Source organism: Rhinichthys klamathensis, unplaced genomic scaffold (genome assembly GCF_029890125.1).
Source record: "Rhinichthys klamathensis goyatoka isolate OS25496 unplaced genomic scaffold, OSU_Roscu_1.1 h1tg000068l_1, whole genome shotgun sequence".
Taxonomy (NCBI): Eukaryota; Metazoa; Chordata; class Actinopteri; order Cypriniformes; family Leuciscidae; genus Rhinichthys; species Rhinichthys klamathensis.
This window is the reverse complement of record NW_026606611.1, coordinates 5,677,742-5,749,830: the sequence shown is the minus strand read 5'-3', so window position 1 is coordinate 5,749,830 and position 72,089 is coordinate 5,677,742. Positions and strand designations below refer to the sequence as shown.

At 43.0% G+C, this 72,089-nt stretch overlaps 1 protein-coding gene across 1 annotated transcript; it reads right to left on the bottom strand.

Annotated features, from left to right (window-relative positions):
- Positions 1 to 14,158: 14,158 nt before the first annotated feature.
- On the bottom strand, positions 14,159 to 51,529 carry LOC130084889 (uncharacterized). The gene is made up of 5 exons (XM_056250420.1): positions 51,394 to 51,529; positions 21,103 to 21,311; positions 18,583 to 18,809; positions 17,818 to 18,485; positions 14,159 to 14,193 (listed from the first exon to the last, which is right to left on the bottom strand). Exons 1-5 carry the CDS (start codon positions 51,527 to 51,529, stop codon positions 14,159 to 14,161), a joined length of 1,275 nt encoding a protein of 424 aa, XP_056106395.1.
- Positions 51,530 to 72,089: the final 20,560 nt, after the last annotated feature.

The following is a 72,089-nucleotide window of genomic DNA, read 5'->3' as shown; positions in this document are numbered from 1 at the left end:
TTTTATATGCTTCTCTCTCTGAGGACAGTTATTTATCATGGGCCCTGCTGAGAGGGAAACGCACAACAAAGCACAAACTCAGAGATGGGGAATGATTTATCGCCTCCAGCATTGCTCCACTTTTCCTCGCCGGAGCCAAACACAGAAAAATTCACCCCTCCTTTGCTGTCGTGTAAGATTCAGGCCCACTGAAGGACCCCAAAACGACCCCATTGGCTGAAAGAACAAATTTTGGGCATTCTAATGGTGCCTGATCAGAAAGCTGCCAAAATCACTTGATGATTAATGTAGTCCTAACCATGAAGATACATCAATTAAGTTGTTATAAATCATAAACAGTATGAGACATGATATTGATATGAAGCAACAAATGGTCAAATATATATATTTTTGCTTATGTTTTCAGTTAGCATGCTATTGCTAACTATACACCAGTTATTCAATCCTTATAAGGTTAGCATGCTAATCATTTAGCCTGCTAAGCTAAAATGCATGTTTCTTCGTTTAATCATATCAAAAGCACTACATTTTGTGCTATGTGGTAAAATTGATATGGTAACACCAAGTATTTTTTTTCTTCAAAATTAAGTTAAATTTAATAATACATATTTACACTTTGACAACTGGACAACATTAGGGTACAACAGGGGCTAAAGGTGAAAGGAGCTAGCATTTGACCATTCTCTTCATTGTACAAAAATTCAGCTCAGCACTTTTCTTAACACCCGCTTTTGATCATGCATGTGGAAATTTGTCTGATACTTGATGCGATCATGGACAGCAACGCAACTCTGAGCTGCACTAATATGATATAATATTTGATGTTTTAAAATGGTAGATTTATATAGCAAATGAGAATCGATAAAACTATTGTTTATATTTTGAGACAAAGGTATTCTTAGGGATTTTCAGTTTTGTTCAAAGAAAATAAAACAACACTATTTCAAAAACTGAAGAATATGTTTAAGTATGGTATTTGGGGTAAAAGGCGCCCCTGCGGTTGGGGCGAAAGGCACAGTAATTAACATTATAATAAACAGCTGCCTGACTTTTCCATTTGTTGACATGACATGCTGAGATTAAGAGGGTAAATATCAAATATCAAGTTGGGTGTCCACCTTAAAGTTAATCACCATATTTATAATGAAACCATCAAATTAATCATGATATAACAAAATATCATTGTTTTCTACTGTAAAGCTATATTAAATGATTATGGGATCTCATTCAATGCTTTCAGAAATTCACTTAAAAAAATTCTGCATTTTTAAATTTAACATATTATTTTAATGACAGTATATTAACAAAAATGAACTTTTTATTTATCAAAATAAAACTTTGCTAAAGATAATTTTTTAACAAGTATAAACTAAATGATAATACTTTGTGCCTTTTGCCCCATGCTGGTGAGCCTTTTACCCATGGAAACAGGAATTATGATAAAAATCCATAGACAAAGACAGAGAACATATGACAATAATATAGTCAATTAAATATCCACACAAATTATGTGACATAAAATAAATATACTAATCCTGCTACAATAAAAACAATAACAACAAGAAAAAGCATAAACTAACCCAGTATGCTGGTCTTATGCTGCTTTCACATGCTATCAGAATTATCAATGCCCTCTCAAGTCGCATTTACCACTGGGAAGCTCTGGTATAATTTTGATACGGTTCCCGAGTTTGGCGGGCCAAACATTAAATATGGTGGAATTGAGAACGATTGCTGTTGTGACTGCTATTATTTAGTAGTGTTTTCCACAACAGCTACATTCCTTGTCTTGTCATTACAGCAGTGCATATTTACATATGAATAATCATTTGAAACATATTATGAAGCGTATGTTATGCACAGAGAAAATAGTCTGTATTTGACCAAAATTCCAAAATAGCCAGGAAGCTGACGGTGTAAATTAGTGCGGTGATTGTTTATATGGTTGCCAATGAATGGGACACTAAATATAATTTTGGAAACCTGGTGTCCTCCATGATTCCTGTTTCCCACAACAACACATTTAAATGCAACAAGCTCGTAATCACGACTTCAGAAGTGGGAAGTAGGAAATTTTAGATTTTGCTTGAAGGCAGCAGTCTCCTATAGGCTGGTCTAGTTTATTGTGTTTAGAGGGGTTTGGGTTTTGTTACAGTAGTTGAGAGACTAGCTGAAGGACCAACTAAACCAACTACACCCTAGTTTGGCCAGTCTGGGAGACCAGCAAATCAAGACATTTAAGCTTTTTTAAAAAATTTTTTTATTACCATTTAATATTGTTCAGCATTTTATTTAATTAGCTGTTTTTACATTTATTATTTCTGATTAGGCATTACAAACAGCTACCCTTTGGGGTTCAAGCAACTTCACATTCTTCAGGAGGACTGAGGCTGCATCCGAAATCCCATACTCTCTACTTATTTTGAATAATTACTTTGCAACTAGTAAAAAAAAAAGTATGTTCTATATAGTATGAACTCGCTCAACATATATGTCTCTGGTTGGCCATTGTGTTGATGCGCTCATGTGTGTCTTCAAAAACATGTTGTCTTCACCAAGCTCTTACACAGATACACACGGGAACGTTCTAAAGCAGGCGTCTATCAGTGTATCCATCTATCAGTGGATATATTAGGGATCCGCTGATAGACACCTGCTTTCAAACGCTCCCGTGTATATCTGTGTAAGTGCTCTGTGTAAGACAACATGTGTTTGAAGCATTGATCATTGTAACCAATCACAGACATATATGATGAGCGCGTCAACACAATGGCCAATCAGAGGTGTTTAAAAATCCGTTTTACAGCGCTCAAAATGCTTGAGGGAAATGCTGGTCACATTTTTTCAATTTTAATACCGACTTGGTACCAAAGTCATACTTTTGACAACACTACTATATAGTAGGGAAGTATGCGATTTCGGATGCCTGAATCGTGGGCCCTGTCTCAAATGGAAACCTAATCCCTCACTATATCTTCCTCAGAAAAAGTGCACATCGAAGGTGCACATCGACCGCAAAGTACCCTTCTGAAACCTAAAATGACAAATGGAACACTCTACTCTACAGTCAACTGAAGGACACACGGACGCGGCGGCCATTGTAAGTCCACACGTGCACATGAAGTGTGCCATTTGGGACAGGGCCTTGCACTACACCGGCATTTGCTCCCTCCCTAGTAGCATTACTTGTCGATTCCAGGATTCATCTAATGATAAACAAATGAGAGTGGAGGGGGGCTGTGCATACAGCTGCTGCTGTGCATGTGCCAGGGTGGAGCCCAGCTAATTACTCCACTAATAAACAGGCCACAGATTGTCTTATATGTCGCCTGCCATGAGAGCAGACTGGGTAATTTGTGCCATCTCTTACAGTAATGCATCTGTCAGTTGGCCACCCATGTGACCTGTTGCAGTCTTGCACAACCAGAACTGCCCCATGGAGAACTAGGACTGTCCTAAGGTAAAAAAGAGTCAATTCAGTGTCATCACGGCAGTGGGAAAGAGGTCTGTATACAGTGGAGATGACTCCAGTAAATTACTAGCTTTGCACCTCATGGCAAAGCAACTGGAAGCCCTCGGCACACTGTACATTCAAAGGATGACATTCTGCATGATTCAGCTGTTTGCACAATGTTGCCTGTAGATATTGCCATTGCCATTGCCATTGCCATTGTGCTCTTTGGATGCTTCAACACCCACAGAGTGTTAGGAGGAATAAGAAAGGGAAATGGATTGGAAGGCTAGAAGGCTAGATGTCGCTTTTTATCATTTTAAATCTGTATTCAGGAATTACAGTATTATTCAATTTCTATTTATTATTAGTGTTTGGGTGCAGCCGACGTGATAACTATGCGAAGCTGAAACCTCTAAATGAATCCTTTTGATTTAAAAAAAAGCAATCCCTTACACATGTCTAAAGTTGGAGTTTAGTGAGTTCTCGCTGTCTACTGCCTACATAGACAGCTGCCTTCTATGGCAGCATCCGGGCTAAAATGGAACCTCATACAGTAAGTGACTGATTTGATGGTCTACAAAGGCAAGACGATGTGTCAAACAAACAGCGCTTAGCACATAAAGCATACATGAGACCTGACTCAGGCTACCAAAGAGGAATAACGCAATTCTTCAAGCATAAATATACATAGAACACACAAATGTGGGTAAAAATGTTTTTAAATAGATTATTAGTATTGAATACTTTCAGTTTTTAATGAAATATTAAATCTAATAATATAGATTAATTTAATATAACTTTTTTTTAAACAGTATGGTACTTTAACACAAATACTAACTTAAACTTTTTGTTTTTTAATGAACACCATGCTTCGCATTCTTAAAATTGCTAGTTTTCTAAACAAACAAAAACAAGCTGGCTCTTTTCAACAGGGTACTGAGACTCAAAACAGCTGTGACCACTGTGAAGTTCCACATTACACCAGTTTGCCACTGTGTACATGTCATGTGTGAAATGCAGAGGGTCTGCTGTTATTTTTAATCTTTGTATACAGCACCATGGGGTGGCTGAACCATGCAGCCGCAGATTCCATTGGCTGGGAAATCCTCCTCTGCTCGCAATGATAAAATATCATGATTGTGAAAAGAACTCGTGCCAAACCTGCTCCCCTGCTATTTTATCTCTCAGATTCCCATTTTTCTCTCTTCCCTTTTCCGTACGAGACCAACTCTCACTTAGCTCTTTCCTACCTGTTATTCTGTATAAAATAATGAATTTAGATAATAACCTTCACAACAGAAAGAGGGCATGATAAATTAATTTCATGCCCTCAAAGTTCCGCCCACAAAGTTACTTGCGCTTTGCGCTTTGACACTTGCGTTTCAGATCGTTAAAATAGGGCCCCCAGTCTTTACTGGTAAATTACCGGTAAATTAGAGATAAAAAAATCATGTGAGGACATTTTCATATATGCCAGTAAATTACCGGTACATGCGCTGTGTGAACGCGGAATGATGATTGCCCGTATTTTGCATGTACGAGTTCAGATCACACTGATGTAAGAAGTGATTTGGGCCAATCAGAAGCTGTTGAAAGAGCAACGGCTCTGAGCCATTCATAAAATGATGACGCAGGTGAAGTGTTTACTCAGCACTGTTTACTAATGTCTTCAAATTGGAGTGATACCAAAACTAAAGTGCTTCTCCTCATCCGGGCGTATGAAGAGATTTGTCAACAACAGTTAGAAATACGAATTAGAAATAGTCACGTATGATAAAATAACTAGCCTTCTTTAGGAACAAGGCATACACTTCCGGTTAATGACATCATCACAGAGTTTACCGGTATTTTGGAACTGATGTGTGAATGGTCTGTTACCGGTAAAACACCAGAACTTTTTCTGGTGTTTTAATTTATCGGAAAAGTCGTTCTGGCAATGTCCCGGGATTGCTGTGTGCTGTCTTTTGTCTCCCAAAACAAAGAACTGATTCTGAACTGCCTAAAATGAGTCGTCAGTAATTCCAGTCTTACTTCCTGCACAAACATACATAGGTTTGTAACAAATTTGCATAATGCAAGCCTATGGTCTTCTTTGGCTGTCCACGAAAAATGTCTACTTTGACCCTCAAACACTGTAGTTGTAGCTGAGGCCTGGAAAAGTTTGGTTCATGTTGTCGACATGTCGAGAAGCCGCTGTTTTCTGCACTGTGAAAGCAAATTCCCTTTGAATGGATGAGGACTCAGGCTCAAAATTGATATGCTTAAACCAACGTCATCGTTACTGTTTATATCAATGCTGAGGAAGCCTCCAGAGCTGAAATTCAGATATGGTAATGGGCATTTAGTTTCCGATGCACTGTAATTGGTAGACCAATCACAACAGACTGGGCCATCTGACCAATCAGGGAAGCATTTCCCAAAAGCAACTATGGTTGCAAGTTCCGTTGTTACCAATAGATTGAACTTGTGACCATAGTTGGCTGACAATGTTTTTGGGAAACGCACCCCAGAGCAGAGTAGGGTCCTTGAAAGGAAAGGTTTAAAGAGACTGAATCCTTTATCGATCCGTTTCAGAGACTGTGAGAAATGAGGTGATGCTGCAATGTACTGTAATAACTGGTAGTTATCAAATAAAACGTGGGTCTAACCGGAGCTAAATTATGCTATTTACACTTTTGCTAAGCTATTTCCTGACAGGAGATAAGAACACTCATGTCCCATACACCACACGATCCAGAGTGTTTCAACAGGTGGAGCATTGGTTAAATAAACCAACAGGATACAGTAACGCTGTCTTTTCCTTCTTTTAATTAAGAACACAGAAAGAACTACTCAGGCAAGGCCCTATTGACTTACACATCTCTCTCCATGACGGTGAGAGACACATTTTTACATTAGGCAGTAAATGAACCAAGAACATCTGATCTAACTTGAACATTAACACACATAACTTTACTATCACAAAATCTTAAAGATCTTACTGTAATAACACATAAATCAACTCCCAATAAACAATTACCAATAATACACCCAGCTGCTAGCGCTGACTGCCAGGTCATTACAGTACATTATAAGAAAAATTTGTTTTTTGACCTTGAGTGCATGTAAACCTATTGTAGGAGACCTCCAAAACAAACTAGGACCTTTTTAAATAGCATAATAGAGGCACTTTAAGATGTAAGGCTTACTGACTTACTACAAGCGTAACACAATAGTTTCAAGTTCAACAACTACAAACACAACAGCTATAGAAAAGACTTCTTGTGAAATGTTTTTATTTTTATTTGCATTAAACAAAGTCTCCACGGCTGCCCAGTCTGTTGTTTCTCAACATTTAATTCCACTTGTAGGCGACTCACATTTTGCCCTTGAAAAAAAGCTCATCATCATTAGTGTAGAGCTGCATTTGCTCAACACACGCTTGCTCATTTGGTTCACTCAGAGCTAATGGTGCCTTTAGTGTCACGCCACTCAATCAAAGTCCTGGTCTCTAGGCCTCTCTTTCAACGTGGCATCACACATTTGTGCGAATGCCACTGAGCTGTAATTCGAATTGATTCTCTGAATGGTCGTTTAGAAACTCAGCTAAGATCATTGTGACTTTAATATTTCTTAGAGCACATCAAAGCACAGTTTTAATAGAGATGAATCGAATGGAGATCTAAAAGAAAAATCTCCAATGCAGACCTCAAATATAAACTCCCATGGGCACAAACATCTACAGAGCCAGTGTTGGCCTACTACTGAGGCAGCTAATAGGAATAAACCCAACTGACATTTAATGGGTGTTTATTTTGGAGGGAATCTCTGTTCTAAAGGCTGCGAAGCCACTTGTGAAGGTGGCTGGTATGCTTTGTGTATGCAAAATGACGTCTAATTCTTATGTGGTTGCAGTTAAATCTGCTAAAGAGTAGTCAGAGATGTTTTGCATTCTGCTTCAGAAGTGAAAAAAAAACCCCCACTGGAACCAAAGCAACTAGCTACCTTAGAGCACTACGCGCTCTTGTGCACAAACAGAAAAAATCTGACCTTCTCTACCACAAATATTCTCAAATGGTGGTCTGTGAGTCAACTGTAATTCAATTAAAAGCTTTTATGTGTTTTAGCAGGCTACTTAGATTCACTTTGGTGGGTGAAAAGATCATGGCTACTATAATTTAGGAGGCAGTGGAATGGGATGAGAATTTCTGTGATTCTCCAAATGAAACAAAACAGAAGTGACCGCAGAATGTCCCTATCTATGTTAAGAGACTACTGAAAACTAATAAACTGCACTTATGTTTTCTACTGTTTATATTTTAGAGCTTCAAGATATTGACTTTCATAGCTTTCAAATTAATATTTTTTTTAAATCAAATTGTGCTTTGACATTTTTAAGAGGGTTTTTTAAATAAAACCATCAAACTCCAGTCCGGTGTATTATTTATAGATTTTAACATCATCTATAACAGACAGTTTCACTGTGCATTGGTGCATTTGTATACTTTGACTTTAAAATGTCCCTTACCAATGTAACAAATTAAACCAATGCCCTTGGGTCAGAGCATGTAAAAACACTTTCTCACCATACTGGACAGGACATGCATTTTCAAACAGTAATGAATAATACAAGGCTGCTAAATCTAATTTTGCAGAAACATTTGTAAAAATTTGGTTAAGAGAATAACAATTAGTTATTTGCTCGGCTATCCAGCAAAGGTCGATTATTTAAGTAATTGTGTTTTTACCAATCAAATATTTGTGGTACATCCAGTCCAGTGCATAATATTCCTGTTTGATCAAAGAGCAATTTCAGCCCTGTGTTCAATTCCCTAACTCAATTCCCCATTCAATCAAGAAAAGAAACAAGTCTTTCAAAGTGTTCTGCACAGAAACTTTTTCTTCTTTCTGGATGTTAAACTTGAATCACAAAAACTTTTATTGGGCAAAGTGAGTCAGTTTTATGAGGAAGTGCAAATACATGTGACCTCGAATCATTTCTTTCCTGAGGAATTCAAATTGCAAGAAGGCAAAATAAAACATTCCCACTAAAGCTGTCTAGATTTATTAGAGAATTTAAACATTTACCCTTTAGCCAACATAGACTTTCATCCATATTTTACATCACATACTTTATATACACAAGCACACTGTCACGCACACAATGTATATTAAGCAGGTCCAGAGTCCAGATCCATCCATCGGAGAATAGGTATTCATTTGGTTACACTTTATTTTAAGGTGACGTAATTAAATTGTTCTTACTCAAACAAGTACTAAGTAATATTAATTAACTACGTACATGTACTTACTATAGAGTTACGGTTAGGATTAGAATTTGGTTTAGGGCTATTTACTTGTAATTATGCATATTATACTGTATGTCTGCACATCATGTAAATTACATGTTTTGATATTCTATGCTCTGCACCATAGAGATTTCATTTGATGCCTCTGAATTATTTATTTATGGATTTATTTGGATAATCTGCAAGCATATTGTAATATACACTCAAATATGTAAACACAGACCCTATTAAGATAATGATTCCCTATCAAGCTACATTTTGTATAAATGGGATTACCATCTTATTTATTTTTTAATACTGCGGAAAAATTAAATAAATTACAATGGCTCTGTAGAAATTAATTTATCTGGGCAAATGCAATACTATACAATCTCATTGAACAATTACTAGCAGTGCTGTTTTGTTGTTTCATTATATTATTATGGATCACACAACAAACAGCAGAGGAAAGCAGTCTCTAAATCAAAATGAACTCAAATGACTCATTATGAAGAACTTGACGACTTTAGTTAATGAACAGTTTTACTTCTTGTCACGGTGTGGGTTTTTTATTTTATTTATTTTTTACGGTGTTTGGGTTTTTCCCTGTTTGTCATGTGATCCTGCCATGTGTCTTGTCATTTGTTAATTGTTTCCTCAGTGTCCACAGGTGTTCCTTGTCTTGGTTATTAGTCTCCCCAGGTGTCTCGGATTTACCACGCCCCCTTGTTATCTTGTTTAGCTTGTTTGTCTGTGTATTTAAACCTCTGTGCTTCAGATGTTGGTTGTTGGTCGTTGTTACTTGTAGCTGTTTTCTTGTCCCGTGTTCCGAGTTCATGTTCTGTTGTTTTGCCCTGGATTACCTGTTTGTTTATTAAATTAGTACTTGCATTTGGATTCTCTCTGCTTCATTCCTGCCTAATCGTTACAGAACGACCGACCAACGATGAATCCAGCAGCACAGATTCTGTGTCTGGCCCATAGAGGAGGACGTGAGAGACTTCATTAAATTGGCAAATTCAATGGATAATCTGCAAGCATATTGTAATATACACTCAAATATGTAAACACAGACCCTATTAAGATAATGATTCCCTATCAAGCTACATTTTGTATAAATGGGATTACCATCTTATTTATTTTTTAATACTGCGGAAAAATTAAATAAATTACAATGGCTCTGTAGAAATTAATTTATCTGGGCAAATGCAATACTATACAATCTCATTGAACAATTACTAGCAGTGCTGTTTTGTTGTTTCATTATATTATTATGGATCACACAACAAACAGCAGAGGAAAGCAGTCTCTAAATCAAAATGAACTCAAATGACTCATTATGAAGAACTTGACGACTTTAGTTAATGAACAGTTTTACTTCTTGTCACGGTGTGGGTTTTTTATTTTATTTTTTTTTTACGGTGTTTGGGTTTTTCCCTGTTTGTCATGTGATCCTGCCATGTGTCTTGTCATTTGTTAATTGTTTCCTCAGTGTCCACAGGTGTTCCTTGTCTTGGTTATTAGTCTCCCCAGGTGTCTCGGATTTACCACGCCCCCTTGTTATCTTGTTTAGCTTGTTTGTCTGTGTATTTAAACCTCTGTGCTTCAGATGTTGGTTGTTGGTCGTTGTTGCTTGTAGCTGTTTTCTTGTCCCGTGTTCCGAGTTCATGTTCTGTTGTTTTGCCCTGGATTACCTGTTTGTTTATTAAATTAGTACTTGCATTTGGATTCTCTCTGCTTCATTCCTGCCTAATCGTTACAGAACGACCGACCAACGATGAATCCAGCAGCACAGATTCTGTGTCTGGCCCATAGAGGAGGACGTGAGAGACTTCATTAAATTGGCAAATTCAATGGATTCTTTGTGCCTCATGATATTGTTTAGAGGGGGACTATCTGAACCGCTCAGTTCATTAATGCCCTTGCATGATCCTCACTAGACTTTAGAGCACTATATTGACTTGGCCTTTTTGTTGAGCGGCTCATCGTTTACTGTGGGTGTGGTAGAGGAGGTGCTCCGTGAACCCACCATATCCCCTCCTGCTGAGCCTGAGCTTCACGTCAGTCCTGCCGAGCCTGAGCTTCACGTCACTTCTGCCGATCCTGAGCTTCACGTCACTTCTGCCGATCCAGAGACTGTTCACATCACGTCTGCCGATCCAGAGACTTTTCACGTCACGTCTGCCGATCCAGAGACATATCAAAATGTCTCGCACTTCCTGCGGCTCGTGCCGAGCCCCGCTCAGTGCCGGAGACCGCCATGTGATCTGTGCTTTCTGCCTGGGCCAGGAACACGCAGCCCTCGCTCTCTCGTTGGGAGGCTGCTTGCACTGTGAGGAATTTCCGATGTCGACCCTGCGGGCTCGACTCAAAGTTTTTAACCCTGAAGCTGTCACTCCGCCCTTTGTTGGACCGCGCAAGAAGAAGCGCCGTTCTCAAAGGCCACCGGAGCCTGTGGTCACCGCGAGATGCTCGCTGGAGTCCCTCCCTCGAGCTTCGCCCTCGCCTTCTCTGCCCCTCCTCACGGACACGCAGCTGCCGGCTTCGGCCCACACTGCCGTCGCTTCAGGTGACGAGGCGGAAGGAAACGCCACAGGAGACTGCTGATCTATTCTGGTGTCGGACAGTGAGGAGTGGTCGGGTTCTCATCAATCCGCATCCTCCTCGATCCAGGAATCCGTCCGGACCCGTGCTGGCATGGACGCTGAGCTTATGCGCCTCCTTTCTCAGGCCGTCGACCGACTCGGCCTTGAGTGGTCACCGCCGAAGGAGCCCGCGCCTAACAGACTCGGCGGCTGCTTTCTTCATCGCCGCAGACAAGCGCCCACATCCAGGTTTGCGTCCTTTCTGCCAGAACTCCACACGGAGCTTGCTAAATCGTGGAATGCACCATTCTTCGCGAGGCTCCACTCTCATGTCTCCGCGTCGCTCTCCAGTAGAACTGGACTCTGTGGCTATGACGGCTCGTTTCGCGCCGTGTTCAACGCCTAGCCGCGTCTTTTCAGAAAGGCAGCATCGCTTCTCTGAAGACATTTCAGAGGATGCTGGGCTGTATGGCCTCAGCTGCTGCAGTGCTCCAGCTGGACTTACTGCGCATGCGCCCGCTACAACGCTGGCTGAACGCTCGAGCGTCACGCCGAGCTTGGGCCTCCGGCTGCAAATGAATCAGAGTGACTCAGAGCTGCATTACAGCTCTGCAGCCCTGGTTAGCGGCCGACTGGTATCAGCGGGGAGTGATGATGGGAGCTGTCTCGTATCGAAAGGTCATCTCGACGGACGCGTCCATCTCAGGTCAGGTTCGAAGGCAGACCAATAGAAGCTCCTTCACATAAACTGTCTGGAAATGATAGCTGTCGAGAATGCGCTGAAGCGCTTCTTCCCGTTCATACGGGACCACCATGTTCTAGTCCGTACGGACAACATGTCTGTGGTGTCCTACGTGAACCGTCAGGGCGGTATCAGATCCAGGAACCTCTGCGATATAACAGAACGCCTCCTTATTTGGTCTCAGCACCATCTGCGCTCGCTGAGAGCTGCGCATGTGCCAGGCCACCTGAACGACGGCCCAGACAAACTGTCCAGGGACAATGTCCCCCCGGGGGCAAACTTGGTTCCCGGAGCTGACGTGGCTGTCACATACAGCCCCTTGGCCGATTACGGTGAGGACAGACCTCCTTTCTCAAGCCCGCGGCTCAATCTGGCATCCCCATCCAGAGCGCTGGTCTCTGCACACATGGTTGATCAACGGATACCCGTTGTCCTGCCAGAAGGAGTGATGAACACGATTACGCAGTCTAGAGCTCCCTCTACAAGAAAGCTTTACGGTCAGACCATTTAGAAAGCTCTAAATGGTCTGTTTTCTCCAAATGGTGCACCGACAAAAATCTGGACCCACGAACGTGTGGGGTCTCGCGGTTGCTTAGCTTCCTTCAAAAGCTGTTGGATAAGGGCAGGACCCCTCCACACTTAAAGTCTTGTGGCGGCTGTTGCAGCATTCGCAGAGTCGACGCGTGCCCGGTCATTAGGAAGGAACGAGCTTGTCATCCGCTTCCTTAGAGGAGGGTCATTTCCATATTGGCTCTGCCAGCATCCGATAGCGAGAGCGATGTTAATCTCCTCTGCCCTGTCAGGGCGCTGAGGGTTTACATTACGCGCTCCGCCCCCTTCAGGTGCTCGGAGCAGCTTTTCGTTTCTTTTGGTGGGCGCATCAAGGGTCTCGCCACCTCGAAACAAAGCTTATCCAGATGGATAGTGGACGCTATCACAGCTGCTTATGCTTCAAAAGGTCTGCAATGCCCTTTGGGCGTCAGGGCTCATTCCACTAGAGGCATCGCCTCGTCGTGGGCATGGTCCAGCGGAATTTCAATTCATGACACATGTGTGGCGGCGGGCTGGGCCTCCCCGTCCACCTTTGTAAGGTTTTATAACCTGGAAGTTCCCGCCCTGCAGGCTAAACTTCTGTCAGTATAAGTTCTACCAGAAAGACTCGGGAGATAATATACTGTACAATAATGCATTTTATTAACAGCCCAGCAAGCCATATATGCAATTAAGTTCTTTGGCGTAGGCCCCGTCCATAACTCGCGATCCGAGGGTACGGATTCTGCATATCCTGCCTGAAGATGAAGGCAGGGGCGCAACCGACCCCCCCTTGGGGTTTTGGAAGGGACCGACCTGGTGGTGGTGGAAAGGATGGAGCGAAGACCGTCTTGGTGGAGGTGGGGAGGATGGTGGAAAGTGAAAGCGTCAGCATCTGCGAACTCAGACAAGTGTAAGTAAGGATCTTTTATACTTCACGTATTAGAACGCGATTGGATAGATGAGAAGGTAATACATGACGTAACAATGGAGTCTTCCTGGCGGAACTTACGCTGCGCTTTCATTGAGATGTATGTTCTGTCCAGATCTGATCGTGCGCAGGCAACTCTCACGTGACTTAGCTCTCCTGGTTGAGCTGCACTATATTGGGTTAATATGCTTATATGCTTTATATGGACCGGCAATGCCGCTCTGTATTCCCTATGAGTGCTTATGTACATGTGCCAGCCCGAGGGGATTCCCGCGTTGCTGGGAATCCCCGGGATTACCTGGGACTCATGAAGTGGATGCTTGGCGCGCACGGCGTTGACAAAGAGTTCCTGTAGCGTAAGCTAACTTACGCAATACAAGATAACCTCTCGTAAGAGAACGTATCGGTTACCTAACGTAACCTCGGTTCTCTCTAGAAGAGGGAACGAATATTGCGTAACCTGCCGTGCTCGCGCCACGAGCTACTTTCGCTTCAGTCGATGAAAACCAGGGAGACAGCCTCCGAGCCCCGCTTATATACGCTAAGCCACGCCCATTCTGGCGGGCTAAGCGCCCTTTATTGGCCGTGACGTCACGCCGGGCTCAGTGGTAGGCTGCTGCAGTTGCCGCAGGGCAGCCAATGAGCACGTTAGACAGCCTGCTCTAGGTCTGCAAGCTGCTTCACTGCGTGGACAATAAATACAAAATTAAGGATCATTTTTTGGCTTCATATCTCGAGAAAAGATTACTTTACCCGTAGCATAAGCTAACTTACGCAATACTCGTTCCCTCTTCTAGAGAGAACCGAGGTTACGTTAGGTAACCGATAAGTTTTGAGTGGACCGCGAGACGCCGAAATGGATGCCAATAAGATTCTGAATGGAAAGTTTACTTTTAAAAAGTTGCCAATTGGTTCCATTGACAAGACCAAGAGTTTTGTCGATGTGAACTGAACTATCATCTTCGGAGCACGTCTAGTCTAAAATATATCTTTATGATGGCCAAGGACACGCACAGACGATGCGAATTCTCCGCCCCCTCGTCAATATTTCTTTCACCCTTTTATTGATGGACAGTGTTACATTGTGTGAGAGATTATTTGCTCCAAGTGAGAATGTTAGTGTGAAATTGAACACAGTATATGCAAATATTGTTTTCAATAAAAAAACATTTGCACAAAGTAAGCCGTTTTCCATGTTGATAAGAGCATTAAAATGTGAAAAAATAATGGGACAAAAATAAATCAAGACATATTTAGAATAGATAAAAATGTGTGATTAATCGCGAGTTAACGATGACATTAATGTGATTAATCGCGGTTAAATATTTTAATCAGTCTATATATATATATATATTTTAATCAGTCTATATATATACACTCACCGGCCACTTTATTAGGTACCCCATGCTAGTAACGGGTTGGACCCCCTTTTGCCTTCAGAACTGCCTCAATTCTTCGTGGCATAGATTCAACAAGGTGCTGGAAGCATTCCTCAGGGAGTTTGGTCCATATTGACATGATGGCATCACACAGTTGCCGCAGATTTGTCGGCTGCACATCCATGATGCGAATCTCCCGTTCCACCACATCCCAAAGATGCTCTATTGGGTTGAGATCTGGTGACTGTGGAGGCCATTTTAGTACAGTGAACTCATTGTCATGTTCAAGAAACCAATTTGAAATGATTAGAGCTTTGTGACATGGTGGAAGTAGCCATCAGAGGATGGGTACATGGTGGCCATAAAGGGATGGACATGGTCAGAAACAATGCTCAGGTAGGCCGTGGCATTTAAACGATGCCCAATTGGCACTAAGGGGCCTAAAGTGTGCCAGGAAAACATCCCCCACACCATTACACCACCACCACCAGCCTGCACAGTGGTAACAAGGCATGATGGTTCCATGTTCTCATTCTGTTTACGCCAAATTCTGACTCTAACATCTGAATGTCTCAACAGAAATCGAGACTCATCAGACCAGGCAACATTTTTCCAGTCTTCAACTGTTCAATTTTGGTGAGCTCTTGCAAATTGTAGCCTCTTTTTCCTATTTGTAGTGGAGATGAGTGGTACCCGGTGGAGTCTTCTGCTGTTGTAGCCCATCCGCCTCAAGGTTGTGCGTGTTGTGGCTTCACAAATGCTTTGCTGCATACCTCGGTTGTAACGAGTGGTTATTTCAGTCACTGTTGCCCTTCTATCAGCTCGAACCAGTCTGGCCATTCTCCTCTGACCTTTGGCATCAACAAGGCATTTCCGCCCACAGAACTGCCGCTCACTGGATGTTTTTTCTTTTTCGGACCATTCTCTGTAAACCCTAGAGATGGTTGTGCGTGAAAATCCCAGTAGATTAGCAGTTTCTGAAATACTCAGACCAGCCCTTCTGGCACCAACAATCATGCCACGTTCAAAGTCACTCAAATCAACTTTCTTCCCCATACTGATGCTTGGTTTGAACTGCAGGAGATTGTCTTGACCATGTCTACATGCCTAAATGCACTGAGTTGCCGCCATGTGATTGGCTGCTTAGAAATTAAGTGTTAACGAGCAGTTGGACAGGTGTACCTAATAAAGTGGCCGGTGAGTGTATATATAGATATGCCTCAGCTCACTTGGCAACAAAACATTGTTTGTTACCCACCCTGCTTTCATTGTAAAATGGTTTCTATATTGCTTTGAGGATATTTGTAGTTTAGAGGCACAAAACTGCTAATGAAGTGGCAGAAGATAAAACCTGCAAACAGCACGGCTCATTGATTATGACACCGTCACGTGATCTCTCCTTCATGAATGAGAGGCACTATTCACTCACCAGGAGCGTGACTGATTAACACATGGACATTTATGCTGGAGGCTGACGTTACATCTTTATTTTCACATATTAGAGAAGATGCTGCAGTGCACATCGACGGCAGTGGAGATCTAAGCGATGCATAAGCACTCGACTGCCTCCTCAGTATTTTCTAATTAAAGGCAGTGCAGGCTTTAGCAGAATGGAGCAATAAATCACCCGTTCTCAGGTGCATTGCCCGTGAGGTGGCATTTTACTGTCAGTTAAAATGACTGTGCCTCCCCTCAATATTTCTGTGCAGAAATACTTCACGAGAGAGAGAGAGAGAGAGAGAGAGAGAGAGAGAGAGAGAGAGAGAGAGAGAGAGAGAGAGAGAGAGAGAGAGAGAGAGAGAGAGAGAGAGAGAGAGAGAGAGAGAGAGAGAGAGAGAGAGAGAGAGAGAGAGAGAGAGAGAGAGAGAGAGAGAGAGAGAGAGAGAGAGAGAGAGAGAGAGAGAGAGAGAGAGAGAGAGAGAGAGAGAGAGAGAGAGAGAGTACTAGTACTATTATTTATTATCAGTACTAGTACTGATAACTAGTACTATTATTTACTAAAAACGGGTGAAGCAGATAACTAGTACTATTATTTACTAGTTATCAGAGGGTTTTTCAATAACAGCATGCTTTTACTTAAACCAATTCGTGGCCTTAATCGAAGGATTAATCGAATAATTGCTTTTTTTGCCCAACCCAGAAAGAAAGAAAAAGAAAACATACTCGGTTACTAACGTAACCTCGGTTCTCTCTAGAGAGGGAACGAGTACTGCGTAATTGTTACGTGGATGCAGATTGACGAACCCAAAAGCAGACTGAATGCTCTTCACACAATTTATTAAAGACAAAAAGGGGAAAACAAAGCCCACGAGGGGGCAAAACAAGACAGGACTTTGGTGACTAACTAGACAACGACACTGACAAAATACTAGAAAACAAACAACACTTCGAGAGATACTAACAATGACTAGACCTTCAATGACAAGACTTTCACAGGATACTCACAAGTAACGTTTGGCAATGAACCGACACAAGACAGCAAACACAAGGGGATAAATAAGGAGACTAATCAAGACATAACAGGTGACACGGGTGAAGCAATCAAGACTGAATCAGGATAACAAGGGGGCGGGGTTAAGAGACGAGACTACACAAGCACATGGCCTTGACAATTGGCCATGCGCTTGTACACAAAACATGAGTCTGTCATGGTCCTGCCACAACACTAGGAAGATACACAGATAAGAAGGCAGAACCATGACAGAATCCCCTCCCTAAGGAGCGGATTCCAGACGCTCCTCAGAGAGACCACAAAACAAGACCGACTAGGACATAGACATGAACCAACAAAGCATGACAAATAACATCAAGCATGAGACAAGACCGACTGAGATAGGGACAAGAACCAGCAAAACATAAAAAACAACATCAAAGGCATACAAGAATAAACAATCATAGGGTCCGGGTGAAACATAAGAAACATCAAACATGGCAGGGGAGGTGGAGGAATAACAGAGTTCATGGGGGGTGGTCCAGGGTGGATGGGAGGACTGGGGGCCTTGGGTCCATGGGATGAGGGCTGAGGACAAGAACTCAGGGTAGGTCTGGAGGAAGACACACGAGGACGAGACTTGGGCGAAACAGTCCGGGGTTTCGTGGTGACAGGGGGAACAGTCCGGGGACTAGTGACGACAGGGACAAACGGGGAAACAGTCCGGGGGCTGGTGGAGGCAGGGACGAACGGGGAAACAGTCGGGGATGCTGCAGCAACAGACTCAGACACAGGGGACACAGAGGACACGGAGGATGAGGTAACAGGACTTCTGACGGGGGACACGGCAGGTGACAGGGCAGGACTGGGTGCGGCGCTCACGGCGACCGGCTCGGGTGCAGCGCTCACAGGGACAGGCTTGGATGCGGAGGACAAGGCAGGACAGACAGGGGGTTCAAGAATCGCGACAAGACGGGACAGGTAATTAGAAAGGGCCTTGGCCGCAATGATGACCGGCATCTCCTGATGAGCAGAAACAGCTTGCAGAACATCTTTAGCGGCTAGATCGGCTGCAACTCTCTCCGCAGATCCTGGAACAGCGCTTGCAGTAGCGGGCTCTGGAAGAGACGGAGGGTAAGAGACTCCCCTCTTCCTCTTCTTCTTCCTAGGTCGCGGAGCAGAGGCCGTAGCCGGGCTTGTGACCAGTTGAGGCTGTACAGCAGGGACTGCAGTCTCAGCGGAAGAGGACTCCGAAGTCCCACGACAGCCGGTGGACCAGCCTCTCCCGTTCAGCCAGAGGAGGCGGAGCGTTGAGACCCGCGATGAGGTAACGGTTGACAAGGATCTCAGGTAAGAAAAACCTCCTTGCTTCCACGGCCTGAGCATATCTCCTCAGAGACCTCTCTCCCTGGGGAGGGAAAGGAAGCTTGCCCAACTTGCTGTCGGTGATAGCTGACTGCCACCATAATTCCTGATCAGCTGACTGTCGCTTAAGCAGGGAGGACATACTGTCTGCTGGGTTCAGTTCTGGTCGGTTCATTCTGTTAAGAAGGTAATGGATGAACCCAAGCGCAGACAGTATATAACACTCAACATTAATTTATTGACAAAAACAGGGAAAACAAAGCCCACGAGGGGGCAAAACAAGACAGGACTTTGGTGACTAACTAGACAACGACACTGACAAAATACTAGAAAACAAACAACACTTCGAGAGATACTAACAATGACTAGACCTTCAATGACAAGACTTTCACAGGATACTCACAAGTAACGTTTGGCAATGAACCGACACAAGACAGCAAACACAAGGGGATAAATAAGGAGACTAATCAAGACATAACAGGGGACACGGGTGAAGCAATCAAGACTGAATCAGGATAACAAGGGGGCGGGGTTAAGAGACGAGACAACGCAAGCACATGGCCTTGACAATTGGCCATGCGCTTGTACACAAAACATGAGTCTGTCATGGTCCTGCCACAACACTAGGAAGATACACAGATAAGAAGGCAGAACCATGACAGTAATATCTTACGCTAGGGGAAAACCTCTTTTCCTCGAGATATTGAAGCCAAAAAATGATCCTTAATTTTGTATTAATGTAAAACGCATTGCAGCAGCAAGCAGACATAGGCAAGGCGGCTTAGCGTGCCTATTGGCTGACCTGCGGCAATTGCAGCAGCCTATCGAGAAGGGCCATTCAGTGACCGTCCAATGAGGGCACTTCGCGCCCATTGCGTCACGCTCCCGCCGAAGCGGGCGTGGCCTAGCCCTATAAATACGGCTCGATGGGCTGATATAATCTGGTTTTCATCGCCGAAGCGAACCAGAGCGTACTGCATGCACGGCAAGATACGCAGTATTCGTTCCCTCTCTAGAGAGAACCGAGGTTACGTTAGTAACCGAGTACGTTCTATTACGAGAGGTTCTCTCGTACTGCGTAATATCTTACGCTAGGGGAACACAATGTAAAACGCCGTGCGTGCTGGGATCTGACACCAAAGTCCCAAGGGCAGGTGCCCGGGGCTCATATAGTGCACAATCACCAGAGACTCACACAGAGTCTGAGAAGAGAGGCTGGAAGCATCATTCTCAATAACATTTAGCATCCTAAGGGAGCTAGTCACTTAAGTGTTCCACACAGTCAGGTTGAAGCATTCGGCCTGAACTGTGCAATAGCACAGGTCTTATTTTGCCCATGTTAGCTTTGGTCGGTCGCGAGCTGTGCTCGAGCGGATGCAGTATTCTGAGCCAAAGTTCGGGGCAGATAATACTTATTTATACCGACAGCAGTTTAGCCTGTAAGGCGGGAACTTCCAGGTTATAAAACCTTATAAATGTAGACAGGGAGGCCCAGCCTGCCGCCATACAGATATCTTGTAGGGTAATCCCGCTAGACCAAGCCCACGACGAGGCCATGCCTCTCGTGGAATGCACTTTAACGCCTATAAGGCACTCGAGGCCCTTTGACGCGTATGCCAGCGCTATGGCATCGACTATCCATCTGGATAGGCTTTGTTTCGATGCGGCCAGTCCCTTAGAACGCCCGCTGAACGAAACGAACAGCTGCTCAGTCTGTCTGAAAACTGACGAGCGAGACACATAAGCTCTTAATGCCCTGACTGGGCAAAGGAAGCTCGGGTCCCTCTCCTCGCTACAAACCGGCAGAGCAGACAGGGAGATAACCTGGGCTCTAAACGGTGTATTGAGGGATTTGGGTACATATCCATGTCTTGGTTTGAGTATTGCTTTTGAGTCATTTGGCCCAAATTCCAGACATGTCGCGCTTACTGAGAGCGCTTGCAGATCCCCTACGCGCTTCACTGAAGCGAGAGCCAAAAGAAACGCTGTCTTGAATGACAGGTGTTTCATATCCGACAAGTGGATTGGCTCGAATGGGGCACCTTTCATGGCCTCCAGAACCGTGGAAAAGGTCCCATACGGGGACTGAGGGGGGGTCTGGGAGGATTCAGCCTCTTAGCTCCTTTAAGGAAGCGGATGACCAGATCATTTTTCCCCAGTGAACGGCCAGTCGCAGGTTCTGTGAACGCAGCTATGGCCGCCACATATACTTTGAGCGTGGATGGGGTTCTGCCCTTATCCATTAGCTCTTGAAGGAAGGAAAGAACTTCCTTGACCCCGCAGTCTGGAGGTGAAAGGTCATGGGCTTTGCACCATCCAGAAAACACCGACCATTTTGAGGCATAGAGTCGCCTAGTAGACGGTGCTCTAGCCTGTGTGATCGTGTTCAGCACTCCGTCGGGGAGGTTTGCGGGTACCCGTTGATGGCCCATGCGTGCAGGGACCAGCGCTCCGGGTAAGGATGCCAGATTGAACCGCTGGCCTGGGAGAGGAGGTCTTTCCTCATCGGTAGAGGCCAAGGGGCAGTGCTCGTCAGCTGCATCAGGACTGGAAACCATGCTTGGTACGTCCAGAGCGGCGCCACAAGGAGCACTGAGCATCTGTTTTCCCTTATTCGTTCCAACACCTGAGGCAGGAGCGAAATGGGGGGAAAAACATAGAGGGGGCAGCATGGCCAGACGTGGGCCAACGCTTCCCTGCTCTTGGAGAAAAACTTCGGGCATTGAGCGTTCTCTTGAGACGCGAACAGGTCTACCTGCGCTCTGCCGAATGTCTCCCATAGCAGAAGGATCGTCTGCGGGTGCAGAGACCATTCCCCTGCTGGAACATTGTTCCTGGACAATCTGTCCGGTCCCAAGTTCAGGTGACCAGGCACATGTGCTGCTCTCAGTAAGCAAAAAATGTGCTGGGCCCATACCAGGAGGCGTTCTGTTAACCTGCAAAGGTTTCGGGATCTGACACCGCCCTGGCGATTTATGTAGGCCACCACTGACATGTTGTCAGAGCGGACTAGGACGTGATGGCCTTTTATTCGGGGACAGAAGCGCCTCAGCGTGAGATCGACTGCCATCATTTCTAGACAGTTTATGTGTAGGAGCTTCCCCCGTTCTGACCACTGGCCGAAGAACGGTCTGCCCTCCAGGCGTCCGTGGACACTACCTGCACACTCGAGGAAGTCCCCAGGTTTACACCTGACTGGTACCAGTCGTTCGTCAGTGGACGTCCATGACATGCGGAGTCCCTCAAGGCTCAATTCTTGCACCACTCCTGTTCAACCTATATATGCTCCCAATGAGCCAAATAATGAGAAAGAACCGAATCTCTTACCACAGCTATGCAGACGACACACAGCTCTACTTAGCCCTATCGCCTAACGATTACAGCCCCATTGACTCCCTGTGCCAATGCATTGATGAAGTAAACAGTTGGATGTGCCAAAACTTTCTTCAGTTAAACAAAGACAAAACTGAAGTCATTGCGTTTGGAAACAAAAATGAAGTTCTCAAGGTGAATGCATACCTTGACGCTAGGGGTCTAACAACTAAAAATCAAGTCAGGAATCTTGGTGTGTCTCTAGAGTCAGACCTTAGTTTCAGTAGTCATGTCAAAGCAATAACTAAATCAGCATACTATCATCTGAAAAATATTGCAAGAATTAGATGCTTTGTTTCCAATCAAGACTTAGAGAAACTTGTGCATGCTTTTATCACCAGCAGGGTGGATTATTGTAATGGACTCCTCACTGGCCTTCCTGAAAAGACCATAAGACAGTTGCAGCTCATACAGAACGCTGCTGCCAGGATCCTGAGCAGAACCAGAAAATATGAACACATCACACCAGTCCTCAGGTCTCTACACTGGCTCCCAGTTACATTTAGGATTGACTTTAAAGTATTATTACTGGTATATAAATCTTTTAATGGGCTAGGACCTCAATATATTGCAGATATGCTCACTGAATATAAACCTAACAGATCACTCAGATCATTAGGATCACATCAGCTAGAAATACCAAGGGTTCACTCTAAAGCCTGGTTCACACGGCAGGATAATTAGGCCGATTTTAGCCCCGATTCACCCCTTCCGACAATCTTAAGGATGCTCCGATTATCGTAAAATAATCTGATCAGATATTCCTGTCGTGTGTGGTGTGTTAAGACTGCTCTCGTCTGCTCGGAAGGACGTCGGGACCGCTCGATCTCAAATCGGGGATATCCAACATGTTGGATTTTTTTGGCCCGATTTCTCCTCGTGTGTGGTCTCCCCAGATGCCAGCAAGGTTTTCCAGCCCAAAACCTCGTCAAAAACCGCGAGAATGCACAAAAAAACGCCCATTGTTTTTGGGCTTGTTTTCTCGTTTAAACACATTGAAATCATGAACAAGCTTTAAAATTACCCATTGGTCCGTGTACTTTTGCGTCCATTCGTTTTTCCTTTTTTAACCCGTAATTGAAAAATGAACGGTTGTTATATTTCTAAAACGTAAAGTTGAACACCAAAATTTTAATTTGAAATGCATAGGCTATACTCCAAATGCTGCGCAAAATAATAAATATTGACGTATTTTCAGATTTTTGTTTATGACTTTTTGTCCCTAAATTAAACATTTAAAATATTCACAAATTAATATGGAAAAAATTTAGATTTTACTGGTTTTCTAAGGCCAAACGCGGAAATTATATTTTTCCCTTAGTGGTGAAGACCCGTGTCTCTGGAACCATACGAGAGCTGATTTAGGCTATAGATGATTTATAGGCTAATAATAATAAATGTGTCTGAAAAAGTAACGAGGCATTTTAATTGTTTATTAATAAACTAGCCTAGTATTTTTTAAATCGGCTGGAAATATCTCCATCTCCGCTGTAAAGCGGATGCGCCTTTAGATGAGAAATTCATATGGATTACATAATCAGACTGCATTTGCTTTCGATTCGAATTTATTCGTTTAAAAATTGACATTTCAAGCTTTAGCCTACATATATAGGTAGGCTATGTTTTGTTTCAGTTCATTTTTGAGACGCAATCCAGTTACGGAGACCACGAAAGCGCGCCTGATTGTTTTCTTTTATTTTACAAAAGCACAACGTTTTCTTGTTATTGTGAGTTTACACAAATAAAAGTAGTTGCGACTGATGTATTTTTTATTTTCTGTATGACCAGAAATGATAGAGTATTTTAAGTTGTTTCCACTGTTGATAGAAAAACGCAAGTGTTCGCGCCCGCGCGCCTCTGGTCATGCAGAGCGCGCTCCACACTCGCACAAACCCTGGATATGCGTCATTTGTAATAATCTTAGCCCTGTATTATTATTGTCTAACCAGTATTATGACTGACGAATTGCTTTGTTCCTTTTTTGGATAAAAGCGTCTTCTAGCCAAAATGTAGGCTAATAATAATGACAATTATTATTTGCATTTATGACTATACATGAGTTCACTTAAGACAGTAATGTTTATCAAAAAATAATTTATTAATGTTTTATTTTTATATAACTTAACGTTTTACAGTTTTTTAAATGTTTTTGTTTTAGGCTACCCTATATAAATTTTTTATATGTGAAGTATTTTATTGCTTATATTATACTGAGCTTTTTCCTCCCAAAAAATTTACTTTAAAAATACAAGTAGGCTAAATGTCGTTTTTTAGAAAATTCAAGAAATTATCCATTTTGAAAAATAAAGTTTAAACACAATGGTATCCCGTGCATCCCGCACTTTTCTTTTGATAACGTTTTTTTTCGGTTAAAAACAAACTACAAACTACTCAACATCCTCTTCGTCCGCCATGATTGTTTAGGCTACTCTGAAGTCACGTTTGATTTTGAAGGATTTTGCGAGATTTTCCGTCTGACCTGGGAATGCTCGGGAGTCAAATCGGTTCGTGTGTGATGTGTTGATTTTGCCGTGTGGCTGCGCACCACACACTGTACGACCAAAACTGTTAGACCCGTGATTTTTTATCGCTGTGTGTGGGGTCTCTCAGGTTTGTAAAATCGGCCGACAATTTTAAAATCGTCCCATGTGAACCAGCCTTAAGCAAGGAGAGTCTGCTTTTAGCTATTATGCCAGCCGCAGCTGGAACCAGCTTCCAGAAGAGATCAGATGTGCTCCTACAGTAGTCACATTCAAATCCAGACTCAAAACACATCTGTTTAGCTATGCATTTACTGAATGAGCACTGTGCCACTGTTCGTCCGACTGTTTTTTTTCTGTACTTTATTTTTTATTCTAAACTGTTTTAATTATTCTTATTTGTTTTGATTATTTTAATTTCTTCTATGTAAAGCACTTTGAATTACCATTGTGTATGAAATGTGCTATATAAATAAACTTGCCTTGCCTTGCCTTGCCTTGCCTCCCAAGGTTTCAGGGCTGAGACGCATTCCTGATTGACCCAGAGGCGAAACTGACCGGAGGCCCAAGCTCGAGGCGGCACTCGTGCTTTCAGCCACCACTGCAGTGGGCGCATGCGAAGCAGACCCAGCTGGAGTGTTGATGACGCTGAGGCCATGAGGCCCAGCATTTTCTGAAACCTCCTGAGCGGGACTATAGTGCCGCAGTGGAAGGATTTCGCAAAGCGCCGAATGTTCAGTCTGCGCTCTGGTGATAGTCGCGCTGTCATTGACAGCGAGTTCAGCTCTGTGCCCAGAAAGGATATTTCCTGGCTGGGGAACAGCGAACTCTTCGGCCAGTTGACTGTGAGACCAAGATTTTTGAGGTGTTCGAGTAGCATGGTCCTGTGTTCTATGAGCTCTGAACGAGATCGAGCTAGAATCAGCCAATTGCCCAAATAGTTCAAGACTCGCATGCCCTGAAGCCTCAGAGGCGCGAGCGCCGCGTCCATGCACATCGTAAATGTACGGGGTGCAAGGGACAGGCCGAACGGTAGGACTGTGTATTGATATGCCTGGCCCTCGAAGGCGAATCTCAAAAATCGCCTGTGACGTGACGCAATTTGTGTCTGGAAATATGCGTCCTTCAGATCTATTGACATAAACCAGTCCCCTTGGCAAATCTGCGCGAGGATTTTGCTGGTTGTGAGCATTCTGAACTGGCGTTTCATAAGCGCTCTGTTCAGATGTCTTAGATCTAAAAAGGGTCTGAGACCCCCGTCTTTCTTTGGTACCAGGAAATATCTGCTGTACAGACCCCCTTCGCTCTGAGCTTGAGATACGGGCTCTAACGCCCCTTTGCTCAATATTGTCGCTATTTCGGCTCGAAGTAGATGTGCTACTTCTGTTTTCACCGTGGATTCGATGCGTGCCGTGTAACGGCGGGGGCGTCGAGCGAACTGTAGCGAATAGCCTCTTTTTATAGTGTTCAGCACCCATTCTGATACCCCGGGAAGCTGTGCCCACACTTTCGCGTGAATAGCTAGGGGTAGAATAAGATTTGGGCTCTGGCCGTGACATAGTGACGGCAAGGGAGCTCCGGCGTGCTGTAACGCAGACACTGTGTTTACAGTGTGTGAGGCGGGGCGCGCCGATCGCGACGGGCAGCCTGGCCGTGCTCAAATCCCTTATAGCAGTTTGCTGAGGGAGAGAGAGCGGGGCGAGCCCCGTGGGGCTTAACATGTCTGTGAGTGAATGTGGGCGCGGGGAAGCGGACACATTTACTGCACTGAAAAACACCGTCGGCCTGAGCTGACTGAATGTGTGTTGGTTTCGTTTTTACAGGAACCGTGGGACATGTGGTGTGTAGTGTTTGTGGGCACTGAGACGTGGGCACATTCACTACATTTGCACAATCGACATGAGGCGATTTTGTTTGTGCGAGCCCTGCATTTTTGCGGGCTGTGTTTGTGTGTAGAAATGAGCACTGGGTTGTGGGCATTTTTATTACACTCATAACACCATCAGCTGTGGCCGGAATACCAGAAAATACACTGCTTATGTGATTTATCTGGGTCACCGTGGAAACGGCATTTGTGTGCAGGCAAGCGGGCCGTGGTACCGGCTTGCTTACTGCAAAATACACTGGAACAGTCGCATTTTCTGGAACTGAATGAGCGAAAAGTTTCGGTGGAAGTCTGGCCGCGGCGAGACTAAATTTTTATCTGCTGCGAGAGCCGGGATCGAACACTGGTCTCTCGCGCAAAGGCTTTGAGTTCCACCACTGAGACACAGGGGGAACGACATTAGCACGAGCAGATAAGAGAGTGTCATCACAGCTTTGTGTGTGTCAGCGTTTATTTGCAGGCGTGCGTGTTATACAACAGGCTCGTTGCTGCAATAATGACATTTACAGCCGCTCAAACTAAGAGGAGCTGAGAAATGTTTGAGAAATGGAGATTAGTCCGGCCTCGGCAGGACTAAAACACACTCTTTCCTCATTTTGCCGATGACACACGCCCATGGGGGGCGAGGGCGGGGTAGCTTTCTTATAACGTAAAGAAAGCTAGCCGCGGTCTTGATGCTGGCCCGTTTCCCTGAGGTCCACAGAGCTCGCCCAATCCTCACTGTCCGACACCAGGATAGAGCAGCTGGCCTTCTCTACAGATGCAGCTATCTTGTCGTCATTAATGGCGGAAGCGGCGGCGCGCGGCGGCCGTTATCCGTCAGTGAGCGACTCGAGTGAATCCGGTGAAGCTGGCGGGCGAACCGGCGAGCTTTCACGGGCTGGAGAAGGCTCGGGGACCCGCTGAGTACGGCGCCTTTACGGCGCGGCACTGTAGCGGGTGGAAGTGCAGTCTCGCTGAAGTATGCCAGGCGAGTCCTCGGAGTCACCATAGGCAATAGCTCGCAGTGAGGGCACCCGCCGTCGGCGAGCGCGAGAGCTGCACGATCCTCTCCCAGGCGGGAAACGCATATCACATGGCGGTCCCTGTCGCTGAGTGGGGCTCGGCACGAGCCACAGGAGGATGGCATCTTTAAAAAGACGCGGGGCGAACACACACACACACACATACATACAGAGCAGAGTAAAGGATATATAGTACGCCGGATAGCGTAGCAGGAACGGCGGCTGAAGGCGGCGAGGTGAAGGCCAGCGACTTCAGTTGCAGAGGCTTGTCCCGCAGAAAGCTGTTTCGACGGCGCGGCTTCTCACTCTGGATCCAGCGGTGCGAACGAACGCTTCGCTGAAGAGATGAAAATCAGATTATATCAGCCCATCGAGCCGTATTTATAGGGCTAGGCCACGCCCGCTTCGGCGAAGCGCCCTCATTGGACTGTCACTGAATGGCCCTTCTCGATAGGCTGCTGCAATTGCCGCAGGTCAGCCAATAGGCACGCTAAGCCGCCTTGCCTATGTCTGCTTGCTGCTGCAATGCGTTCTACATTAATACAAAATTAAGGATAATTTTTTGGCTTCAATATCTCGAGGAAAAGAGGTTTTCCCCTAGCGTAAGATATTACGCAGTACGAGAGAACCTCTCGTAAGAGAACAAGTAGTTTCAAGTTATTTCAATGTTAAGAATAGTGACGCATGTTTCGTGAATGAATCATTCTTTTGAGCGATTCTGCTCAATGAATCGGTTCACAAAGATTGACCTTTTATTCCACGAATCGTAATTGCAGCAGTTCCTGAAAGTTACAGGTGCTGTCTTGTCCTCGAGAACTATCTGGAAGTAATGCCACCAGAGCTCGATTGTGGGGAGGATTTGACTGAATCCAATCAAGAAGTTGGTCAGGAGTCGTATTGCTTTTGTTGCATCTCATGCTAATAAGATGACTTTAAACACATAAACTTAAGTTAGTGGCTGTGCAGCATGAGAACAGAAGCATATGCCATTTGGTTCTCCTACATGTTTAAAAGAGAAGTGTGCTGTGCGGCAACAAACACGATTGAAAAATAAAGATTGATGCTTTCAAACTGGTATCACTGCACACTTTGCTCATCTACCATCGGTCTGTCAAACAGATAGCCCTGCCCCAAACTCAATGATTCAGCCAATGTGTACCACTCAAAGGCAGCAACAGTGTTACAGACTACTGCAAAATTAGCCTACAAATTGCACGTTTATAGTTTTCCCAGCACATTAAGCTGGAAGAGCAGGTGTTCTAATACTGAAAAATTACACACTTTATGCAAGCTTAAAAAGAATAAAGATGCAATCAGGTAGAACAAAAATACAGCATAATGTACCTGAAGAATAAGGTGAAGACAGAACACTGCAAAAGTTAAAGTGTTTTTTTACTGTCACATAAATTAACTGTAATGGAAAGTTAATGAGATGCACAAGCAGAATGCATAAATAAAATCAATCTCTTTGTAATATAACAAAGGTCCTAGGTAAGGTGAAGGCATAAAACTGTTGCATCAGCCACACATGGGTTCATGCTGTTGTGTGCTAAAATCAAGGTTCTTGGATATTGATTTAGTTTAATGTCTTAAGAGATCATTAATGAACCACAACAACACATTTGGTTGATCTTGAGTCAACAAGATGCACAGTGCAACATTATTTGAAATCATGTTTTCAGCAGTGCCTTGTTGGCATTATGAGTCAATACTTATGAATATGAGTCTAAATGGATTCTTGATTTGATGCCTGACACCCACTATTGAAACAGTTGCCCAAGATATGTATGTTTTCTTTATAAGAATGAAAACTGATGTGGAATGTTCCCCTCGTACAAATTTAAATTCAACATAAAACAACTTTGTTGCTTTATTAATCTGATATATTTCTGAGTGAAACTAGCCTGGGTTTCCCCATACTTCCTTTGCGCAGCGTGATTTTATTCACCATGCTAGGTAGTCTGGATACCATGGACCAAATTTTCGCCTCAGCGAGGGGACCAATCACAGAACGGGGAGGGAGCAGCAAGACGATGATGACGTCTATGCGAAACACCGAAACAGTTTGTTTATACCTATGGATCAAACATGGCAGCAGACGCGAAGTTACCTTTCGATGCAGCCTTAGATATTGTTCTAAGTAGTTTAGAACGCAAATAAATCTCTGACCCATCGTCTTCTTCCTCGTCTAATTTCTTTCGCTCTACATACGTCATCTGGTATAATTGAAACGATTGGCTATGAGCTACGTACAGGCGCATTTGATAGACATTCGTAGCACCCAATAAACGGCTCTGCGAATTCGTAAACCACGCCTCAAATACGAGAAAATGAACATGTGGTTCCCAGACCACGTCTCAATGTCAATGAGACGTGGTCTGACATTAGCCAGGCTAGAGTGAAACAGCATATTAAATGAGAAAAAGAAATGGGGTGGGAATTGGATATGTTCTTAATCAGTATTATTTTCTTGTTTTCCAGTAAAAAAAAATGTAAACATGCATAGAACAAGCTATATTATAATTTCATAAATTTCTTGATTTAGAAATTATTGAAGTCCCCCTGTATAGTGAAAATCAAGCTTTTAGTGTTGTTTATATGTCCATGTGGTGTTTTTAATATGCTTTAAGACAAACCATGTGGAAATCCATAAGTCAACACCATTATTGAATTTTTTCCCTTTAAAACTGCAGTGAACCAAAGAGAGTCTCAAAAACGCGGTTTGAAATCGCTGGTGTTTCTTACGTCACAAACCTTGTAACCAATCACGTCAATGTGTGATCGTCAACGAGTGGATCTCTGAGCTGGTGTGAGTAAGTGGGGGCGGGGCTTATTTGCATATTCATAGAACCGCGTATAGTAAATGAGGCAAGGGTGTATATTCAAGCTTTAAGGCATGAAGAATTTTTTTCCAAGGACATTTTTTTTCCAATATGTCATTTTGGTGATCAAAGATGAGTTTTAAGGGATAAAATTATTGACTACAGGGGGACTTAAATTAAGCTTATTTTCCATACCTCATTAGCATTGTTTTGAAACATGTCACTAAATTGTAATTTTATTAGATTTATGAATATTCAATGGTGAAAATATGTTGGGTGGGACTTTGTTTTGTCCATTGGGAACTGATTGGATTATGAAAAACAAATTTTTTTCTTTCTTTTCGGAATTACATGAACTTATGAATTGTTCATAAGACCCGTAACATGCAGCAAGAAAATGTAAAAGGAATTTTAATTTCATGTTGACTTTAAGGTCACGAGTTCTTTAAGAAACTGAAATGCCAGTTTATTAATAGTTTGGAGGATGACTGTCATGTAATACAATAGTATCTCAGCAGAATTGAAAAATGACACTTTCTTAAAAATCTAATTTGCTCGCAGTCACAGAACATACAATGTAATTTTATTGATAAGCGAGGATGGGAACAGGAGACTCTTCTTTATCTCTATTGTGCCTGGGAATGTTCTTATCTGCTCTGGGCTCTACACAGATGGCTATAAGGTGACTGGCATGAATACTAATAACTTATTACTTTTCATAATGCATAATGAGTAGGCTTGAGTGAAGTGTCTAAAGCTGATGTGAATCCAGTTGTTTTGTTCTCAAAGATGTGTACTTTTTGCAATGAGGCTAGTATGTTCCATTAGCAGAATGTCAGCTGATCTTCTAATTCTCTATACTTCTCTCACTGCATCCGCACAGTCTTGACATTTCTCAGGGTCGATAGAAGTGCCACACAGAGTGGATCATATTACGGCACTACTCAATTGCAACCAAATAACATATAGAGATTATAGAGTCTTTCTTTTTTATTTTATTTTATATACAGTGTTGTGCTAGTTACTAAGAAATAGTAACTAGTTACAGTTACTAGTTACTTTGTTCAAAAAGTAACTCAATTACTTTGTTGATTACTTACACCAAAAAGTAATGCGTTACTGTTAAAAGTAACTTTTTAGTTACTTTTTTAAAGAAAGTTCTTAAATGTTCCCATTAATGCCCTTTAATGCGTTATGGTCTATACAAACACAAAACTGACTTAAACAGAAAGTAATTTTTAAACACTATTTTATTTAAGTCAGACCAGCACAAACTGAATATATCAAGGATTTCTGAAATAAATAACAAAACAAGCATTTTTAAAGCTAGTGACTTGTTTGCTTTCTCAACATTGATATGTTCATGCAGCTGACAGTATACGTTTTTACCACTGTGGTTTTTACTGCATGAATTAATATTTGAGCAATACAATTGTACCTTGATCATTCTTGTTAATTCATAGTAGGCCTACATTAACTAAGGAGATACAAATACATCTAACAATGAATGATACTTCTACAACATTTATTAACCATATTTAATGCTAAAATTGTTATCTTATTGTAAAGTGTTGCCATTTATATGATTCAAGCTTAAAGAAGATGGCCATATTTAAATATCGGCAAAGGCCAGAGCATTAAAATTACATAAATGTAGACCTATATTACATGTACAGTCTTTCACTTTATTTGCTTAAATTTTAGAACACTTGATTAGACTTGATGTCGGCTGCATGAACATATCAATGTAAGCAATCAATCACGTCACTAGTTTTAAAAATACAACTTCGCCGGCTAATGAATGCATAAAAGTGACCAGCTGGACATAAACTAATGCAAATAGATGGTAACAATTGCGACATAAAACATGTGGGTCAGGTCTGCGTGTGTTTTTGTCACATTGCTTTAATCGCTTGAGGTAAGTTAGCCGTTACTAATGTTATTCCTCTCAGACTCGACGGCAAGCTTCTTTTTTTTCTCTGCTGATGCAGCATCTAGTCAAAAAAATTATTATTTTATAATGATATGGCAATGTGTACTTAAGTGTTCTGTATTCATACCGTCTCGCTGTCTGTGTTTTAAATGCGCATCAAGTGCTCAGCGCTCTCCGTGCAGCTTGTAATCTCCGTGCTCGCGCTGCCTCACGTGTACGTAAACAACTCAGCCAGTGAGTTTGTTATGTGTCCTCAGGTGTCCTCTCGCTCTGTATAATGCTAGCAGTCTCTTCAGTGCTCTCGTACTGTGTAATGACAGCGCACACTTCTCAGCCGCTCCAGCAACTAATTAATTTTAAAAAGTAACGGACAACGCGCCATATGGTAACGGTAACGGAGTTAATCTATTTAAAAAGTAATGCGTTACAGTATTAGTTACTGTCAAAAGTAACTGCGTTACAGTAACGCGTTACTAGTAACGCGTTACTGCCCAACACTGTTTATATATATACACACTCACCTAAAGGATTATTAGGAACACCCGTTTAATTTCTCATTAATGCAATCTAATCAATCAACCAACCACATGGCAGTTGCTTCAATGCATTTAGGGGTGTGGTCCTGGTCAAGACAATCTCCTGAACTCCAAACTGAATGTCAGAATGGGAAAGAAAGGTGATTTAAGCAATTTTGAGCGTGGCATGGTTGTTGGTGCCAGACGGGCCGGTCTGAGTATTTCACAATCTGCTCAGTTACTGGGATTTTCACGCACAACCATTTCTAGGGTTTACAAAGAATGGTGTGAAAAGGGAAAAACATCCAGTATGCGGCAGTCCTGTGGGCGAAAATTCCTTGTTGATGCTAGAGGTCAGAGGAGAATGGGCCGACTGATTCAAGCTGATAGAAGAGCAACTTTGACTGAAATAACCACTCGTTACAACCGAGGTATGCAGCAAAGCAGTGAAGCCACAACACGCACAACCTTGAGGCGGATGGGCTACAACAGCAGAAGACCGCACCGGGTACCACTCATCTCCACTACAAATAGGAAAAGGAGGCTACAATTTGCAAGAGCTCACCAAAATTGGACAGTTGAAGACTGGAAAAATGTTGCCTGGTCTGATGAGTCTCGATTTCTGTTGAGACATTCAGATGGTAGAGTCAGAATTTGGCGTAAACAGAATGAGAACATGGATCCATCATGGCTTGTTACCACAGTGCAGGCTGGTGGTGGTGGTGTAATGGTGTGGGGGAAGTTTTCTTGGTACCCTTTAGGCCCCTTAGTGCCAATTGGGGATCGTTTAAATGCCACGGCCTACCTGAGCATTGTTTCTGACCATGTCCTTCCCTTTATGGCCACCATGTACCCATCCTCTGATGGCTACTTCCAGCAGGATAATGCACCATGTCACAAAGCTCGAATCATTTTAAATTGGTTTCTTGAACATGACAATGAGTTCACTGTACTAAAATGGCCCCCACAGTCACCAGATCTCAACCCAATAGAGCATCTTTGGGATGTGGTGGAACGGGAGCTTCGTGCCCTGGATGTGCATCCCACAAATCTCCATCAACTGCAAGATGCTATCCTATCAATATGGGCCAACATTTCTAAAGAATGCTTTCAGCACCTTGTTGAATCAATGCCACGAGTTAAGGCAGTTCTGAAGGCGAAAGGGGGTCAAACACAGTATTAGTATGGTGTTCCTAATAATCCTTTAGGTGAGTGTATATATATATATACAGTATATATATAATCAGACCGTATTTTTGTCTTGTTTCCAGTAAAAATATCGAATCTCAAAATGTACACAACAAGATAAGTTTATTTGATAAGCAAAATTTCTTGTTTTCGAGAATTTGCAAACACTACTAAATTTTATATTCAAAATTTTGTTAAATTTACGCATTCAAAAATAAAAAATCTTTTAGCGGGATAATTCAGAATCATGCAAAATGAAATAAGACATATTCTTTGAAAATAAGTCATTAATATTAGCTGATGCTTATAGGCCTTTTTATCATAAATAGCTACAAATATAAAATTATCAAAAATAAAGATACAAATAATTTATAAAAGTATTAAATAAAAAGTTCTCATTTTCCTTCAATATCTTTTTTAATTATCTTCCCATCAATATTTTCCATTTGACCTCGAAAAAGACTGAAGCCTGAAACTGTGAACACCCTTTGAGTAAGCAGTAACTATGACGGTCACTAATTGACAGAATTTCACTTAAGGCTAATTGTATGGATGATTCAGTCCTTCCAAAGTGTTGCATTTCACTCAGGAACTAACTCCTCATTAGATCAGTGGGCTGTTCCATAAACCAAGATTAGAGTATAAGCCAGGCTTATTTCGGTTAGTCAGGCTTCTTTATGGTAGATTCGGTTTCATAAATCAAACTTTAAAAAGTTCAAACTTAGTTACCCTGGCAACTTATGCTGGGAAACTAGCCTGGTCCAGGGCAGGCTAACTGTCAGGCTAAGCCTCAGTTGTTACACAGATCCTCAACACTGACCGACAAGAACACAATGATATTACCACTGACAGTCTCTAATACCATTATTGGACTTTATAAATACACAGTATACAGAAAATCAACTTAAATAAGGCTACAATATAGACAATATAGACACATATATAAGGCGTTTTAAAGTTGTCCGTTTAGGACATGTAATTTTTGTAATGCAGACATTTTAATTAAGGAGTGCCTCGGTTATCAGAGAATTCTTTCTCTACAATGTCTCATATATATATATATATATATATATATATATATATTTTATGTACTTTATTATGTCTTTCAATTCAAACACATTTAACACAATTATACAAATGAACAGTTCCTTTAAAGACATCATATTTTCCCCCAATAAATATTCCTTATTTTTCCTTGTACTTTTTTTTCTTTTATGATAATACCAACACATATAAATAAAACAATAAATAAATATTAAAATATAACATTCACATATATCAAACTCTTATAATGAATGACACATAATTCCTAATAGTTATTCAAGTAATATTATTTAAATATCAAATATTCAAAATTAAATAAGTAAATAAATAAAATAACAAATAACTAGAAATAAAAGGGAAGGTTACATAAAAATGTAGTTAATGTAGGCCAATATATATTCCTTTATTTTATGGAATATTCTTTGATTTTAGAGTTGCACATATATTTTCAAAATGTATACATTTGTTCTTAATTTAATGTTATCCTCTCCATAATGTACTTTAGAAACTAAATCTAACCACTCATTTAAAACTGGGGATTCTTGCTTGGGGGGGGACATGTCACAAATGCATAAAACAGCACAACATATAGGCCCTACGCTGTTTGATGGTGGTTCGATTTGATCCACGATCGACCTCTAGGGCTGCTTCAGAAACGCGTGCACACGCAATTATCTAGACTAGATAAACCTGGATCAAATTAGTGAGATTGCGTGAACTTCAATTACCTTTTATGGAACCACTTTAGCCCCAACTTATTTGTTAGGCTCATTCAAGTCCAGTTTTGGAGTTTAATCCCCGCTTTTCTAAGCTTAATTTATGGAACAGCCCCCAGGAGAGGGAGGCAGTGGCTTAAAAAAGCCACGACACTTAATAGACAAATGAAAGAGAGAAATACAATTTGATTTATTTAAAGCTGAGATGTGTCCCTCCCCACACTCCCTCTGAACACAAGCACATACTAGGCACACATTTAAATTCAATGTAAATCCTGTACATTAGGCCAGAACGCTCTCATAACCCATTATGGAGCCATAAGCAAACTTAGATCAAAGCATGAATTTCAAAATATCAGTGTCACGGATGGAACAGGAGTCAGACAGGTCGTAAGTAAAATAAAAAGTAAAAGTAAAAGTGTTTATTTACAGGTTGCAGATCCAGACAGAGATATGGTGAGTATGCGAGCAGACAATATTCAGGATGGAACTTAGCTGAAGGAACCAGAGTCTTTGTTAACAGATGCGGATGGAGAGTCACTGGGAACAGGCTCATGACCAGAGACTGAACTTCCGTGTGAAGGTTAGCAGGTGATCGATGGATGGAACTCAGGTAAGTAGCATGATAGTCTGTATTGTCATGTAGAGACGAGGCCAGACAATGAGTGTGTGAAGAGGAGTTGAATATATAGGGAGGTGAACTGATGAGGTGCAGGTGATGGTGATTAAAACTCAGGAGACTGTGAACGAGTGGGAGGAGTGAGTGAAGCTGCTGGAATCCTGACAATGGGCCTTTCTCAATCTGTGTTCTTGTCTGTACTTGTGTTCTTGTGAAACGTCATCTTTTGTGGCCCAAGTACTGTCCCAATACACAAGTTTGCATTTTGGCAAGAACGGTTAAAAATCCCGGATGTGTTCTTAACACGCCCATTTTACCGAGGATGCATCAGTTGGTAACTTGTGTGAACTTGACGGCAGAAATATCCCAGCATTCAATTCGGCATTCGAGGAAGGAGAGGCAGGTCAATACAGTAATTTTTCAATTACGTACGCTATTTCATCACTAAATTCACTTCTGAGAACATTTGATACGAGAAATCAACTGTGTAGATTTCAAATATTGGCATTTTTACGAAAATTTATGGCTAATCGAAAATGTGCTCAAACGTTTTCGGAGGTGATAATCTCCATAAGCACCTGTGGGTGTTAAGTTAGCTAGCGAGCCAACCGGCCAGTTTGCTCACAGACTCGTTTTACCCCACAGTCAAAAGACCATTGCAGCCTGGCTGTTATCGTCAATAATTCTCGTTATGTTTGGGTACTGCAGACGGTGTCTGTGCGGGAGTATTATTGCGCAATACCAGCAAGAACACATCGTCTCAAACTGTCAGCAGCGTTCTGTGTGCTCGTCACCTTGTGAGTTAATTCTTCCAAGAACAACTAGCAAGAGCTTTCTCCCGAAGAACACAAGTCCGTTCTTTGCATTCTTGGTTTTGAGAATGCTGATTACGATCAGAATCTGAAGCATACGTCATTACAACTGAAGTTTACTTTATTGTCAATTATTTGGGGAAAAAAAGATATGGATATTCGCAGGACATTGATATTCAGAATTAGTAAATATTTGCATGCATCTCTGACTATTTTAGACTAAATCAATATACTCAGCACAAAGACAATCCCAGAGGGAGATTATTGTATCACAATCTTTCTTAGCACTTTCATAGCAGACTTAATGGAGGTCTCAGTTATGTTCAAAGTATTAATTGTGTCTTAGGTTTCTCCCTAGGACAAGCAAGAGAGATCAAAATGTTGACTTAAGGACAATGACCGTGGCTGTTCTTGTATTTTAGGTTTTACCCAACATTATAATGTCTGAAAGGCAACAGCAACAATATCAAGCTGACAGAATAAAACACAAAACAGTCAGAGATTAATTTTGTATGCTGCAAAGCACAGATGATTTTGACTGTTTTAACATTGCGGGACCAGTGGTCACTTGTTCTAAGTTCCTGAGCCAAAACAGATGTACAGTAATTGGGCAGGAATTGTTTAAATGTGCAGTAATTAAATGTGAAGTGTGTAACCATCTGGGATATTTGCTGACCTCTGTCGCTTTGACTCTGGCTAGTGTTCACCATCCTGAATGTGCTTTGAATTTAGGATTTGCACCTGCTCGAGTAAGTAATGGAGCAGACAGAAATCCTTTTGTTGAACCCATGGTCAAGTTATACCAGAAAAGATCATTATGTAAATTAAAGGCCTTGTGAGTGCATAACTCGTAATACATCTCAAATGCAAAGCATTTTTTTTTTTTTTATCCATGACATGTTAGCTTTATACAGAGGAAACACATATTGTGAAGTTAAATGCAGGTAGAAAACACCCAGCAGTGAGTAGTGGGATTCATTTGAGACAACCTATCATCTTTTCCCTTGCCTGTCTAATCTGAAGTGAATATCCTGGAAGGCATGGAACCAGCATTTTTCCCCTGGGTTGCTGTCATAATCTTACACTATCCAGTGGCCAATGGTCATACAAGCACAAAATTACATCTCCAAGACTGCAGAAAAAGGCTAGAGTCCCTTTTTTTATAGCAATGGCTTGCTGTAGGGTAAACGAACTCGATTACAAAGTGGAAGTCTTTGCTTTTAATCTCCACAGTGCATTCAACACTCTTTCTGATGAGATTATTGTGGTAATCTTGATGGGTGGAAGCCAGAAACTACTTGAGAGAATCTAAACATGGAGTGGTGTGAAGAGTATATGCTCAACTGCTCCGAAGTGTGGGATGTTTCTTCTCTCCTGAGTCTATTATAACCCTAAAACACATTTGTCAAATTCCACTCCTGGAGGGCCACTGTCCTGCAGAGAGAGGCTGAATCCGAAATCGCCCCCTTTACCCTCAAATAGGGCGCTATTTGTGGGGACAGTCATTTGTAGTGGTGTCCGAACCCATAGTGGACTTTATTGAGTGCACTCATTCAATCCCACATTGCACCGCAATAACGAATGCACAGCCGTTGTACACTCGACAGCTGTCCGAGTTCGCTGAATCGTTTTCATTCACTCCTTCAAGTAACAGTATTAGTGGACTAACGTAGGGAATAGTGAATGAGGGTTTAGGGGGCGATTTCGGATTCAGCTAGTATCTCATACCAGCTCCAAAACACCTGCCTGGAAGTTTTCAAGTAATCCTGAAGACCTTGATTAGCTGGTTGAGGTGTATTTAATTAAGGAGCCAAACTCTGCAGGACAGTGGTCCTCTAGGAACTGAGTTTGACACCCCTGCCCTAAAGAAAGAGACCTCTGCGATGTCTCCTGAACAACAACGTGAGGAATGTCCCATCAGACTGAGATGCCATTGTACCTTTTGTCCTGGATGTACATCAATTGTAGACATATCTACGGTGGTGCTGCAACTGAAGAAAACACATGCAAATAGAAAGAAAGAAAAAACACCAGCAAATCTAGAAAATACTGTATCTTCATCAGTTCGACAACGCAACCAAATATATAAATGCGCTGAACATACTCACAATGCAACCAAATACAGAAATGAGCTGTAAATATCACAAAGTTCAATGTGCTGCAACTGAAGAAAACACATGCAAAAAAAACCCATCTTCATCAGTTTGACAACACACGCGCTGCAAATATTCACAACGCACCCAAATACAGTAGCGCGCTGCAATAACTCACAATGCAACCAAATAAAGAAATGCGCTGCAAATACTCACAACACAACCAAATACAGTAACGCACTAAAAACACTCACAACACAACCAAATACAGAAACACGCAGCGAATACTCGCAATGCAACCAAAAACAGAATGTGTGTTATCTTATGGGGCGGCAGTGGCTCAGTGGTTCATGTAGGTTGTCTACCAACCAGAAGGTTGGTGGTTCAATCCCCGGTTCCACCTGACCAAGTGTTGAAGTGTCCATGAGCAAGACACCTAACCCCAGCTGCTCCTGACGAGCTGGATGGCGCCTTGCATGGCTGACACCACTGTCGGTGTATGAATGAGTGAGTGAATTGGTGAATGTGAGGCAAAATGTATCTTATTTTAAAATATTATGCTATATACTTTATATTACCAAAAAATATTTTTAATAGTTAGTTTATAGTTAACAGTAACAACACTGTTAGATCTATCAGAGGTATCTTCATAACCAAACACTGTCTAGGTCATTGAATAACTAGACAGCAAGGCAGCTGTCTTTGGTTTCGAACACAGTGCGGACAGGTGCACCGCTCTCAGTCAGTTTTTTTTTTCATGTGATGGTTTAACTAACACAGACCTGTTATTCAGTTGATACACAGACACCCAGTGATCATTGTTTTCCACACACACACACACAAAAACAATGTCACTTTTATAATATGGTAAATGGCACAACCACAGAATCCTAGATCAACTCTATAGAGTTTTTGACTTGTTTATGAAATGTATTACAAGGCCATTTCCGCCAATGGTGTGCAACTATGTGTCAGAGTTAATGCATGACATTGTGATTGTTTTGGCATTGACTCACTAGGGAACATCCTGCAGCTCACCCCTGAGCCCACCTCATCACCGTCAGCCTTTTTAGTTGCCATAACCACAGGGGCAGAACAATGCCTTATTTTTTACAGTCACATCTAATCCACACTTCTTCCTGCCACAGTACATTTTGCCTGATTTTGCCCATGGGTGGTGGATTTTACTAAATTTTTTTGATTCAATCAGTTTTGACACTACATTTTGAATCCCTTTAAGCAGGCTTAATTTTTATCTATAATGGATGTGTGCATGCATGCATAATGTATGCCTGTTGAAAGGACAGCGTATGTCCCCTGCTCATTTCAATATATCTCACCGTTTGCTCTACATTATTTGTGCAGCATCTGATGCTAGCTATAATGTCATGAATTTTACATCAATGCCATGTATACGTGATAGCCCCGATACTGTAGATCAAACAACGTGCATGGTTTTCTGTTACTGTCAGTAAATTTGCAATGAACTTTCTGAATATTTGAGAAAGTCTGCAGACAATTCAGTTCATCAGACATGGTTAAGTCAGAAATTATTCACAGTTACCTTTCGAGGGAACTCACGCTGCGTCAAAAACGACACTATAGGGAATGCCTCTGGGGGATAGTGTCTGAAGCACATGTGAAACTAAACCAATCCTGATTACTATGTCGTGACGTAGCGTGTGACGGCATACACGGGAGCTTTCAAAGGGACGCCGGAAGACAACAGAGGAGCTGTTCTTCAGCAAGTGCTCTGGGTGTGAACTTTCTGTCTTATTTATTGTTGTCTGTCCTGTTTTTATATATAATGTATATTAAAGATAATGGCGAATGAAAGGCAATTCCAGCAGTGTTTGCCTCCCTGCCCAAGATACATCATGGGTGGGGACACACACAAGCTTTGTGTGTATTGCCTGGGAACGGATCATGCATAGGCAACTCTCGAGGGGGCTCCTTGTGGTTCAGGTCCCGCGTTTCAGATCGTGGGGGTTGCAGATGGAGCTGTCAGAGGAGCTTGAGCTGCTTTGGGCCTTTCTTGTCTCTCGCTTGCAGGCTCCAGAGCTTCCATTCGGGATATGGAAGCCCACTCTGTGGCTTCTTTCACCTCGAGCGAGAGCCCGATGTTGTGATCGTCTTCCTCCGAGGAGGTTAATGTTCTCAGCATCGAAGCGGGGGATTTCGAGAATTCGCCAGATTCAAGATGTTAACAATCTCGCTCATCGTGTGTCAGATGAAGTCCGAGGACTGGTTTGTCATGATAGATCTTAAGGACGCTTACTTCCATATTTCAATCCTTCAACAACACAAGAAGTTCCTGCGGTTTGTTTTTGGGGGCAAAGCGTTCCAATGTCGTGTTCTTCCATTAGGCCTAGCACTATCCCCTCGCACCTTAACACAATTCAGGGATGCAGCACTGGCTCCCTTGAGACTCCAGGGCATTCGTTTTCTCAATTATATAGACGACTGGTTAATTCTAGCCCATTCGCAGGAGATGGCAGTTTGGCATCGAGATGACGTCCTTGGCCATATAAAGTGCTTGGGGCTGGCGCTAAATGGCAAGAAAAGCATACTGTGTCCCCTGCAGAGAACTACGTTCCTGGGGGTGGTATGGTACTTGACTGCGATGCGGGCACAACTGTCTTCCGCTCGTATCGAGTCTATCCTGGCTGCAGGATCAAGCAAGGCCAGACCATCACTGTAAAACAGTTCCAGAGACTATTGGGACTTATGGCAGCAGCGCCCAACATGAGCTGAGATCCCGCCCTCAGACTTGGGTATCAGGTCCTCCTGTGATCCCAGGGCAAATTGCTGTTGCTCAGGGAAATGAATATCCCTGGGGACCAGAATGTGGGGACAGACGTACTGTTGAGTCAGGAGCTGAGGCCCTGGGAATGGAGACTCCACCCATGTGATGGAGTGTATCTGGAGGAAGTTTGGCCACGCGGAAGTGGATCTGTTTGCGTCTCGAGAGACAACTCACTGTCCGCTATGGTTCTCCCTAATGGGATGCATGATGAGGCTGGATAGTATGGTACAGGTTTGGCCAAGGCGGCACCTGTATGCTTTTCTCCTGAACGCTCTGCTCCCGTGAGTTCTAGAGAGGGTCAGGTAGGACAGGATCAGTCTACTGCTGGTAGCCCCGCTTTGGCCGGCCCGAGTCTGGTTTTCAGGTCTTATAGTGATCATCGAAGGTTAGCCTTGGGAGATTCCGTCCAGGAGGGACCTTCTCTCACAGGTTGGGGGTACAATTTATCCCCCCCGGCCGGAGCTGTGGAAGCTATGGGTCTGGAGGGGGACCAGCTTTTAGAGGTTGGTCTCTCAGCTGAGGTTGTTGACCAAGATAAGCTATACTTTTTGTGCCCTATTAGGATTCTCGAGGCCTCTGTGCATAGGTCCTCTCGTTGGAGGAAGTCAGACCAGTTGTTAGTGTGTTTCGGGTTGCCTAGGAAGGGTTCCCCAGCCTCAAAGCAGTCAATTAGCAAATGGATTATCGAAGCAAAGCTCGCAGTCTGCCTTCACCTCTGGTAATCAGGGCTCATTCTACCAGGAGTATGGCATCTTCTAAAGCCCTACTATCGGAGGGTTTCCCTTCAAGGAAGTCTGTGATGCGGCTGAACCTCCCCACACACGTTCATAACACGTTCACGTTTTATAGTCTGAATCTTCCATCCACACCCGGATCACAAGTGCTCTCATCCTGGACAGTGTAGCGAATTAGCTCAAAAAGGGAATATATAATTAATTATTAATCATACTGGTTATGATCAATTATTGCCTACACATTTTAAATCGCCCAAAAAGGGAATACCTAGCCCATGTATTTGTCTCTATATATATGGATAATTATTTACAACGAATTATAATCAATTATGAATATATAGATAGGCTGGATCAATTTTCAGAATAACCTTTAACAGAATTAATTTCACATCGAATAATGTGTTGATCTTATCAACTATCAAGGAAGCTTATTCTTCTTATCAACTCTCAAGGAAGCTTATTCTTCTTATCAACTCTCAAGAAATGTTATTCTTCTGGTCATGAAGAATAACTTTTCTGATATACTATTACTATAACGTACTCAACAATATAAAAGCTTGTAGCTTTAGATCACACATTTAAGAGACTTTGTTAGGTGAGCAGCAGACAGAGACAATCAAGCATTTGGGTTTTAATCAATGAAACTACGAATACATACGACTATACTTCAACAAAGAATCATATAAACAGAATAACGAAAATAAATAAAGAAAGAGAGAGCAGATCACAGAATGACAAATATCACAAACAGTTAACCTTTGAGAGCCACCAAAGAATCAAATCACCTTAAGGCAGGGGCAAACAATCTTAAACGCATCTAAATATCGATATAAATAATACTTGCATAGATCTTTGGTGCTGACCAAGAATTTGCGTGTGTGTGTGTGTAGATCCTCACTTAATCCGCGAGTTTGAAGCGTTCTTTCGGTTCTTCCGGAAAGCACGTCGTTCGCGGGGAGTTTAAAAGGTTTACTTGAAAGCAAAGTTGCCGGAAAATCAGGGTAAGTCTGTGAATGAATGATCACAAGACTAGAGGTTGCACAGCACAATGAATGAGCACAAGACTAAAATAAGGCAAGAAGCACGAGATAAGACAAGACACAAAGCGAAAGGATAAGACTAAGACATAAGACTAAGATCGCGATGAGCCATCGTCATTGTCCTTTAAGGAAAACTTGAACTGACCAATAGTGCTGAGAAATCTTTTAGCGGGAGAGAGTTTCTTTGTCTCCTACTGACAGCCTAATTAGCATGTTTTATGATGGTGTCAGAATTGGTCATTTTTACTTCAAAGGATGGCAAACATAGTAATACATTTTATCGTAACCTACTATATATGTTTAGCTAAGGCAACCCGAGAGGTTTAATTCGGTATCAAGAACGATATGGCTGGAAGATACAAAAGTGGAGATACAATCTTACACTTGATTATAAGCACTTAGAGTTCAACTAACACAACTAGAATGTCATAACTAGGCTAATATGAGGTGGGAAACATACATACTCACAGGAAAATACATACTCACAGGAATATATCATACATTTTGGAATGAATGTATTATGAGTTAAATGGAAAGAATGTTTGTGTATGTATATTGGTGCTTCTCTCAGATGTCCATCCATGCCACCTGGCCTTCTTTCCTGCTGTGGGAGGGGAGTTGAGTTGATTAAGATCTTTTTGAAGCTCAGGGAGGAGTTTGGAGGTGTTTCTGTTTAACCTCTGCCATGCCACTAAAGTGACAATGGGGCAATTTGATCCAGACTCATCCGCGCTAGGCCTGTGATGATTTACATAAATGAGTCCAATAGGTTAAAAGCTTTCTTCCCCATTGTGTCATCTTCGACACAGAGTGAGTTCCCTTAAAAGGGAACGTCTCGGGTTACAACTGTAACCCTTGTTCCCTCAGAAGGGAATGAGATGCTGCGTCACTTTGCCACACCTCCTGAATGCCTGAGAGCGGCTTGCTTCAGCCTATCAGAAGTTAACACTGTTGTGTTCCGCCGTGATTTTGTAAGCTTCTGTGTACATCATCACACGCTACGTCCCGACGTAGCACCAATCAGGATTGGTATAGTTTCACAGATGCTTCAGACGTTATCACGCAGATGCGTTCCCCATAGTGTTGTCTTCGATGCAGCATCTCGTTCCCTTCTCAGGGAACAAGGGTTACAGTCGTAACCAGGGACATTTTTGTTCGGTGTTTAAAACATCAGGTTGTTGCTTCCTTGTTTGGTTCTTTATTTAACTAAGTTGACATTAGGTTTGCATTATTAGTTGCATTGTTTCTTAAGTAATTTAATACACAGGAAAAGGGCCTTTGAAAATTGAAGTTGTGTTGATAAAACTATACTTATTGGGTTTCAGGCGGTCAAATATAATTATGTCATGAAAGATCATTAAAATTTAATATAGGAGACATTGGGAAAATTCTGTCTATTAGCTTATCACATGCAGAAATATCAGAGACAGTTCCATTTTTACCCAGAAGCATCACAAGAGAGCTCTAATCATGCTGTGACTGACTCTTGACATAAATGTATTATGAAGACCCTCAAATTGAGCTGGATTTGGCACAAACAGGCTTTGGGCAACTGTCACTTAAAACATTTGCAAGCATAATTTTTGTCTTTTGTGGATGTCTTTAAAATACCCCTATTCTGCTGTTTTAAAGGTTCTTGATTTTGGTTTGGATGTGTCCTACAATATGTTTATATGCAGCCAAGGTCAAAAAACACTTTCATTTTTGCAGCATCACCTCTTTTCTCACAGTGCTATGTACTGTAGAAATATATGCCCCCTAAAATGCATGCTTATTGCAATTTGCAAAAGTGGTGTGAATCCACCCCACAAAAATTATACAGATTAACACAAGCTCATAAAAAACACAATAATGTTACATAATGCACATCTTGCTTCAAACACCAGTTCCACAGTCCTGCCCTCTATTTATTTGCGCTGAAAGAGTCAGCCATTCTACTATCCGTAATGACCCAAGGCCTCATAAACCACAGACAGAGGTCTGGAAGCTCGACCAAACCTGCTCATGATGTCCAGTTAATTCCTCACTAATTTATGAATCGTATTATTGGTCGCAGACAGACCATATATTCCCTCACAAACCCATTCTCGGCCTGACCAGCTGTCTGAACTGGCCAAAGCATGTCACTCAATATTATTCTTAATTGAAAACTTTATGTCATGATTTTAAGAGTTGTACAAGCTCTGTAGCTGAGAGAAGTATGAAGTGCAGTATCATACACAAGTAAATCTTAAAGGAATAAATCAGCCAAAGGTTATCATTACTTACCCTCATGTCTTTCCACGTCTTTCTTTCTTCCCTTTAAAATAAAAGGAGACATTTGGAATAATACTAGGTGCTCATTTCCATGCAATTTCCAATGCAGTGAATACGGTTTGGAACTTCAATAGAACATAATTATCATAAAAATATCATATGACTCATTCACCATATTCTAAGTCTTCTGAAGTCCTATGATGAGTCATATTTGTATGATGAATAGAACAAAATATCAGTATTCTCTGATGTTTTTGTAAACTCTTTTCAGTGACCAGATCGAAAACTGTATTAGTCCAATTCATGAACTAATTGTCACGTTTTGAGTTTGTTTTGTCATGTTTATTGTTCATATGCATGTTTGATTCAGTCTCCTTGCAATGAGTTTGTCATTTGTCAACTTAAAATTACTTAAAGGTAAAATAAAAATTGAAAACAAATATGTATAGATATAATAGTATATATAATTCTTAAACAACACTGGATCTGCACGGAAGTGCCAAGAGAACCAGGATGAAGATTTTTAGTGATTGATTTAAATTTGTCAGACAAAGCTCTTCTGTGGTTTCATAAAGTAGGGAACATGTTATTTTTATGGTGATTTCTGTCATTTTTGACAGCCCCAGTCCTCATTTACCTATTCAAAATCCAATATATTCTTTAAAAAGTTCACCTTTCTGTTCCACAGAAGAAAGATGTGTATGAGTTAGGAACAACATGAGAGTGAGTAAACGATGTCAGAATTTTTATTTGTGTATGACTAATCATTTTAACATCCACAGTCTGTGTTAAAACTGAACCTCACACTACATGTCCGGGTGTTTGTAGAATCGGGTAATGTATCGTACTGGGAGGAGAACCAAGAACCCATTAGCCAAATTTCACACTATGAATCTTGCATGTCACTTTGGTCCTCTGTTAAATCGTCACCTAGTAAGATACTCTATTTGCTGCACACTACAAGCTCTTCCACCTGCTTCAGGCTGGCAGTCTTTATAAACTGACGGCCATCCAAAAAGAACAGAATCAGGGCTTTAGCAAAGCAGGCTACTTCTTATTAGCTTAGCACTTTGTTTGTTGGCTGAACTAAGCACAGTTAGGATACACTGATGATGTGAAACACCTCAGTCCAGCCTTGGCCATAAGTAGAAAAATGCTGAACGCATGGGTAATAGCACTGGCCTACAGGTTTTCTGGGTGAAGCAATAGATAGGATAACATTACTGAATAACACAAGCTAAATGAGCCTAGAGGTGATTTGTTGAATGTTCACCTCTAAGGGTCTATGGCAATATAGATCTCAGTTTTATATTACGGGGCTTGATTTGCATTTTAATGGTCTGTATCAGGGTTGCAGTCGGCCTCCAGCTACTCTGTTATGGGCTAAGAATCTAATAAAATATGCAAAATGGTACACATCATAAAGCACGGCGCACATCACAGACGGACCGAACGTCATTGGATCGTACGTCATTATTTACATTGAATATTTACAATAGCAGAGGAAAAAGGATTAATTTTATTCAGAGTTTAAGCTGAACAAAGACAAGATCTCTGTGTTTTTTGTGAAGTGAATCCTGTGAAAATACTATTCAGTTATGCATCAGTACAATGTCTCAATGACATTGTTAAGATAATTATTCAGTCATTGCTAATCCGGGAAAACCATGTGAGACTTGACTGAAGCTATAGTCTGACACCTGAGGCTTGGGGAAAAACGAATCTTTTCCTCTCTGTATTAGATAACACTTCTCCCTGTGAACTAATATCCAAACCTATGCGCCATGCAGTATAATACATACATTTTTTACACAGTATTTATGTGCACAGACACACAGGACAATCCCGCAGCCAATAAGCAAGGGCCCCCTCACAGCCCTATGAGCCAATTATGTTATGGTTAAATGAGCCTATCTATAGTAGAATGATTTTACTCTGCAGAAGCTGCATGAAAATGAAAAATACCATGTGTTTTAATGCTGCACAGAGGTGCATTAAAATGCTACCTATATAAAGACATAAATTCTAGAAAGATGAAGAGAAAATATTTTAGTACATAATTAGAAAAATACAGACAAAAATATTCAAGAAAAGTCCAAAATAACAACCGTTAAGCATGAAATCATCACTTTTGGGTGGAGCTACACCATATGTTTTTTTTTTTTTTTGGGTGGGCTGAAATCATCTCAGGTTACGACTGTAACCTACAGGTCCTTCTAAAAAAATTAGCATATTGTGATAAAGTTCATTATTTTCCATAATGTAATGATAAAAATTAAACTTTCATATATTTTAGAGTCATTGCACACCAACTGAAATATTTCAGGTCTTTTTTTGTTTTAATACTGATGATTTTTGCATACAGCTCATGAAAACCCAAAATTCCTGTCTCAAAAAATTAGCATATTTCATCCGACCAATAAAAGAAGTGTTTTTAATACAAAAAAAAAGTCAACCTTCAAATAAATATGTTCAGTTATGCACTCAATAGTCAATACTTGGTCGGGAATCCTTTTGCAGAAATGACTGCTTCAATGCGGCGTGGCATGGAGGCAATCAGCCTGTGGCACTGCTGAGGTGTTATGGAGGCCCAGGATGCTTCGATAGCGGCCTTAAGCTCATCCAGAGTGTTGGGTCTTGCGTCTCTCAACTTTCTCTTCACAATTTCCCACAGATTCTCTATGGGGTTCAGGTCAGGAGAGTTGGCAGGCTAATTGAGCACAGTAATACCATGGTCAGTAAACCATTTACCAGTGGTTTTGGCACTGTGAGCAGGTGCCAGGTCATGCTGAAAAATGAAATCTTCATCTCCATAAAGCTTTTCAGCAGATGGAAGCATGAAGTGCTCCAAAATCTCCTGATAGCTAGCTGCATTGACCATGCCCTTGATAAAACACAGTGCACCAACACCAGCAGCTGACATGGCACCCCAGACCATCACTGACTGTGGGTACTTGACACTGGACTTCAGGCATTTTGGCATTTCCTTCTCCCCAGTCTTCCTCCAGACTCTGGCACCTTGATTTCCAAATGACATGCAAAACTGAGCAACAGTCCAGTGCTGCTTCTCTGTAGCCCAGGTCAGGCGCTTCTGCTGCTGTTTCTGGTTCAAAAGTGGCTTGACCTGGGGAATGCGGCACCTGTAGCCCATTTCCTGCACACGCCTGTGCACGGTGGCTCTGGATGTTTCTACTCCAGACTCAGTCCACTGCTTCCGCAGGTCCCCCAAGGTCTGGAATCGGTCCTTCTCCACAATCTTCCTCAGGGTCCGGTCACCTCTTCTCGTTGTGCAGCGTTTTTTGCCACACTTTTTCCTTCCCACAGACTTCCCACTGAGGTGCCTTGATACAGCACTCTGGGAACAGCCTATTTGTTCAGAAATTTCTTTCTGTGTCTTACCCTCTTGCTTGAGGGTGTCAATGATGGCCTTCTGGACAGCAGTCATGTCTGCATTCTTACCCATGATTGCGGTTTTGAGTAATGAAACAGGCTGGAAGTTTTTAAAAGCCTCAGGAATCGTTTGCAGTTGTTTAGAGTTAATTAGTTGATTCAGATGATTAGGTTAATAGCTCGTTTAGAGAACCTTTTCATAATATGCTAATTTTTTGAGATATGAATTTCGGGTTTTCATGAGCTGTATGCCAAAATCATCAGTATTAAAACAATAAAAGACCAGAAATATTTCAGTTGGTGTGCAATGAATCTAAAATATATGAAAGTTTAATTTGTATCATTACATTATGGAAAACAATGAACTTTATCACAATATGCTAATTTTTTGAGAAGGACCTGTATGTTCCCTGAGAACAGGGAACGAGACACTGCGTCGAATGACGCTTTGGGGAATGCCTCAGGTTTGACAGGTGTCTGAAATCACAATCAAATCACGTCAATCACATGGACCGGCAACAGCCAGTGAATCATTCATGTGAATGATTAACCCTCTGGGGACCAGCGTGTTTTTGGGGCCTTTGGGATGTTTTGACATGCACTGACATTTGTGCTTTTTTCAGTTATTTATAAACATGTTAATGGCAAAGGTGTAAATTCACTCTATATAGCACAAACGGGGCTACCATGATATGTGAGCAACATGTATGTACATGTTTGTATTTTTAAGAGAATAATGTTTATGCGTGGTTATTGAAAAAAAAAAAATTAAAGTTGCTGAAATAAGACCACAAAACACATACTAAATATGTGTCCACAAGACTTTTGACTAATGGATGTTGTCCCTAGTTCTGGCTTCAAAATGATGTGAAAATCATCCAGCCTAATTGTTCACATAAAGCGAAACATGAATTCATACTTTGTATGACAGTTTTTTTTCAGAAGAGGCTTATGCGAGGGGGTGGTAATGGCCTATCAATATTAATGAGATTCAGACCAGGGGTGTGACAGACACTCCCCCAATGGCTAATGGCCCATCAAGTGAGGCAGCCTGAACAAAGAATGAAAGGAGATTCAAAGGTTTTTCAATCTGTTTTATTGTAATTCCTCTATGTGGAGAAACTAAATGTTCTAAATTTGCTCTAAGCAAATCAAATGTGAGTAAAATAAATAAATAATCAGTCGGCTATAAACAAAGCAATTGTGAAGTCATACAGGCTCATATTGTATTAACACTAAGTATAAACAAAATTGAACTAACATCTGTAAAATTGTAGGTAAATATGTACTTACTCTTTCTGATTTCTGACTGTGTTGCTAAGCGCACTCCGAGTTGCAGGCGGAGGAAGTGATGAAGCTACATTCCTTTTTTTTTCTTTTTTTTTTTTTAAGTTGAGGACTATTATTACATAAATATAACCATAGCAGCATTAGTCTATAATGAATAACTGATGTAAATAATTTTAGGCGAGTGCAATAAATATGCGTGTCAATGGGCCATTGCCGGAGAGGCACACCGCAAACAAAACACATTTGCGCAATTCATTAACTGGGTATATTTACACATTTCAGCACATTTACACACATTTACAACTGATATTTGCGAGCCTGCATCGTCAATGATAATAATGAGGCAGCATTTAAACTAGTCAAAATATAATCTAAACATCTAGTAGGCCTATTTTCTAAAATAACTTCTACATTCTAGGTTTCATACACAATGATCTAAACATATCATTTACACATACAAATTTCCTAACTGGGGTTTACAGTGCGTAGCATATGCAGAAAAAAAAAAAAAAAAAAAAAAAACTTTTTCTCTTTAACACGAGATATTAAATTCATGGTATAGATATGCACTTTCATTAGATCGTGTTGAATATATCAAATGTCAATACTCTGGATGGCAAGTGGAAAATAGTCCACCCAGTATAATATGTAAGCTACATGTTTATATTGAATAGCTTGTCAACTAATGGAAGTAAGACTAAATACTTACTCATACGAAATTCTATCCACGGCTCGATCAAACGGTCGTCATCAGAGTCGCGCTCTTCTTCTGATGAAAATGTGGATTCTTCGTCGCTAGTATCCAGGACGAGCTGAAGAGCTTCTACACCGGTGTATCGTGCCATCTTCCTAACGCGCAGGTGAACTGAATGATGAAACTTGAAGCCTTTAATGCATTTGCTTGGGGGCGTTTACCTGTTTTCCATAGATGGCTTAACACATTATCTTGTGAATAGCGCGCTCTGGGAGTAGGCGTGAACGAATTAAAGTGAATGAGCTCGTAATGAGCTCGACTGGAATCGCTCTATTTTCATACAGATTACAGAAGCTGAGAATATTTGTTTTTAATATAAATGACTTCATTTAAAAGATGCGATCTCTAGCTTTATGCCCGTGGGTATATTTGCCTGTTTGACTGAATTTTCGTGGAGTTACAGATCATTTCCAAACGCGTTTCAAATTGGAGTTCGCTGACAGAGAGAGTGAAGAACTCGCATCATGTTCATTTTTCTTCATTTGGCAAAAAGCAAAACACTTTATTTTTATTGTGAGTATAAAGAAAAAAAATAGAACCTGAACAGGATCGATTGATGTATAACACGAACATGAAAGATCAAAATTAACAGAGCAGTTTGAGTTTATTTTGCATTGCTAAAAAAAAAACGAGCAAAACGCGCGGGCGCGTTTCTGGTCCCCAGAGGGTTAACATGCGACCTGGAAGTATAAAAGGGCGCCTTGCAAACATGACAATATCCTTTCGTCTAAAGGAACAGTTCAGTAGGCAGGCCCCGAGGCATGGCAAGGAGACGCAGTGTCTCGTTCCCTGTTCTCAGGGAACATAGGTTACAGTCGCAACCTGAGACGTTCCCTTTCGAAAGGGAACTCGCACTGCGTCGAATGACGCTTTGGGGAATAATATACCCAAGCCGCCATGCTAAGGAATCAGCAAATTCAAATGAAATGCTAGAACCACTCACCCTCAGGTCACACTGGGCTGTCAGTGACAGCATTCCCTACGGTCATAGCCCAAGCTATAAGCCTCACAGGAAAACCTCAATAAACATGGTTAAATGAAAGGCCTACCTGGGCCTGCTCAAAGGCCAAGGACCACAACTTCAATTAGAAGGGGTCCCTTCTAGGGAATGTGGCTAGGGAACCCGAAGGACCCCCAGCCAATCACTATTCAGGGGAACGTACTCACCCCGAAATGCCACCAGGACGGCCTGACCTGGCGTCAGTTACATAGACACGTAGTCTGGCCACTTCCTGTCTGTCCGAAGACAGAGCCTCTGGACACTTGCCTTTAGGTAAGGCATCCAACCCGAGGGACTGCGAAGCTGGCAGTGAACCACTCGGCCCGGATCTCAGAGACGGGATATCCCGGAGAGTATGACTCAGCAAGTGCTTTCCAACCCTTGCCAGCAATGGGTGTTTCTCTATTCGATCTATGGATCTACCCAGTGTTTGTGTTTCAAAACACTGAGGAGGCCTGTGAAGGCCTAAGGGCTGATCTAACTGGGAGGACTCACGAGAGGCCTACGACCGTCTGACCAGACTCAGGAGTCCGTGTGCTCATAGTGACCCTCGGTGAGGGGAGCACATGGTCCGCCTGGTAGGCAAACCAGGCTGTAGGCAGGAAAGAGGTTCCAGGAGGGAACCAGTAGCAGAGAATGAACACTTTAGTCGAGCCAGGGCGCAAGCTCGCCTTCAGCAGCTGCCTGATAAGGCCAGCTGAAATGATAGCAAGAGGCCACTAGCTTCCTGAACCCAGCATCACTAGGAAACCACTCACAGGGAGGCATGGAGAGGCCTACTACCTGATAGCCACAGTATGTGAGGAACTCACCCTCAGGGAGGCCTGGTGAGGCCTACTACCTGACAGTTCCCATTCAGGGAGGCCTGGAGGGGCCTACTACCTGACAACCACAGTATGTGGGGAACTCACCTTCAGGGAGGCCTAGTGAGGTATACTACCTGATAACCACAGTACGTGGGAGCTCACCTTCAGGGAGGCCTGGTGAGGCCTACTACCTGACAGTTTCCATTCAGGGAGGCCTGGTGGGGCCTACTACCTGATAATCACAGCATGATTATAGCCAATCATAGACATCTTAGCACATGTACGCAATTTCACTCGGTGGCCATCTTTGGCCACTTCTGGGTGAACGCTGGCGCTATTAGCTGCCGCTGCTCAGGGAGGGAATTTGAAAACTTTTAGTACTTTTAATGCTTCCTGCACTTATAAATGCATGGATCCATCTATGAACTGTTTTAAACCATTTTAAGGAGCCACTCTGACCTGTGTATCCACGCTGATTCGGCGGGCTTTTAAGCTGGTTTTGATCTACGTGTTGATCCTCTCTGCGGTTGCCGGTTTGCCTGCCGGTTACTGACTGTTCTTCGTGGTACCTCTGGCACTTGGATCAACTATGAAGATCACTGAGCTACTGGTGGGGATGAACTACATCTGGGTCGTCCTTTCCATTCTGTGGCATGGACGATGCTACAGTATTCGGCGGCGGAACTTACTCAGCTCCGTTTGCGTCCTTGTAATCTTCCGTCAGCTCCACATCTTCCCTTGGATATTGTGTACATACCACGTCGGAAATATATACATCGCGGGTCTCGGCGGAGTTACAACATTGATGGCTCATGTCAAATACGGTCCTTCTGGTCATCTAAACCACGCCCACTGAGGAGGCTCACACGGACTGTGTATTAACCAACAGTGTATTAACCAACCTGGCCAGATCGGTTGGCAACGATTCTGGTCAAAACAAAATTTCTTTTGTATTATTTAATATACGATCTCTCTCCAATAAAGGACCTCTGGTGTACGATCAACTGTCTGACCGCGAGTTTGACTTTCTCTGTCTAACTGAGACATGGCAGAAACCAGATTACTTTTTTCACCTAAACCAGTCTGTTCCCCCAGGATATAGTTATGTTTGTAAATCCCTTGATACTGGACGGGGAGGGGGGCTAGCAATACTTTATAAAGAGCAGTGATGGGAATAACGGCGTTATAAATAAACGGCGTTACTAACGGCGTTATCTTTTTCAGTAACGAGTAATCAAACGAATTACTGTTTCCCCCGTTACAACGCAGTTACCGTTACTGACAAAAAAAAATGTGGCGTTACTATAATTGAACTCACTGAAGCGGTTTTCATCCGAGTAGGCTCTCTCTCCGCCATAGGACCTGCAAAGTTTTTTTCTCTGGTGTGTGTGTGTGTGTGTGTGTGTGTGTGTGTTATGAGGCGCCGGAGTGGACAAAAGCGAAGCGAACGGCGCGAGCGCGCTCAATGCGCGAGAGAGACCGAATGTGTCCGAGAGCGCGCTCAACAGTTGCGCAAGAGAGACTGAGGGTGTCCGAGCATTATATAGTTTGTTTATAAATAAATGACACATATCTGCAACGTTAATTAATTTACATGGTTATACAAATAAAATCTAAAAAATTACCGTCAGGGAACGTTCTGTTTAGGTTATAAAATAAACCCGAAAATAACCTGCAGGTAACATTCACAGAAAACATCTTTGTTTGACCGGTTGTAAACACGTGCGGCAAACATGTCTAGAATTTGGCTTAAATAACCTCTGATGATGACGTTCGCTAGGTTATAAAAATAAACCCCCAAAATATTATATTTTAGTATTATTATTTTTTTTGTGGTAATTGTTCAGTATTATATTGAGAGAGCACTTGTTAAACTGTTTACTTTTGTTAGGAAGAAAATACTTAGGCTACAGTAGCCTATGTCTACTAGTTGTGAAGTTGTGTAACAGTTTTATCATTTTAATATGCACAAAGAATATGTATATTTTTTATTATTATTTATTTATTTTTGGTACATTTCTTAAGAAGCATAATTTATTTTTAAACTTATTTGTTGGCCAGTTGGGGTCTGTGCGATATTAAGTATAAACCATCTATAATGTTTTATTGTTCTACCATAGTAATGCTAATATTTAGAATAATATATTGAATTTAATAGGCGTCTCTCACATTGTCCCACAGCAACATTAAAATAGAATCAATTATTATTATAAAACATTGAACACTAATCTACACTATTAAGTGTCCATTTCATTAATTTAACATATTTAATACTGGGGGCATCCAAATTATTTGACATAGGCCTTTTTGAATTTTTTTTTTTTAAAGTAACGCAATAGTTACTTTCTCTGGTAATTAGTTACTTTTATAATGATGTAACTCAGTTACTAACTCAGTTACTATTTGTGAGAAGTAACTAGTAACTATAACTAATTACTTTTTTTAAGTAACATGCTCAACACTGATAAAGAGAAATTAAAAGTGTCTCAGTTAACTTTGTCTACATATTCTTCTTTTGAAATAATTGCCTTAAAAATCAATGGTGCAATTCCTACCATCCTCACAACTATTTACCGTCCTCCCAAGAGCAATAATGCCTTTTTAACTGAACTATCTGAACTTTTGACTTATCTATCTTCCATGTCTCCAAATATAATCATTCTGGGTGATTTTAACATTCATATAGACAATATCAGTAATGCATTTACAGTACATGTGAATTTTTATCATGTTTGGAGTGCATTGGTATGCAACAATTTAACACACTGCCCATGTCACAGGCTGAACCAGTCCTTTCTTTTCTTTGTTGCCTAATTAGAGACATTGGGGCCTTACTGTGTGATGGTGTTTACTGTGTGTGTGAACGTATTTGCACTCTGAATTGTAGTGGGTATTCACTGTACGTATGCTTCATATTTGTAGTGGGTTTTGTTGTTGCTATTACTTCTGCCCTAATTTACTATTTTTAGACATCTGCTTATGGACAAACCTGGCAACCCACTTCCTGTTTTATTACTATGCCCATATTTGGACTACTTCCTCTCCTGCCAATGTGACTTAATTGGTTTATTTGGTACTCATTATCATGTTCCTCCTCTGCTTATATTTGGACGATACTTCTTGTCACTGATTGAGGAGACGAGAACAGATTATTGCCTATGCCTTGCTGCTGATGATTGCAATTTGCAACTAATGGTCTAGCAACCAGCCATGTCCTGGTTGAAGGATATAAAAACTGGTTCTTTGGAAGAGAAAAGAGGTCCACGACTTGCCTGGCTGCTGTTGTGCTGCCATTGTGTTTATTGCACTCTACTGCTCTGCAAAGGAAGTCCAGGTTCCAAGGCCTCTTTGTCTGAACGCTGGTGTACTGCAACTGAATTCCCTCAACGCTCTCTATTGTTGCCTGAAGGGCTGTAACTATATTTTACTACCACACAGTGTGAGTGTGTGACCGTTTGCTACTTGTGGTGTCGGTGGTCATTGTGGTTGCTTTCTTCCAGCCTCTGCAATACTCAGCTTGCGGTTCTAGTGTCTGACGTTTTCCTGAAGATCATGTGGCTATCCTTGAACCTCCCTCAATGCTCGCTATTGTTGCCTGAAGGGCCGTAAATTGAGCGTCAGCGTCAGTTCTGGCAGGCCAGGTAGTCAAGCCGCTACTTATGCTATTTGCTATCAACACTGTCCCGTCAGCTGATCTGCTCCAGCTGAGCTGCATTAGCTGGTTAACTCCCCTCGCTGCTCAATGGCCAAAGCTCAAACAAGGCGCCCTATTTAAAGCTCATTCACCTTGCTCATACATGCTCGCTGCTCGCTTCTGCTGGCTCGCTGCTCGCTTCTGCTGCAATATTGACACAGGACTCGACGTGATTCATTCTCCATTCATCTCTGAAAATCTTCACGAAGCTAAGTTCCTTTTTAATATTCATTGCTAAAAGCTATCAGTGTGTTGGCAACATGCTTCTTGTTAATGCTATCCGTGTGTGGCATTTGGGCTTATCTAACTAGTCGCTTTCATAAAAATGCTTATGCGATCATATTGGCTACGTGCATTATCAGTTGTCATTGGCAACTGATCGCGTTGCTCACGCTGGCTTTTACCACTATAACAGCTTGCTGTGATAGGAATTAACTTCTGCGGACTGCCTCCGGACCGTATACAGCTCATTCTTACGCATGGTGCAACAACTACGGCGGCGACACTCGCTCCGGTTTAACCCTTTAAGCTATGGGGCGGTGGTTTCTGCTGCTTACGAACGATACCTCCGTCCCGATGTTCGGGATATTCTTGACGACCAGAAGCCATGAGCTCAAGTCTCTGATTTGTTTCGTTAATAAAACACATTTGATCATTATTTTGCTCGCGCTCTGCTCAGTTAACGCCCCTGAATGCGCTATCAGCTGTTAATTTATTCATCTAGCTCGTTCTCAGAGGTGGATTAGTCATCTATCCATAGAGCTTACACTGTAGACTGTCAAACAGTTTAAATACAGATAATCTAGGTAACAGCATGTTTTAGCTATTGCGGTCTTGATTAGTCATTTCAGTAATTAATTAATATTTTTACTATTATAAATCGCTAAATTAGGGCGGCTCAGTCGACACCGTTCGAGACACTCAATTTTGTTTTGGGGGGAATAGCTCATGTGGTCAAATAAATCATCCTCTGTATCACAGAGGATTGCCAGGTGTGGTTTTGTTTGGGGGGATATTTTAGCTCTCACAGTCTAAAACTGTGTGAGCGTTCCCTAATGCTGCTGCTGCTGTCCTCTGACTCTCTGCTATTTCATGGTGCTCATGAAAGGTCAGAGGACTCCCTGAACAGAGCCATACCGCCAAATTTCAATTCAGGAACATCAACCTGTTTGCAATCTATTCAAATTAATTCTTAATTATTTTGTCTGTGTGTTCTTGACTTAATGGACCTGACAGAAATTGAGCGTCAGCGTCAGTTCTGGCAGGCCAGGTAGTCAAGCCGCTGCTTATGCTATTTGCTATCAACACTGTCCCGTCAGCTGATCTGCTCCAGCTGAGCTGCATTAGCTGGTTAACTCCCCTCGCTGCTCAATGGCCAAAGCTCAAACAAGGCGCCCTATTTAAAGCTCATTCACCTTGCTCATACATGCTCGCTGCTCGCTTCTGCTGGCTCGCTGCTCGCTTCTGCTGCCCGCATCCTCCCCAGCTCCTCCTTATGCATACGTGGCATTTGCTATGTCATGTTGCCTGCTCTGTTCACAGGGGGATATTTTAGCTCTCACAGTCTAAAACTGTGTGAGCGTTCCCTAATGCTGCTGCTGCTGTCCTCTGACTCTCTGCTATTTCATGGTGCTCATGAAAGGTCAGAGGACTCCCTGAACAGAGCCATACCGCCAAATTTCAATTCAGGAACATCAACCTGTTTGCAATCTATTCAAATTAATTCTTAATTATTTTGTCTGTGTGTTCTTGACTTAATGGACCTGACAGAATTATATTTTTCTACCACATAATGTGAGTGGGTATCGCCGTTGGCTACTTGTGGTCATTGTGATTGCTTTCTTCCAGCCCCCGCTATACGCAGCTTGTGGTTCCAGTGTCTGGCGTTTTCCTGAAGATCGTGTGGCTATCCTCAAACCTCCCTCAACGCTCGCTATCGTTGCCTGAAGGGCTTCTCTGGCTTATGCATCTTGGGGTCCTTGAGTCCAGCGCTGCTGTGAAGACTGTCTTGGGACATCGGAATCTCCCTCAACGCTCTCTGTTTGCAACCACCTGATTCTTTGCCATCTAATATGTATTCCACTGACTTATGTGATAGTTTTTTTTAACTTTTTTTGCATCTAAGGTTGAAAATGTACATCAGCAATTACTCACTGGTACACTCCACAATGACTCCTGTCAGTCTATCACTCACACACCTCCTCACTCTGTTTTTTCTAACTTTACACTACCTACTACTTCAGAGATAGTGGGTCTGATAGGTAAATTAAGTCTTCGACTTGTCAATTAGACCCTCTACCTACTCCTTTAGTGAAAGCTTGTTTACCAGCCCTGTTGCCATTGATTACTAAAATTGTTCATGCTTCACTTGTTTCTGGTTCTGTACCTTCATATCCTAAATCTGCTATTATTACTCCCATACTTAAGAAACCAGGGGTTGATCCACTTAATTTTGATAATTTTTGTCCAATTTCAAATTTACCGTATATTTCTAAGATGGTGGAAAAATGTATTGCAGTGCAAATGAACATCTTTCTAATAATAACTTGTATGAACAATTTCAATCTGGCTTTCGTCCCCACCATAGCACTGAGACTGCTCTTGTCAGAATAACCAGTGATCTACTGTTGGCAGCTGACTCTGGGCTTTTATCCATACTTGTCCTTCTAGACTTGAGCGCTGCCTTTGATACTGTCTCACATAAGATACTTCTTGACAGATTAGCTTCTATTGGTATTACTGGCACTGCTCTGTCTTGGTTTAGGTCATATCTATCTGGACGCAATCAGCGTATTCAATTAAAAGGTTTTCGAAGTAAAACATCTACAAGAACATCTACAGTCACCACTGGTGTTCCCCAGGGTTCTGTCTTGGGGCCGCTTCTTTTTATTATCTATATGCTCCCTCTTGGTTATATTTTAAGGAAATATGGGATTCCTTTTCACTGTTATGCGGATGACACCCAACTTTACCTGTCTGCCAAACCCACCGGTTCTTTTCCACCACCATCTTTATCCAGCTGTTTAGCTGAAATCAAAGTTTGGCTTTCAGCCAACTTCTTGAAGGTAAATGGCAACAAAACTGAGGCTTTGCTTGTTGGGACTAGATCTGTTTTGTCTAAAACTAATTGTCTTTCTTTGTACATTGACAATACTGTAATCGGTCCTTCTTCACAGGTTAAAAGTTTGGGTGTCATCATGGATGGCACACTATCCTTTGAAGCTCAAATTAATAATATCACGCGGATTGCATACTTCCACTTGCGTAATATTAACCGTCTCCGTCCCTTTCTTTCAAATAATAATACTGCAGTTCTTATTCACACACTGGTCACTTCACGTATAGACTATTGTAATGCTCTTCTCACAGGTATTCCCTCCAAATTGCTACATAAGCTTCAGTTGATTCAGAATTCTGCAGCTCGTGTTCTCTCTAGAACACCTTATACTGAGCACATTTCTCCAGTTCTTCGGCAATTGCACTGGCTTCCCGTAAAGTATAGAGTTGAATTCAAGATCCTGCTACTTACTTATAAGGCACTCCATAATCTTGCACCCTATTACCTTTCACAACTTCTCCATGTTTACACTCCTTCACGGGCTCTCAGATCTTCATCTTCAATTTCTCTTGTGGTACCTCGGATTCGACTTACTACCATGGGTGCCAGATCTTTTAGTTATGCTGCCCTCCGCCTATGGAACTCTCTTCCCCTTAATGTTCGCAATAGCGACTGCTTGTTGACTTTTAAAACGCTTCTCAAGACATATCTTTTTATACAAGCTTTTTTTATAACATGTTGTATTGAGTTTTTAATGCACCTTATTTGTATGTGGCTTGTTTGTTGTGTTTATTGTCTTATGCAGTGACCTGTTTATTGCTTGTGAGGTGACCTTGGTTGTTATGAAAGGCGGGATTAAATAAAATGCATTATTATTATTATGAGGGAAATCACCTTCAGGGAGGCCTGGTGAGGCCTACTACCTGACAGCCACAATATCTGGGAGCTCACATTCAGGGAGGCCTGGTGAGGCCTACTACCTGAGAGTCACAGCATGTGGGAACTCACCTTCAGGGAGGCCCGGTGAGCCCAAACACCCGATAGTAAGTCCTTGGGCCTACCTCCAGGGAGGTCTGGTGAGGCCTACTACCTGATAGCCAGTGTAAGTGTGAATTCACCTTCAGGGAGGCCTGGAGGGGCCTACTACCTGACCACCACAGTATGTGGGGAACTTACCTTCAGGGAGGCCTGAGAAGCCTACTACCTGATAGCAACTGGTAACTATGAGCCCTGAGTCTGGGTGATAGTTCCAAGGTGGCCTGCTAAGGCCAGCCAGCTGGGGACTCACCTATCAGGGAGGCCTGGTTGGGCCTACTAGCTGATAGCAAGTCAATTCTGCTAAAAAGGTACACTGTTGGGAACCATACTTCACCAACATAACTATTGGGTCCATCCACAGGAGGCCTAATACGGCTAGCTACCTTGTAGAGACTATAAAGTATGTCCCACAATGTTGGGACTCACCTCCGAGGAGGCCTGTCTAAGGCCTACTACCCATCAGTGAGTCAACTGCACGAACCACCAAGGCCAACCACGTTTTTTGAAGTAAGCTGGCCTACAGCGCCCTCTTGGGGGCTGCCCATTCAAGGAGGCCTGCTGAGGCCTACTACCTAACAGTGCAGCCTTCATTGGCAGATAAGCTGTTTACACAGCGCCTACAGCATCCTGGTGCCTAATCACATTGCCCATGGCAGTGTACTCAGCAAGAGAGCTAGTACCCTTAAAATAAGGGGAGTACAACATGCACCACTCTGCTTCAACGGAGGCCCTAGAGTCAGGGGCCTACAATCTGTATGCATGGGCGTCAGCTCATGGCAATGCTCTGGCTTCAGGGGAGCGTACTTCGACAAAAGAAGAAGTGAAGCTAAAGCTTCCCGTTCTACTCGAGCCATAATAGTGTGAGGTAGGATAATACAGAACTAAAAGTGAAGTACTCAGACCTACCCTGTATCACAGGGGAATACTCCCACCTCACCCTGAGGTTTACCAGGGTGCGGGCCTTCCAACGGCTCTAGGGGTGACAGAAAATGTATCTGTGCCCAACCTAGGGGAGTGGGGCTTGTTTGTGAGCCAAACCACCTACAACCCAACGCCCGAGCAGTAGCTCAGCGAGGTAAGTGAAGCCCAAACTGGCGGCCCAGATCCGTATGCTAGTTCTGCACGGCAGGGACGGGCAGACAACCCAGTCTCTTCGTGAGGCAAAAGACGGCCTAACCCTGCTCAATAAAAATACACATTGTTCTGGGGAGGCCTGTTTGAGGCCTAACCCAGGATCTTTATAAACCATGTCTCTGCACCATGCTGCATTACACTTGTCACCCCAGAATGCAGAAAAGGGGGCGGGCCTTGGCCTAACGACTCCCATGGGAGGAGGCTGTCATACAGGGATGCTTTCTAGAAACCTACATTCACAAAGTGAAGGGTCAGAGGCAGAAATGCTTAAGCAGAGCGCCTCCACTATCCCTGACACAGCCTAGCCCAGCTACAGAGGTGGCCCTGGTGAGGGCCAGCCTGCAAGCATAGATCTACCTGAGGGCTCGGAGGAACCACATCCTTACTAGAAAAATTGTTATTATTATTTCATACGAGGGGCTGCAGAATCGCTCAGCCCACTGAAAACCCAACAGAGCTCAAGGGGGCGTTGTACTCAGGAAAGAAGTCAGACGGACCTGTGGGCCGGACATAAGATCTATCTGAAGCTCCAGCGTCAGTCAAAACTCCAAGAAAAAATCCTATGAGAGAGAGACCAACTACTCTACCCTGAGGTGGCTAACAGCCCAAGGGCTAACATAGTTTCACAACACAAGAGAAGCCCATACAGCTGGTGCTCCTTCCTCTCGTTCTAGCCACCTAAAGGGGAACTTCAGGGCCCCAATAATCCAAAAATGTACCTTACCTTAGGACATTGACATGACCCTGTATCTCTATACAGGGAACGAGGTCTGTAGAGAGATACATTTTAGTGTTAGTTGCACACAAAAATTTACTCTTAAAAAAGACCACTCGAAGTGAAGACTCACCAGACAGTTCTTTATGAACATGGGGTCTACCACCTTTACATGCCTGAAAGAGGCACTCTCACTAACCAAGCCGAGGCGGGCCATCAGAACATTGTTCTAACCATGAGCCCAGCCTCAGGCCTGATGTAAGAAGCGCCTGGGGAGTCGGGGAAGAGAGGAAAGGGCTAAGATATAATCACGCCCTCAGGGAAGATGATCCATGGCCGACGCAATGTGCGTTTGAGCTGGATCACCTCCCTCAGATCCCTCTTCTTGCGGGAGTTGCGCCTCCTCTGCGACCTACTCCTCCACAGAGGAGGCGCACGAGAGGCGACACTGGCTCTCTGGGCCTATCTAAGGTCCTCGGACCATGATAGGCCAGGCCCTCCCATCTGTCTGGGCGTGGACACGGATCTCAGCGGTATGTATGTCCTGGATACAGCTGAGCGCGCCTTCGCCTCTCTGAACTTTCCAACCACCACCTCCACAGAGGTGCCGAAAAGCTCAGAGGGCGAAACCAGCGAATCGAGGAGAAAGCCTTTCTCTTTCTCCCCGATGTCGGCCAGGTTCAACCACAAATGTCTCTCCGTGGCCACTATCGTCGCCATCGACCGGCAGATCGCGGCAGCAGTCTGTTTGGTGGCCCGGAGAGCTACTTTTTTCATTTGCGGCGCAGCTCAGTAACCGCCTCAGGGGCCCCACCCTCTGGTCGAGATCCCTCAGTAGATCGGCCTGGTATACCTGCAACACAGCCATGATGTGCAGGGTACCACCGGCCTGACCCGCTGACATGTATGCTCTGCCATTCAACTGGCAGGGTTGGAGCTCTCAGTGTCGATTGTCCCATCGAGCCATACCCACGCTCTCCTATCCCCTCAACATCAGCGAGCTAGTCTAGTTGGTGGATACAGGCAGAGTATGGGTTCTTCCATGTCCTCTTGATCTCATTATGAGATCGGGAAGAAATGAAAGGCTCACCTGAGCTGGTGGTTCTATGACCGGGGAAAAACCGCTCTCATCGCGAGCGATTTCTCGACCAACGAGCAGCCATGGCAGCTGCAGCCTGCCCACAGCGCGTTCCATAACACCAACCAGCTCAGCATACATGGGGCAGGGTGGAAAGTCTATGCCAGCGTACTGGAGAGGAGAATACGGCCGATAGTGGAACCTCGGATTCAGGAGGAACAGTGCGGTTTTCGTCCAGGCCGTGGAACCCTGAACCAGCTCTATACCCTCTACAGGGTGCTGGAGGGTTCATGGGAGTTTGCCCAACCAATCCACATGTGCTTTGTGGATTTGGAGAAGGCATTCGACTGTGTCCCTCGCGGCGACCTGTGGAGGGTACTCCGGGAGTATGGGGTCCGGGGTCCTTTGCTAAGGGCTGTCCGGTCCCTGTACGACCGAAGCAGGCGCTTGGTTCGCATTGCCGGCAGTAAGTTAAACTTCTTCCCGGTGCATGTTGGACTCCGGCAGGGCTGCCCTTTGTCGCCGGTTGTGTTCATAATTTTTATGGACAGAATTTCTAGGCGCAGCCAGGGGACGGAGGGTGTCAGGTTTGGAGACCACATGATTTCGTCTCTGCTCTTTTCGGATGATGTTGTCGTGTTGGCCCCTTCAGACCAGGACCTTCAGCATGCACTGGGATGGTTTGCAGCCGAGTGTGAAGCGGCTGGGATGACAATCAGCACCTCCAAATCCGAGGCCATGCTCCTCAGTCGGAAAAGGGTGGCTTGCCCACTTCAGGTTGGTGGAGAGTTCCTGCCTCAAGTGGATGAGTTTAAGTATCTTGGGGTTTTGTTCACGAGTGAGGGAAGGATGGAATGGGAGATTGACAGACGGATCGGTGCAGCTTCTGCAGTAATGTGGTCGATTGTAGCGGTCTGTCGTGGTGAAGAAGGAGCTGAGCCGCAAGGCGAAGCTCTCAATTTACCGGTCAATCTACGTTCCTACTCTCACCTGTGGTCATGAGCTTTGGGTCATGACCGAAAGGACAAGATCCCGGATACAGGCGGCCGAAATGAGCTTTCTCTGCAGGGTGGCCGGGCGATCCCTTCGAGATAGGGTGAGAAGCTCGGTCACTCGGGAGGAGCTCAGTGTAGAGCCGCTGCTCCTCCACATCGAGAGGGGTCAGCTGAGGTGGCTCGGGCATCTGTTCCGGATGCCTCCTGGACGCCTTCCTGGGAAGGTGTTTCGGGCACGTCCCACTAGGGGGAGACCCCAGGGAAGACCTAGGACACTGGCCTGGGAACGCCTCGGTGTCCCCCAGGAAGAGCTGGAGGAAGTGTCTAGGGAGAGGGAAGTCTGGGCATCTCTGCTTAGACTGCTGCCCCCGCGACCCGGCCCCGGATAAGCGTAAGAAGATGGATGGATGGATGGATGGATGGATAGTTTTTGGGTACACCATATTACATTTTACAACATCAAATCGTATATTTAAAGTATATTTAAGAGACGTACTGACTAAAGATGCGCGGTTGGCGGTTACAGCCGCGGACTCCGCGGATAAACCGCGGATCGGGCGGATGACGGGACGAAAACAAATATTTTACTTAAATTCGGGCGGGTGGCGGGCGGTTGAACCAATCAAATGAAAAAATATACATTGCTAAATATTGTTATCTGACTATATACCTACATCCAAAAAAAAAAAAAAATCGAGCACACTTTGAAATAGTCAAATTTTCATCAGCTAGTCGAGTCTATGCAGAGACTGCTTGTTGTTATCAGAGATGGCAACGCCGGCGAAGGAGGTAGCTACGTGACAAACTAAAAAAAGGAGAATTAAAAACAAACGAAATAGAAGGTCAGAAAAGTGTTGCCTGGAATTAGTTGTGCGCTCTCTTGATATGCGCCCGTTCGATATTGTTTCTGGTAAAGGATTCCACCAAGTGGCCCAGACGTTGATTGACATTGGAGCTAAGTTCGGTGCTGTTGACGCTTGGCGAGCCTGTTCTGAAGACTCCCGTTAATTTTGAATGCACGGGAAGAGAGCGGATAGCGCGTCTTTTTCAGGCACAGTGCAATTAATTTTATACCATCAACAGGCCTAACAATCATATAATAAACTATAGAGCCTCGATATTAAAGAAACGCCGAAGTCACTCCTAGGCTTTTTCGTTGGTGCGCCATCAGCTATGTCTACAAAAGACAGATGAAATCTAATATTAATGATTGATCCATGTCGGTATACACAGCCTAATATTTTATAATGAAAAATAGCCTACACAATCAAGATAGACTATTTACTTTTTAGCCTATTTATTAAATCCAGGAAATTGGTTAATGAAACATGGATTAAAATTAAGATACAATTAATACAAAACGAAATTCGCTTTAAAGAAAGGCATTGTGCTTTTTTGAGGCCTCTGTGAAAGTTTGAAAGTCTTTTAGTGCCGCTTTCTGAGTGTTCGTGTCCGTAATGGAGAACTGTCACGTAACATTGTTGGCGCCCCATACAATAGCAGCATGTTGAAATTATGTGCCAAAATGCGTTTTCTATTAGGCTACAATGGAAATATTGTACAGAAGCCCATCAGATAAGGTCAGGTTTGCCGAAGTGCGTTTAATTTAGGCTATTTATTTATTTTTGTCCCTGCGCGCCGATCGGAGACGGAGTTCACTGCTGATATTCTGAGAGCTTTCTAGTCTCGCGGCTGTCATCAGCAGCGTCTTGAATCGCCCAATCAGCGGATGGCGGGCGGGTGCGGTTTTGAAAATCGGTCAAAAACGTTGGTGCGGATGGATGGCACGCTTTTTTGCGCCAGCGCGAGCAGGACGCAGATCCAGTAGCTCCGTACGTGTTGTGTTATTTTTAATACTTTAAGTGGCTTAAAGCACTTAACTCTTTATATAAAACTTGCTGTGTAAATCCTTATATATCCTATGGATACAATGACTTTTTACGGACAATACAGCGGTGGACAACTTGTTTATTCAAGGGAGAAGCTGCTTTCACTCCAAACAATGCGACGAGCCGGCATTTTTCACCACATACCTGAGGAGTTGAGGAAGAGGCACCGAGGATGCAGAGCCGGAGTGAAGGTGAAGGCTAGACAAGCGGCTAAGCGGTGAAAGTACAAACCCGCAGTTCCGTCGATAGTGATGGGGAATGTGAACTGTCTGACCAACAAAACGGATGAGCTCGCTGCCCTTGTAAGGACGAACAAGACGTTCAGAGAGTGCAGTTTACTTTGCCTCTCTGAAACCTGGCTAACCCAGAACACTCCGGATGCTAATGTGGATCTATTTGGTTTCACTACAGTGAGAGCAGACCGGGACTGTGGACGCAGCGGCAAGAGCAAAGGAGGGGGACTCGCACTGTTTATTAACAACAGATGGTGCAACCAGGGGCACGTTACGGTGAAGGAGATCGTTTGCAACAGAGATATTGAGTTGCTGGCGGTAGGTCTCAGACCGTATTACATGCCTAGGGAGTTCTCCCACGCCATTGCTGTTGTTGTTTACGTTCCTCCGCGTGCGCACGCAGAGAGCGCATGTGACGTAATCCACTCCACCATTGCGAGACTGCAAACACAACATCCGGATGCATTCATCGCCATTTCCGGGGACTTTAACCACGTGACTTTGGACTCCACACTGTTAGACTTTCACCAGTTTGTAAACTGCCCCACAAGGAAAAACAGGACATTAGATCTCCTGTATGCCAACGTGAGGGAAGCTTACACCGCCACTCCTCTGCCTCCACTGGGAAAGTCTGATCATAATCTGGTCCTCCTCACGCCACAGTACAAACCACATATCCAGAGACAGCCCACGACCAAACGCTCCTTTAGGAAATGGTCTCCTGAGGCAGCGGAGGCTCTGAGAGACTGCTTTGAATGTACTGACTGGAGCGTCTTGCAGGAAATACATGGTGAGGACATTGAGGGGGTCACTCACTGCACTACTGACTACTTGAACTTCTGCATGGACGTTGTGGTCCCCACTAGAACGGTACGCTGCTTCCCCAATAACAAGCCCTGGATCACCAGTAATGTCAAAGACATACTAAACAGAAAGAAGAGGGCATTCAAGGATGGTAACAGAGAGGAGCTGAAGCGTGTACAGGGGGAACTCAAGGTCCACTTGAGAGAAGCGAAGGAGGATTACAGAAGGAAGATAGAACAGAAGCTGCAGCACAATAACATGAAAGATGTCTGGGATGGCATGAAAACCATCACAGGCTATAAGAAGAAGGGCAGTATCACAGGAGAGGGGGATGCTGGGAGAGCAAACCAGCTGAACCAGTTTTTTAATAGGTTTGATACACCACCTCCCATAACCAGCGACAGCCCACTTCATGCTCCCATGTCTATCACTTCCCCCAATGCCACCACCATGTACATTACCACCTCAGACTGCAGACCACCACCACCCTCCACACACAGGGACAGCTCAACACCCCTCCCCATCACCATTACCAAAGAACAGGTGAGCAGAGAGCTGAGGAGGCTACGACCAAGAAAAGCAGCGGGCCCGGACGGAGTGTGTCCAAGGATGCTTAAGGCCTGCTCTGCGGAACTGGGGGAGCCACTTCAGCATGTCTTCAACCTGAGCCTGCAGATGGGGAGGGTTCCAGTGCTCTGGAAGACTTCATGTCTCATCCCGATTCCCAAGAAAAAAACACCCAGGGAGCCGGGCGACTATAGACCAGTAGCACTGACATCACACCTCATGAAGACCTTCGAACGGCTGCTGCTCCGTGTCCTCAGACCCCAGGTTCACCACGCACAAGATCCACTGCAGTTTGGATACCAGGAGAAGATGGGGGTGGAGGACGCCATCCTCTATCTGCTTAACAGGGCCTACTCACATCTAGACAAGGAGAAGGGAGCTATGAGAATATCATTTTTTGATTTCTCCAGCGCCTTTGATACCATACGGCCGCTCCTGTTGAGTGACAAGCTGATAGAGATGAGGGTGGATCCACTCCTGGTGACATGGATTACGGACTACCTCACAGACAGACCACAGTACGTCAGACTGAAGGGCTGGACATCAGACACTGTGGTCAGTAGTACTGGAGTGCCACAGGGGACCGTGCTCTCTCCTGTCCTCTTCACTTTGTACACATCTGACTTTCAATACAACTCCGGGCTCTGCCACGTACAGAAATACTCAGATGATACTGCGATAGTTGGCTGTATTAAGGATGGACAGGAGGGGGAGTACAGGAGCCTGGTTGAGGACTTCGTGAGGTGGTGCAGGATCAACCATCTACAGCTGAACCCCTCCAAAACAAAGGAGATAGTGGTGGACTTCAGAAGGAAGAAACCACATCTACAGCCTGTGTCCATCGATGGGGTTGATGTGGAGGTGGTCAGGACCTACAAATATCTGGGGCTGCAAATGGATGACAAGCTGGACTGGACAGCAAATATGGACACTCTGTTCAGGAAAGGGCAGAGCCGTCTGTACTTCTTGAGAAGGCTGAGGTCTTTCAACATCTGCAAAAAACTCCTGCTGATGTTCTACCAGTCTGTGGTGGCCAGCGTCCTCTTTTATGCTGTAGTTTGTTGGGGAGGAAACAGCAAGAAGAGAGACGTCAGTCGACTGGACAGGCTGGTAAGGAGAGCTGGCTCAGTAGTAGGCTCAGAGCTGGACTCTCTGGCGATAGTGGCAGAAAAAAGGACCCTGGACAAACTGCTGTCCATACTGGACAATGCCAACCACCCTATGTACAACATCTTCGCCAGGCAGAGGAGTGTGTTCAGTGGCAGACTGCTGTCTCAGCCCAGCTCCACCAACAGACTTAAAAACTCTTTTGTCCCACTGGCCATCAGACTGTACAACAGGGAGGATAATAGATAATTGGACAATTTTTCTACCTCCAGCTGTACTTCCATCTGTATCTGTATGGTTTACCTACATCTCCACTCCATTAGCACTATTTACTGTTTTTGCACTGCTTACTGTGACTACGGTGTTATAAGGTAATAATATTTTAATTCAATTTTATAGGTTTTAATGTATGTATATTTCTATGTATGTTTTTGTTTTTGTATGTTACTGGATACCTAAATTTCCCTCGGGATAAATAAAGTATTAATCATCAATCATCATCATCAATCATGGCGGACGGATGATGAGTTTTGTGATGCGGTTGCGGATGAAATAATAGCCCATCCGCGCATCTCTAGTACTGACCATCATGAGGGTCTCCAGGGCATCATTCCATATGTGTTTTTTTTTTCTCTGAATTGTTTTGCTATGTTGGTTGCACCACATGACATTGATTCTGTGGCCAAACGTTTTTCAAATAATAATAAGTAAAGCAATTTTCTTAATATGTTTTACAAGAAAATTATTCTAAACATGTCATTCTTTTCAATTATGTTTTTTTTTTTTCTTGATTATAATATGGACAATTTTATGGCCCTGACATTTTTAACTTTATGCCTACCCAAATAAATATCAAAATCAGTTTTTATTGAGAAATAAAAACATCTTTATCATAGAAGAGTATGTTTTGATGTGTGTTTTTTTTTTTGTATTGTAATCAATTTAATAGATCCGGTCAGGTGACTGATCCTAGTCTAATTCATAATAAAGAGTAACACTTTAGTTTAGGGTCCAATTATCACTGTTAGAGGGTTAGTTCACCCAAAAATGAAAATTCTGTCATTAATTACTCACCCTGACAGTAGTTCCAAACCCGTAAGACTTTGGACTAATTTGGACTAAACAGCTCAATTTCATATGGATTCGTTTGACGATCCCTTTATGAACTATTTGAAAAGTCAAAGTGGTTGTTGTGTAACTGTCAATGGAGGGACAGAAATCTCTCAGATTTCATCAAAAAGATCTTTATTTGTGTTCTGAAGATTAACAAAAGTCTTATGGGTTTGGAACGACATGGGGGTGAATAAATGATGACAGAATTTAAATTGTTGGGAGAACCAACCGTTTAACTAGTTGCTTATTTGCATGCATATTTTAGGATATTGGCTGTTTATTAGTACTTATAAAGCACATATTAATGCCTTATTCTACATGACCATATTCTACTTCCCTAAACTTAAGAACTACCTTAATAAGAAGTAATTAGAAGTTTACCGAGTCAAAAGTCATAGTTAATAGTTTGAATTGGACACTAATCTAAAGTGTGACCAAAAATGGCTTTTGGTCATTTATAGTTCAGTGTATTTATCATCACGGTTCATTAACCCATCTTTACATGACTGTTATTAGACTGAGCCCACGCTCAAAGTGAAGGATGGGATTTACGAAAAGGTCATATTGTTTACAAATCATTTTTCATAGGCACTGGTAAAGAGTGCAATTACCGTCATGAAGCACCGAAGACCTCGTGACTGTGGATCCACAATAATCTTCCACTGAGTTTAAGGGCTGCCGTTAATTCTGCATGGCGGAGGCCATTGCGTTGTCCTCAGCTTGGAGGTTGCTTTTTATTATCTTGGCGGGGTGGAGCGGCAGTGCGGCACAGAGGTGTTCAGCATTCAGCTCAGAGTTTCAGCCCGCAGAGGCTTCTGGAGAAATGTGAACGCCACTGTCACACTTGGCTGCGGTCCCGATATTCCTTTCTTTCCCTCTCTCTATCTCGCCATCTCTGGGCGGAATACAGAGGAAATCTGAAAAGTGGCCTCCATTTTCTGTGCATGTGCTCTGGAGTCAGATTGCATATGCAAGGAATTATTTAATATGTGTCTTCAGGAGAAACCTTCAAATGAGTATAAAATAATGGCAAAAGAGTACCAATATCAAATATAACTTTTTTAATGTTTAGTTAATTTGCCCCAGTGTCCTATTACAAGCAAAATTTATAAATGTTTGCATGAGACACTTGCCAAGTGTCGAGACATTCTTACTTTTGTTCTTAAGATGGTTTTTGTTTCTTAATGAATTGTCAAACATCAATTTCACCATTGAATGTAAGTGGCCAATGCACAGATCAAGCTTATATTTCATAGTCAGAATGAGGAGGCAGCTCTATAGGAAAGAAAACCAGTGAGAGCTCAGAACATATTTGGTTCTCTCTGGTTTTTGATGGATTGCAGCTCTTTGTGTTCGGAAATTACATTGTTTTGTTGAAAATAAGCTGCTGACTGAAAAAAAAGAGCCTAAAATAGAACCC

What these genes read in the sequence shown, in the direction of transcription:
- LOC130084889 (XM_056250420.1), bottom strand. Translation starts at nt 51,529, where the DNA reads ATGGCACGATACACCGGTGTAGAAGCTCTTCAGCTCGTCCTGGATACT. An exon ending in CACGCATGGGCCATCAACGG is followed by an intron (nt 18,810 to 21,102) that starts GTACCCGCAAAC and finishes TCCCTGCTTAAG; the next exon opens with CGACAGTCAGCTGATCAGGA. An exon ending in AGGCTGGTCCACCGGCTGTC is followed by an intron (nt 18,486 to 18,582) that starts GTGGGACTTCGG and finishes TCCGCGACCTAG; the next exon opens with GAAGAAGAAGAGGAAGAGGG.